Source organism: Quercus robur, chromosome 11, assembly GCF_932294415.1.
Source record: "Quercus robur chromosome 11, dhQueRobu3.1, whole genome shotgun sequence".
Classification (NCBI taxonomy): domain Eukaryota; kingdom Viridiplantae; phylum Streptophyta; class Magnoliopsida; order Fagales; family Fagaceae; genus Quercus; species Quercus robur.
The window spans coordinates 52,635,495-52,707,583 of NC_065544.1; the positions used below are offsets into that span (position 1 = coordinate 52,635,495).

The 72,089-nt window shown below is 37.0% G+C and overlaps 3 protein-coding genes, 1 long non-coding RNA gene and 1 pseudogene across 5 annotated transcripts in view; 4 read left to right on the plus strand and 1 right to left on the minus strand.

Moving 5' to 3' along the window:
- Positions 1-16,380: 16,380 nt before the first annotated feature.
- LOC126705224 (pentatricopeptide repeat-containing protein At4g35130, chloroplastic-like) lies at positions 16,381-17,837 on the plus strand (annotated as a pseudogene).
- Positions 17,838-18,252: 415 nt separating this feature from the next.
- Positions 18,253-21,518, plus strand: LOC126706647 (F-box/kelch-repeat protein At3g23880-like). Of its 2 annotated transcripts, XM_050406183.1 has the most exons (3): positions 18,253-19,525; positions 20,799-20,882; positions 21,030-21,160. In XM_050406183.1, the coding sequence occupies exons 1-2, from the start codon at positions 18,367-18,369 to the stop codon at positions 20,843-20,845; spliced, it is 1,206 nt and encodes a 401-aa protein (XP_050262140.1). In that variant the 5' UTR covers positions 18,253-18,366; the 3' UTR covers positions 20,846-20,882; positions 21,030-21,160. The 2 variants fall into 2 exon arrangements, with proteins under 2 accessions (XP_050262140.1, XP_050262139.1); XM_050406182.1 differs by lacking the exon at positions 20,799-20,882 and having other exon boundaries at positions 18,256-19,525; positions 21,030-21,518.
- A 1,706-nt stretch (positions 21,519-23,224) lies between these two features.
- LOC126707311 (uncharacterized) lies at positions 23,225-26,042 on the plus strand. The gene is made up of 3 exons (XR_007648898.1): positions 23,225-23,684; positions 24,154-24,217; positions 25,973-26,042. It is a non-coding gene; the product is annotated as an uncharacterized LOC126707311 (long non-coding RNA).
- A 14,950-nt stretch (positions 26,043-40,992) lies between these two features.
- Positions 40,993-42,909, minus strand: LOC126706753 (probable (S)-N-methylcoclaurine 3'-hydroxylase isozyme 2). Its single transcript, XM_050406295.1, has 2 exons — positions 41,927-42,909; positions 40,993-41,828 (listed from the first exon to the last, which is right to left on the minus strand). Exons 1-2 carry the CDS (start codon positions 42,818-42,820, stop codon positions 41,223-41,225), a joined length of 1,500 nt encoding a protein of 499 aa, XP_050262252.1. The 5' UTR covers positions 42,821-42,909; the 3' UTR covers positions 40,993-41,222.
- A 26,973-nt stretch (positions 42,910-69,882) lies between these two features.
- Positions 69,883-72,089, plus strand: part of LOC126707499 (cullin-4) — a 14,905-nt gene continuing 12,698 nt past the window's right edge. Inside the window, exon 1 of the mRNA XM_050407183.1 lies at positions 69,883-70,399. Within this exon, the coding sequence (XP_050263140.1) occupies positions 70,015-70,399 (385 nt within the window). The 5' untranslated portion in view covers positions 69,883-70,014. The remainder of the gene's footprint in view (positions 70,400-72,089) is intronic.

Genomic DNA, 72,089 nt, shown 5'->3' on the forward strand with positions numbered 1-72,089 from the left:
ATAGAAGGGCAACGCCCAAGGAGGCCAGTAGACTACTTACTCACCATAAGACAGGGGGAGAAGGAAACCCTGAGATCATATGTCAAACGATTCACCCGGGAAAATCTAGAGGTGGACGAAGCAGATGACAAGGTGCAACTGACGACCTTTAAAGCAGGGCTGAGGTCCAGAGACCTCGTGGCCTCTCTCGCGAAGAACCCCCCAAAGATGATGGCGGAGATGCTCCTGAAGGCACAAAAGTACATGAATGCGGAAGATGCTCTAGCTGCCATAAAAGATAACGAGAAGCTAGGAGATAAGGCCAAGAGGGAAGACGACCGTAGGGGGCAAAAGAGAGATCGACCAGACCGTCAGAACAATGACGGGAACAGAAGGAAGGATGATAAAAGTCCTCGGACGGTAAGATTTACTCCCCTGGTTATGCCTGTTGACAAAATTTTCACGCAGATCAAGGAAGAGCTCTATCTCAAATGGCCCAGGCCATTGCACTCATCCCCCAATGTCCGGGACAAGAACAAGTATTTCCGGTTCCACAGAGACCACGGCCACCATACAGAGGATTGCAGAGATCTAAAGGAGCAAATAGAGGAGTTAATACGGAAAGGGAAGTTGCAGAAGTATGTAAAGAAAGGAGAATATAGTAAGTTCAGGGACGACAACAAAACTCAACATGAAGCCTTCTCCCGGGATGACGACCATACGTCCCAACCTCCAAACAAAGTGATCGGGGAGATAAGCACAATCACAGGAGGGCCATTCTCAGGAGGATCGTTCAGATCACTCAAAAAGGCATACCAGAGACAGGTGAACAGCGTCCATGCTGTACCTCCGTCAAAGCACCGACGAACATACCAGGACATGACTTTCAGCAAAGGAGACGTCGCGGGAGTGAAGCAGCCCCACAATGACCCCCTGGTCATAATGCTGAATATAGAAGGGTTTAATACCAAAAGAATCCTCGTTGATAACAGAAGCTCCGTGGACATCATTTACTTCCCAGCCTTCCAGCAGATGAGATTAGATCCAAAGAGACTTCGCCCTTTTGACTCTCCACTCGTCAGTTTCAGCGAAGACAGGGTCTATCCCAGAGGCATAGTAACGTTGACGGTGACCACAAGAACCTTCCCAGTACAACTGACAAAACAAGTAGATTTCCTGGTGGTAGATTGTCCCTCATCCTACAATGTCATCATTGGGAGACCCACCCTCAACAAGTGGAGGGCGACAACGTCAACCTACTGTCTGAAGGTGAAATTCCCGACCAATAATGGCATTGGTGAAGTGAAGGGTGATCAAGTCCTGGCAAGAGAATGCTACCAAGCTGTCCTAACTGGAAAAGAGAACCACACGTGGATGATTGAAGAAAAAGAGGAAGACGGGATAGAGGCCCTGGAAACAGTGGAATTGGTAGAAGGGAATGCGAACAAGACTACCAAGATAGGGACGACGCTGAGCCCCGAGATGAGGACAAGGCTCATAAGGTTCCTAAAAGAAAATCTAGATGTCTTTGCATGGAGACACGAGGAAATGTCGGGCATATCTCCAGAAGTCATCCAGCACCGGCTGAATGTGGACCCAGAACGGAAGCCCGTCCAACAACGACAAAGAACCTTCACTCCAGAACGAGATCAAGCAGTTGCAGAGGAAGTTAACAAACTCTTGACAGCTGGATTCATCCAGGAAGTGTATTATCCTGAATGGCTCGCCAATGTCGTCCTAGTCAAGAAAGCAAACGGGAAATGGAGAATGTGCGTAGACTTCACCGACCTGAACAAGGCATGCCCAAAAGACAGCTTCCCTCTACCAAGAATAGACCAGCTCGTGGACTCCACAGCCGGGCATAAGTTGCTGACATTCATGGACGCCTTCTCAGGGTATAACCAGATAAAAATGGCTGAAGAAGACCAGGAGAAGACCGCTTTCATTACAAGTCAAAGACTCTACTGTTACAAGGTAATGCCTTTTGGGTTGAAAAATGCTGGAGTTACGTATCAGAGGCTCGTGAACAAAATGTTCAGCCAGCAGATTGGCAAAAACATGGAACTGTACGTAGACGATATGCTCGTCAAGAGTAAGGAAGAGCTCGCACATCTGGACGACTTGAAGGAAACTTTTGCAACCCTCAAAAAACACCAGATGAGGTTGAATCCAAGTAAGTGCGTTTTTGGGGTAGCCTCGGGGAAGTTCCTGGGATTCATGGTGTCCCAGAGAGGAATAGAAGCAAACCCAGAGAAAGTACGAGCTATCATCGACATGGCCTCACCCAAAACCACCAAGGACGTTCAAAAACTCACAAGAAGGATAGCGGCTTTAAACAGGTTCGTCTCCATGGCTACAGACAAATGCCTCCCCTTTTTCAAAACTTTGAAAAAGGCTTTTGCCTGGACCGACGAGTGTGAAGTAGCGTTCCAGGAGCTAAAACACTACCTGAGCAGCCCACCTCTCCTAAGCCCGTCCAAAGAAGGAGAAAACTTATACTTATACCTGGCAGTGTCAGCCTCGGCAGTAAGTGCAGCTTTGATTAGAGAAGAAGGCAAGAAGCAACTCCTGGTTTACTACGTCAGCCAAGCTTTCCAAGGAGCTGAGTCCAGATACCCAAGGATCGAAAAGATAGCGTTTGCACTAATAGTGGCCTCGCGCAAGCTCAGGCAATATTTCCAGTCAAATCCTATTCTCGTAATGATGGACCAACCAATCAAGAAGTCAATAAACAAGCCAGAAGCAGCAGGGAGAATGGTCCAGTGGGCAATTGAACTTAGTCAATTTGACATCGAGTACCATCCAAGAACGGCGATCAAGGCACAAGCTCTGGCGGACTTCATCGCAGAATTCACACTCCCTGACGAAGATAAGATTACTGATGAAGTAGATAAATTAATAATACAGACTGATGGTTCGTCAGCCCAAAAGAAGGGGGGAGTAGGGGTCATCATAACCACCCCTGACGGAGAAGTGTTGAAATATGGGGTCCAACTAAAATTCCCAGCCACCAACAACGAAGCTGAATACGAAGGAATACTGACGGGACTGAGGCTTGGGAAAGCTCTTGGTGCCAAAAATTTGTTGATCCAGAGTGATTCAAAGCTAGTGATCGGACAGATCAAGGGAGAATACGAGGCAAAGGAAGAAAGGATGCAGAAGTACCTCAAGCTGGCAAGACAGCTAACTCAGGAATTTAATGCAGTGGAGTTCACACAAATCCCAAGAAGTCAGAATATGGGGGCTGACGAAGTGTCAAGGCTAGCGTCATCAGAAGAGGGGAGGACTAGCACGGACCTGGCGATGGAGGTTCAGAAACACCCTAGTATCGAGGAAGTTGCAACATTCATTATCCAGAGCACTGATACCTGGATGACGCCCATAATGTCCTTACTCCAGGACGAGCACCTACCTCAAAACACAGAAGAAGCCAGAAAGATCAAGAAGAGAGCAGCCAGGTTCACAATCCTGAATGACGTCCTGTATAAGAGAGGTTTCTCTATGCCTTACTTAAAGTGCGTCGACGAGGAAGAGGCCAAATACATCCTGGAGGAAGTACACTGAGGAATTTGTGGCGACCATGCTGGCTCCAGATCACTGGTAAACAAGGTGGTAAGAGCAGGGTATTTTTGGCTAACCATGCAGGTGGACGCTGCTGAGATTTTCAGGAGGTGCGACAAATGCCAGCGATACGGGAATGTGCAAAGGCTTCCAGCAGAGAAAATGACGACTATAGCTTCCCCATGGCCATTCGCACAATGGGGAATCGATATCGTCGGTCCTCTGCCCAAGGTAAAGGTCAGGTAAAATTCCTTCTTGTTGCTATTGACTATTTTACAAAATGGGTTGAAGTAGAGGCCCTAGCAACAATCACTGAGGCTCGGATCCGGAGCTTTGTGTGGAAAAATATAGTCTGCAGGTTCGGGATTCCCTCGACGATCATATCAGACAATGGAAGGCAGTTCGACAGCCAAGGCTTCAGGGAAATCTGCTCAAACCTTGGGATCAAGAATCAGTTCTCATCCCCAGGGCATCCTCAAGCAAACGGGCAGACGGAAGTGACGAACCGGACGCTGCTCAAGATTATCAAGACCAAACTGGACGATGCGAAAAGTGCCTGGCCGGAAGAACTACCAAATGTCCTGTGGGCTTACAGAACCACCGCCAGAACCCCAACAGGAGAAACCCCCTTCAGGCTTACCTATGGCACAGAAGCAATAATCCCAGTCAAAGTAGGGGTCACGAGCATCAGGCGTGGAACTTTCAACGAAGAGATCAATGACGACGAACTGCAACTCAACCTAGATTGTCTGGACGAAGTAAGAGACAACGCATCCAGCAAGATGACGAAGTATCAAAAAAAGATGGCCGAATACTACGACAAAAGGGTCAAACTGAGACGATTGGACATAGGTGACCTCGTCTTACGTATGACCACCATGGCAACTAAAGACCCTACCCAGGGAAAGCTGGGTCCGACATGGGAAGGCCCCTACCGAGTCATTCACTACTCAAGACAAGGAAGTTATCACCTGGAAACCATGGGCGGACAAAGGCTCCCTCGACCATGGAACATTGAGCATTTAAAAAAGTACCACCAATAGATGTAATAGACAAATACAGTTACTCTTGAATTCAATAAAGATTTTATCCTTTGATGCCTTTACGCAGATGGGTCCAGTCAATCGTGAGTCAAACTAACGTAACAAGAGTCTGCCTTGACGGACGCAAGTTACCAACGACAACGCCAATAAGTGTGAGATAAACTAAAGTAACAAGATTCCGCTTTGACAGATGTAAGTTGCTGGCGACCTTCAAATAAAAATGGCTAAGTGATAAGATTCCGCCGAGACAGATGTAAATAACTGACAAAGCCCTAAGTGACGAGATTCCTTAATCGGATGTAAGTCACCAAAATGAAAATGGCTAAGTGATAAGATTCCGCCGAGACGGATGTAAATCACTGACGAAGCCTTAAGTGACGAGATTCCTTAATCGGATGTAAGTCACCAAAATGAAAATGGGTAAGTGATAAGATTCCGCCGAGACGGATGTAAATCACTGACGGAGCCCTAAGAGACGAGATTCCATAATCGGATGTAAGTCACCAAAATAAAAATAGCTAAGTGATAAGATTCCGCTGGGACGGATGTAAATCACTGACGGAGGCACACAAAACGTGCTGAAAATATAGACGTAATCCTAAAGTCTACGCGAATGGTAGGGTCCCACTCAACGAACTAAGGATACTAACGAACCTGCAAGGAAAAGAGCAAGGAGAAAAAGAAGAAGGATAAAAAATGATGAGCAAATCTCAAGTGGAAAAATTTGCTCCAATTACCAGCTAAGTATAAGGTACGCTAAGAAGTTTTGTGCTAATATGTGCATAAAATCATAAACAGTAGCATAAAAGCAAGTAAGCATTAAATCATAGAAAAGCCCCAAAAACATAGGGCAATTATCCTTGTTCTTCCTACAGACCCATAAAACGAATTGCCAAAAGATATTGTTCTGAAAAAAAAAAAAAAAATGTACATCTCCAAAAAAGGGCCCAAAACACAACGGGCAGATACAAATGATAAAATCTTCTAAGTGTCAGGTTCGGCAGTAACATGATCGTCAGCAGCAGGAACGTTTTCAGCAACAGGAGCGTCGTCAGCAGCAGGGGCATCACCGTCAGGAACAGAAGACTGGGCAGCCTCGTCAGCAGCCATCACTTGATCAACCACCTCTAAATCCAGATTTGGTAGATCAACCCCTATTGGGTACTTGACGAGGTACCGGCGGAGGAGTTCAAATCCCTTAAAATACCAACTGAAAAGTACAGTGGAATACTCCTCCGTCTGTTGAAAGGCATCGACGGACCTGGCAGCGATTGTCTTCAACTTCTCTTTGGCCGCCTGAAACTGGTCATCCTTCTCCAGATTCAGCTGACGCTCAACCCTTAGGTCAGAATTTAGAGCCTTGACTTTCTCCTTCAAGGTGGCAGATTCGTCCATCGACTGTATAAGGTCCTTTTTCAAAGTTGAGTTCTCCTTCTCCAGAGCCTCAATCCTAGAAGTCAAAGAAGCCACCTTAGCCTCTTGAGTAAGACACTCAGAAGCCAGATGAAGGCTCTCCCCCAACACCTGACGAAGCAAGATAAGAACGTCAGTAAAAAAAAAAAAAAAAAAAAAGAAAAAAAAAAAAAGAGACTAAGAAATCCAAAGTACGCGATTAAAGGTCAGTATGGACGAAGTAAACACTTACTCTTCTTCTCCTCGATGCTGATGCTACGCAAAACGTAGGGAGACGGATCCGGGCCCAAGCAGTAGAAAGCAAGTGTCCGCGGGTCAAGGAGATCGTCCCAACTCTCAATCGACTTGGAATATTCGATTGCCTTTTGAAGACGTTCCTGGTATTTGCTCTTCAACTTGGGACGCTTTTTAACTGCAAAAGGAAGTGAATAAGTGGTTAATGACGACCAAACATGCAAGACAAAAAATAAACAGACTAGAAGGAACATAGACGCACCTAAATTTGGGGTTCCCCACCGACGAAGTAACCTTGGGATATCACCCCAAGCCTCGCTGGAAGGGGTCTCAAAGTCATCCCCGGACACGAAAATGAAACGGGACTTCCAGTACCTGAATGACGAGGCTAGACCCTTAATGATTCTAGTCCTCCTCGTCCAAGAGACTAGTTCATAATACCCATACTCTTTTGATTCTTTCAAACGATAGATATGGACAAGCTCACTCACTTTGATCATATCCTCGTTGGCAACCAGCCAAATCTCCATACAATTAATGACTATCCTCCAGGAGTTTGGCATGAGCTGCCCGGGGGCAATGCCAAAATAATCCAACAGCTCCATCACCAAAGGATGGACGGGTAGCCTAAGTTCAGAGGTGAAAGCAGCCTCGTAGAAGCACACTTCACCTGGGAAGAAATGGCAGGCCCGATCCTCAGGACCAGGTCGACGAACCCGGACCCGCGCAGGGAACTGGAACCTGTCCTTGAACCTGGCCACTGTATCAGCGTCCAGCCCACACTCTTCGTTGAGAGCGTAAAAAGCCCTAACCTGACGAGGGGTAGAAACGGCTATATCACCCTCGACCGGGCCGCCGCTAGACGACAACCCAGTGTCTAACTCACTGGATCTCACCTCAGACATCCTCTTCGTCTCTCTCTCAAACCAAGCCAATGACCGACCCAAAATCGGAGATAGCTCCCCTAAAACCACACTCAAACCACTACCTTCAAATAGATAGTCCCCAATCAAAGGAAAAAAGTCCCCAGAAACACCCAAAGCCGCCCCTAAGCGAGCAAAAAAGAAAGAAACTGAGGGGCAAGCTACCCAAACCTCAGAGGAAGTAACCATGAAAAGGGATACCCAAACCTAAATGCCCAACATACCAAACACGAAAATAAAAGACAAAAGGAAAAAAAATCAGAGATTTATAAAGAGACTTTGAAGAAGAAATCTGAGAAATCGAAGAAGTAGCATACCTTGGAGAACGGAACAATCGAGGCCGGAGAAATTCGCCGCCGAAGTAAGGTCAGAGTCGCCAGAGCAGGATTGGGATGGTGGCAGAAACAAGCAAAGAAAAAAAAAGGACAAACACTCGGAGCAGAAAAAGAAAGAAAAACCAGATTGAAGAAAAATGAAAGGACTTTAAAACCAGAAACCCAAGGAAACTGAAAAGTAGCGGGAAACCCAATGGGTCATGCCATCAATACTCCCAATCAACCTATGCCACGTGGCCACTTCCCATACTGCGTCGCCATCACACATTAAATTCGGAACGAAATCCCAAGCATCACAAACAATTCAGGAAAAGAAACTCTTCACCTTCTATGGCCTTCATGACACATCACTGACGACCACAGAACCTGGGGGGCAACTGATGGGAATGACGAGATCACATTACCCTGACGAGATCAGTACTAGTGACGAGGTAAACCTTGACGACAAATGAGTCATCACCGACGAGGAAAAGAAAATCATTCAATGGCGCCAACAGATAACCTGGACAGTTACAAAACCAGCAAAGCAGACCGTTGGAGCCTAATAAAAGCCCCATAATTGGGCTGAAGGTGTTACAAGAAAGAAGCATTAACACCCCAACGGCTAGCAGTCAAGCTCACATATATAAAGTCCTCACATTGGCAGCAGAAGGTACACATATACTAAGACTCTAAAAAGATACCTACTATCTTCTAGTTTTGTGAATTGCTTTATTGTTCTAACTTTGGCATCGGAGGCGTTGTGGCAGGCACCACACCGGTGACCCCCTTTCTTAAAGATAATCGGGCGCTGACAGGGAGTTCCATCTGCCTACTGTGACTGACGAGTTTGCACCTCATCAATTTATGTATTTTTTTTAAATTTCCTTTTTCATGTAATGAGAAAAAATTGGATAGGAGATCCACTGTCAAAAAGTTTCATTTTGGGTGTAAGTTCAATTATTTCAAATTCCTTTAGTTATAAAGTAGAACAAGAATCCACTTTTGTATAAATAGTTGTTTTTAACTTATATTTGTTGGTAGTTTTCCAAATATTAGTGCACTCTGGGAAATAGTTTTATTTTGTTTTATATAAACATTGTAGCCTGATATTTTAATTGATGAGTTGGTTTCACTGCTGATACAAAGATTGTAGATCCATTTATATCTAATGTTAGCATGTGTATCAAGTTGCTAAAATGAGCATTCTCAAAAAAAAGAAAAAAAAAGTTACTAAAATGAGAGAAATATAAGTTCCTTATTACCTATTATATAAGCATATAATTCCAATGCTAACATTTGGTGAATGAATTTCAAAACTCGGAATTCATGATTATTTTAAGCCACGTGTCTATATATTTATATTTTGTCAATATTTTTTTTTGGTGATTGTGTTACTTTATATACCCACCAAAAGCTTCATAAACTTTCTAAATCACCAGCTCACTTCCTTCCTTCCATGGCACAATCTAGTATCTACACAACATTTTTTCAACAAAAATTATTACACGAGAATATGCAACAAATGAGAATAAGATCACTATTAGACCACAAATTTATTCATAAACTAAATTTAATGGCCACGTCATAGTAAACTTATCAAGTTGAATGAGTTAATAGACTTGTAGGTCCTGATGTTTATGGACGACTTGTAAGTTAAAATTATCTGCAAGTGCCCATTAGATATATGTTATACGACCCATGAGACTTGAGGTCATAGTTATTTTTGGTGGGAGTTTGCCATGCGTACCTGACTTAGAGCATCCACGTTGATGGAGCCATAAATTTAGCACCACAAAAAATTACTTTATCTATTTTACCACCTCACTTTACAAAACACGCAATATCAGTAGTTTTAATAACACAATAAAACAATATAAATAGTCTAAAATAAAATCATTTTCAACATAAATGCATAACTTATATATAAATTGAAAATTATAATATAATTTGTTTGAGATTAAAATTATAATATAAATTCAAAAAAATGAAATATGAAATCCTAGAAGGACACACCAAAGGGACTGAGTGTAGTGGTTAGTCTGTAGGTACTAACTTCTTCTCTCTTCTTCTATTATTTTTTACCCAATAGTTAACGTCTTCTTCTTCTCTTTTCTTTTATTATTTTTTACCCAAATAAAGCCTATAGACAAAGAAGTTGAAAAGGCAGATTTTTTCCACCCGAGTCCTTCAATAGTCCATGATGATGCGTTGAGAGAAATAATAAATGGAGGACGTATACTCTAGTGGCTTTAGCAGCTGTATACGTCTTCTTCTCTCTTCTTTTATTATTTTTTACCCAATAGTTAACGTCTTCTTCTCTCTTCTTTTATTATTTTTTACCCAAATAAAGCATATATACAAAGAAGTTGAAAAGGCAGATATTTTCCACCAGAGTCCTTCAATAGTCCATGATGTTGCATTAAGAGAAATAATAAATTGAGGACGTATACCCTAGTGGCTTTAGCAGCTGTATTTTTCCTTTCAGGGGAAACACTCTCCTATCTGCAGTTCTGTTTTATGGCATGAAGAGACTAAAAACATTATATTTTCATCTTTCAAGACTCTCCTCTTTGTATTTTTCGAGATTGGTGCATATTGGATTCTATCCTATCCCAATCGTTGGTACCAAATGGTAAAACTCAACAATGACCAATCAATTTATCAAGTTTGTATCAAAAAATTTATCGAGTCGATGGGTATGCTCTCCATGTGACAACTCACAACTGCTTTTTCATGAAAAAGAGTAATAATTTATGTTTTTTTTTTTTTAATTTCCTTTTCCATGTGATAAGAAAAAAATGGATTGGAGATCCACTGTCAAAAAGTTTTGTTTTGGGTGTAAGTTCAATTATTTCAATTTCATTTAGTTATAAAGTAGAACAAGAATCCAATTTAGTATATATGGTTGTTTTTAACTTATATTTGTTGATAGTTTTCCAAATATCAGTGCACTCTTGGAAATAGTTTTATTTTGTTTTATATAGACATAGTAGCTTGATATTTTAATTGATGAGTTTGTTTCATTGCTGATACAAAGATTGTAGATTCATTTATATCTAATGTTGGCATGTGTATCAAGTTGCTAAAGCCTAAAACGAGCATTCTAAAAATAAAAAAAAATAAAAATTGCTAAAATGAGAGAAATATAAGTTCCTTATTACCTATTATATAAGCATATAATTCCAATGCTAACATTTGGTGAATGCATTTCAAAACTCGGAACAAAGCCTTTCATGATTATTTTAAGCCAATTGTCTATATATTTATATTCTGTCAATATATTATTTTTTGATGATTGTATTACTTTATATACCCACCAAAAGCTTTGTAAACTTTCTTTGTGAGGTAAGTCTAAATCACCAGCTCACTTCCTTCCTTCCATAGCACAATCTAGTATCTACACAATATTTTTTAGCAAAAATTATTACCCGCGAATATGCAACAAATGAGAATAAGATCACTATTAGACCACAAATTTGTTCATAAACTAAATTTCATGGCCACGTCATAGTAAATTTATCAAGCTGAATGAGTTAATAGACTTGTAGGTGCTGATGTTTATGGACGACTTGTAAGTTAAAATTATCTGAAAGTGCCCATTAGATATATGTTATATGACCCATGAGACTTCAGGTCATAGTAACTTTTGGTGGGAGTTTGCCCTGCGTCCTTGGCTTAGAGCATTCGCTTTGATGGGGCCATAAATTTAGCAATTTAACACCACAAAAAGTTATTTACCAATTTTACCACCTCGCTTTACAAAACACTATCAATAGTTTTGTTTTAACTTTCAACACAATAAAATAATATAAATAACACAAAAAAACAATATATCTACTATAACAGACAACAACCACAACCACCACAGCCATAGCCACAACCACCCACGAAAGTTTCTATTTTTACAATTTCATTGATCTCAGTCTCACTCAAAATTAGGTTGATCGAATGTCAGGTGAGACTATGCAAAATTGCGATTTTTTGCAAAATTAATGGTCAAGAGTTGCACCACTTGATGTTTTAACGTTTGTGAACACTAGGTGATTGTTTCAAACAATTTTAGAAACACAATAAATCATGTGGATTTTCCAAAATTGCTATTTGAAGAGACCAAAAATCTTGGTTGCATCTTCTAAGTAATCCTCTATCAACTCGTGTACATGGGAAAAATTTGTCTAAGAGCAACAATTTTGTCACGCCTCCAAAGTCATTCAAATTTCCTTATTTGTTTATTAAATTTCACTCATTTCTTTCATTGTTTACTGTTTTATTCTCAACAAAAAATTCACAATTGCATCCACAGTCAATAACCAAATGAAACTGAGATTTATAAAAATAATAATTAAAAAAAAAACAGCTACCACAATTAAAAAATAATAATAATAGATGGATAAATAGAGAAGCTCCATCGAGTTAGGTATACGAGAGGGCATTCAAAATCTCTATACATAATCAATGGATTGGGTGCTTCAATTGAGATAAAGATGAATATTTAATCACCAATCCTGGTTAAGTAGGAGACGTAGAGTCTTAAATTAAAGAAGATAAATAAATAATTTGAGAGTAATGCTCAAACTTCTCTTATAAAAACTAGCCCACTAATTAAAGTTTGTATAGTCAACTCCATGGATGTCGTGAATTAATATATTTTCAATAAAATCTTTAAATAGTAGGGAAATTATTGTGTACTCTCGGAGTACTATAAATGCATACTCCCTCCTCTCACATAAATGTTGAATCCCACTAATTAAATTTATGGTGGAACCCATCATTCATGTGAGAGGGGGGAGTACGCATTTATGGTACTCTGAGAGTACCTAATAATTTTCCTAAATGGTATAACAATAATAAATGACTAAAAAGAACATTAAAATTTAATGATCATAAATAAGAATTTAAACTATAACATAAATATGATGTTTATTTCTTTTCATATTTAAGCTCCTAAGGATAAATGGTTCCTAAGGTAAGTTTCATGATATCTACGAGATTCTAGATTCGAAGTCTCTTACTAGCATCTTAGGGCCACCCCCAAGAAATTCCTCCTTATAATAACTTGGTATGTGTGGAACGGAAGGACTATATACATCTAAAGGAATAGTCAGATACTTGAAAAGTTTTGGAATGGAATCTAGATAACCTCATTTCTCACCCAAAAAAAAAAAAAGCCCCTTAAAACATAACATGTATAATTTGATGTGTTACAACATAGTAAAGGATGATAGGACACTCCTCTCATATTATGGATTGCAGAGTTAAACACTCAATCAAATAGTATGGAATGTGATTGATGGTAGGTGGCAACATTAAATGCCAAGCTGATTAGGTATGTAATTGGGAAACCCTCCATAAGAAAATTCATTCAAAAGAGAAGACACGTGGCTTGTTCATTGACCTAATTTTGTTGGCTAAAAGGAAGCACTTCGGTTGAGTAGTTGTTGAGGAATTTTGAGTTGCATTGATCTTCTTTACCAAATCTTTAGATAGTTGCTCAAGAATGAATGATTAAAAGAACATTAAACTTTAATGCTCATAAGAATTTAAACTTTAACATAATATAATTCTAAATAAATATGTTTATTTCTCTTTGCATTTAAGCTCTTTAAAACATGACACATATAATTTGACGTGTTAAAATGTAGTAAAACATGAGAGGACACCCCTATCTTATTATGGTTTGCAAAAATAAAACACTTGTCAAATAGAATGTAATGTGATTGACGTTAGGTGTGAATATTAAATGAACGGCTAAAGAACATTAAAGTTTAATGTTCACAAATAAGAACTTAAACTTTAACATAAATATGATGCTAAATAAATACGTTTATTTCTTTTCACATTTAAGCTCCTTAAAACATGACAAGCATAATTTGACATTATACAATAGATTAATAGGGTAAACATAAGAGGACACTCCATTCTTCTCTTATTATGGATTGCAAAGTAAAACACTTGTTAAATAGAATGTAATATGATTGATGGTAGATGACAACATTAAATGCTAAGGTGATTAGGGATGATTTTGGTATGAAAGTCTCCACTAGCAATTTGATTCAAAAGGAAAGATTCATGGCTTGTTCGTTGCCCTAATATTTGGTAAGTGAAACAATTGGGCCTAAGCCTCAGCCTAACCAGAAAGCCCAATAAGGCTTTATTTACCCACTACTGTTAATACTTGGAAAAGCAGGTGCAGGCCCAAGACAACCGAACCAGAAAAATGAAGAAAACCAGAACATGTCCTTGGTGGCGTAGATTTTGTATACGCAAGAAAGGGTAAAGCAGCCATGTCCCTGATGGTTTCCAACAATTTCTCAGAGTCATTTTTGGGTTATTGTGCTTTTTTAGTATACAAGATCTGAAAGGTTCTACGAGAAAGTATCTTTTGCATCAAACTTACGAGACCTTGTGGAGACACTAATGGTTAAACTTACAACCATGAAATTTGATGATAGGTGTGGGATGCAAGAGCATGTCATTGAAATGATAAATTTGGCTACTTTAGTTCGTAATTGTTTTATTTGGATTTAAGATTAAGAAACTAGAGGCATATAGCCCAATGTGGTGGGTTTAATTTGACACTAGGGTTGTTAGGAATGACTCTATTGATGTGAGATTTTGCAAGCCACACTAATCGAAATAATGTAGGTGGGCTATTAAAGAGGGGTTTATTTTAAGTCCATAATAATATAATATCGATAATTTTTCAGTATAATTGATTGTGATTTTTTTTGGGAAGAAATTGGTTGTGATATTTTATAATAAATAATATTTTTGTCCCTATGTGGGCTGAGACTTTGTTGGCTCTATTTCCATCATTCATCAGCCCAACCCAAATTTAATATCCAACCGAAGAAAAATGGGGAAATAAAAATCACTGAGTCTACTTCCCTAACAAATAGCAATATTGGATAGTTATATTGAAATGGATGAAAAACAATGCTATCTTTGGGGACAAGTGATGTTATACATGGGAGTGTTGTTCTAACTAAACTTGGGTTGCTATTAATAATATAATTGTTCCCTATTAAAAAATTTCAATTCTCTTTAAGAATTATAACATCACCTCTTTTTTTAAAATATGAGATGTAAATTAGAGAGTCTAGAGACTGAGTTCAAATTTAGGACTATTTACTTTGATATCATGATAAAACATTACTTAAAACTTCAAATCCAGCTCATCTTGAATTTTTTTTAAACTCAGTTTTTGTTCTTAAAACTTCAGGATGATTCTTATATTTCTCCTTAAAAATCTGGAGATAATAGGCAAGATATATGCACAATATACTGAATGGGAACTTTTTGAGAACAAATTTTTACCTTAAGCTCTTCTTCCCTTGTCTATGCATGCAAATATGGTGTTGCAGTCTCTCTCATGCATGTGTTGTTGCCCCTGTAGATAATCAATGAAGAAGTCATGCATCACTAGAAGAAACTAATGGCTATAGTTGGGTATTGGTATAACTTGAAAGAAACCTACCAAACAGTTAGGCTGCACAATCTCAGAAGTTTGCTTAGCACAATAATCTTCCTATTGCCATGTCTCACCCGATAGTTCCTGCCAAATACTTCTCCACTAGCCTGTTTGGAAAGAAAAAAAGCGGGGTCAACCAACTCATGCACATTATAAGAGTCCAGAATAATATTTGGAAACTCAGCTGTCCCTAAACATACTCTGGGAACTTGATTCTTCAATTTGTCAGCAGACTAAACCATCAACAGGTACTATTTGTAGGTTTGACTGTCACTCTAGCTGCATTCTATTCTTACAACTAGTACACGTACATATAACTGAATCATCTTATAGTATATCACCAGGAAAGGTTTTGCACACCCACATCAACTTTGTCAACTGATAAAACTGGCTTGGAATTTTTCAGGTTTGGATGGAAATCTGAAGTGCTGACTTTATCGACAACTATCAGTAATTTCAAGGTCCTGGCGGATGCCTGTTGCCAAATGTTGAGGCGGTGTAAGAAAGTTCTTACTTTTTTTTTTAAAAGTAAACAGAGCTCTAGATCTTTTTGGGAAACAGTCAGCATTGATGAAGTACTCAACCTTTTCTTTTGCTGATTCTGGGTGAAACACTTGGAGTTGGACTTTAGTGCAGGAGAGACTTTCAGATCAAACCACACTGAGGCTAGGAGGAGACACACAATTCAATGATCCATTTGAGAAATCATTAGGCGCATCTGCACTGGACATGACAGCAGAACAAAAACCCCATTAAGAGGTTTAGAGACTGTGCACACAAAATTATCCCTCACATTTATGCTTCGTGATTATTCAGAAGAATGTGAGGTAATTTTAACTAGTTCCGCACAATCAATAATCACGGTGTCATCCTGTTCCTGTTCAAATGCTCCTTCCATATTAACATCTGTCTAGTGATCCTCAGAAATTTGGTCCTTCATACATCCACTTCCAGATGTGTGGTGCTGAGACTCGTGAAAACTTATATCTTCAAACTCCGTCAGTTGTGAATCTGAATTTACTGTTTCTACTTTGCTCACATCAATTATATTGTTAGCTTCACTGCTGGCTATTTGCTTATCCACTTGCTCAAAGAGCCCCTCAATATTTTCCTGTCTATTTCCATCTCCTTGTCACCATCATCATCGAAACAATAATGTCATTGGACAATGGAAGATAGACTTTAGGAGATTCAAACTTCTACGACTCCATGCCACTGTGTGACCTCCATTTGAGTCATGGGTGTTGTGGCCATTTGCTTTAGTTCATCCTATTTATTCATTCACTGAAAGTCATACCCACATGTTTAATTTTGTGCATTGGAAAACACAAAAGAATTATTTACTACAAGCCACTCAAAGGCTCTTTTGTTTTTCTTGGCCCATATCTCCGAGATATGTGGTGGCTTTGAATGCAATGATTGGTGGTTTCGCTCTAAGTTCTCGTTTTCTTGAGTCATTGGCTTTCTTGTGAAAGATGCAAGATGGTGATAAATTGAACCCAGATATAATCACAATGATAAACATGCTTCCCTCGTGTGCACAATTACAAGCTCTTTTGGAGGGTAAATCTGCCTATGGTTATGCCATTAGAAAATGTTTTCTCCCTCATCCAGTCTTGGAAACTGCTTTAGTTGACATGTATGGAGAATGCGGGAAGTTGAATTTGGCAGAACATGTATATGGTCAGATGACCGGAAAAAAACCTGATTTCATGGAATGCCATGCTTGCTGCTTATGTACAGAATGGGTGGAACAATAAAGCCTAGGTTTTGTTTCAGGATATTTGGCACCAGCCTTTTAAACCAGATGAATTTACATTTGCAAGCATTCTACCTGCCTATTCCAAATCAGCCTGAATGTGAGAGGGGAAGCAAATCCATGGTTTTATTATGAAGTCGGAGCTTGATACAAATACTTTCATCTTGAATTCAATTGTTTACATGTATGCAAAATGTGGGGATATAGGGGCTGCACGAGAAGTTTTTGATTGCATGCTGCATAGGGATGTAATACCATGGAACACAATCATTATGGCATATGCCATCCATGGCTTTGGTAGATTTTCTGTTCAATTGGTTTCTGAAATGAAGGAAAAGGGCTTCAAACCTAATGAGAGCACCTTTGTGTCCCTATTATCATCTTGTAGCATTTCTGGCATGGTTGAAGAAGGGTGAGAATACTATAATTCAATGCAGAGGTACTACGGTATGGATCCCAAAATAGAGCACTATGGTTGTATGCTTGACCTTATTGGGTGTACCAGCAATCTTGAGCAAGCCAAGATATTCATTGATGAAATTTCATTGTTCCCTGCAGCTAGGATATGGGGATCATTACTGACTGCAAGCAGAAACAACTAAAACATAGAATTAGCTGGTCTATTAGCACATTCCTGACTGGTCTATTAGCACCTCCATACATAACATTTGTTGCTTGGCTGCACCTTTTCCTGCTTTTAAGTTTTGCTGGGTTTGGAGAAACTGCAACTCTGCAGCACACACTGTTGCTAGTCTTGCTTTAAGCTCCCACCAGTTTTTCTCTTTCAACAAGAGTAATCTCCCACCATCTATCGAGTCTATTTGTAGGGTGGATTATCTCGCTTGTAGTTCCGTTTTGAAGCTTAGTCCAAAAAAAAAAAAAAAAACCAATACATAGAATTAGCTTAACTTTCAGCTAGACGCATCTTATCCTTGGAGCATGATAGTACCGGGTGTTATGTCTTGCTTTCTAATATGTATGCTGAAGCTAGGTGGTGGGAAGATGTGGAGTGGCTTAAGTGTCTTATGATAAAAAGATGGGTTAGAGAAAACGAAGGGGTGTAGCATGGTCAAAATCAATTCTAGAACTTGCAGGTTCGTCAACACACTAGTTACTTGTAAATTAAGTATTAAATGAATTGAGTTCTACATAGGTATTGAATCAATGAGTTCCACACCAAGTTGGTTAATCCACCACCAAATTGGGAGATGTTTAAGCAATAGAGTGGTGGCTCAGCACTTGAGACCAAATTTTCAATCCCAAAACTCATACAAGCCTTTCATGATTCAAGATTTTGCGTCTGACAAAAGTCTAATAAACATGAAATTTGCTTTACCAAAAAGATTATTAATGCACATCCAAACTAATTTTCGTTATTTTGAGTTTAAAAAATGGGTTAAAGTAATTCATTCAAGGTTGAAAATGGCAAGTCTACTTTATAATTATTTAGATAAATTGACAAATATAGTATAGCCAATTAGCCTATACACGGCTTCAAACCTGTTCTAGCTTGAATGAAGCCTTATAGGGCTTTCTGGTTAGGCCGAGGCTTGGGCCCAATAGATTTACTTGCCTAATCTCCATCTCTCTTTTGATATTCCTCCTTGTCCTTCCTGCATTTCACCTTTTCACACTCAAAAGATTCAAACCTCAAACTACAACAACAATGCGTGAGCGTGTTCCAGACGACGTCGTGGAAGACATCCTGGCTCGGCTACCTGTAAAATCCTTAACCAGATTTAGGTGCGTTTCGAAATCTTGTAACTCCATCATCACTGACACAACTTTCATCAACAAACACTTGAAGCTCAACCTCAACCAATCCGAATCATCAATATCCGCAAACACTCACAGTGGGTATTTGCTATATACTACAGAGGATAAGGATGGTTCATCATCTTCCAAAGAATTGTGTACGGTTGTTCGCAACAACGACCGCACATGGACCCAGGTTTCTAGGTTTGAAATCCCCTCTTTTTTTGACAAGTACATGATTGTTGCTTTCTGTAATGGCTTGTTCTGCCTAGCTAGTTGTGAGAAAGAACTTTGTCACATTATTTATTTGTGGAACCCAAGTATTAGAATGTGTAAGAAACTTGTAGCTACTCGCTTTAATCGCAAGAAAAATGAAAGAGCCGCTATTGGATTTGCTTATGATTCTCTGAACAACGACTTCAAGATTCTGAGAGTTGTGTGTCATGCGATGTTCGATGAATCAGAAGCTGAAGCAGAGATTTACACGTTAAGTTCAGATTCGTGGAGGAAGGTTGTAATATCAATGCAGTCCTTAAGAGGGTGTGAAGTGACTGAACCCAAACTTGGGACTATTTTTGGTGTTTGGGGTCCCTTTACATTTTATAATGGGGCTCTACACGCTTTTGCTCATACTATTGGCTATTCTTTCATTTTGTCCTTTGACATTAGTGATGAGAGCTTCCATGAGATAATGATGCCTCGTAATCACTATGATTCAGACACTACAAATTTCACTAAACTTGCAGAGTACAAGGGATTGCCAGCTGATTTTGTTTTCGCTCTTGATGATGGCAATAAGCCTTTTGGGAGAAACTTATGCAACATATGGGTTATGGAGAAGTACGGTGTGGCCAAGTCTTGGACTAGAAAATTTGTGATACGAATGGAATGGGTTTGGGCAGGTAATTTCTTTGGCTGCACTAACAATGGTGAACTTCTCATTAAGAATGCCACTGGGCTGGTTTCGATTGACCCTGAGAGTCAAAATCAGAACATTCTCGACATTGAAGATGCTAATTGGGTGGCTTTCTCGACTAATTCAATGGAGAGCTTGGTTTTACTTGATGGGGGTAAGTAACTGTGAAAATTAACTTTAGCTGTAATATCACTTTCAGTTTTGCCACCATTGTGAAAATTAACTTTAGCTAGCATAGCGTAATTTGTATATAACTTTAGCTTGTACTTTTGATGCTGAAACTAAGGTTGCAATTGTTTCCATCCTTGAGTGCAAGAAATATCTCAATATGAATGGGTGAAGTTAGCTAAATTGCATTTGAGGAATGATAGTTTGAAGTGTTGAATTGAGGTCAATCTTATTGCTTTTTGTTTTTCTCTCCAGTGTGCATTTCTTATAAGCAAATTTACAGCTTGAGCAGAGAATGCTAGACATAGGTTTGCCTTTTGCTAATCCTTGGCCCTGTTCTAATAATTCTAACTTAAGTCAATTTTGGAGTTTAAATTATCACCTTTGCTTTTTTTTTTTTCTATGTTTCTTTCTTTTCCTAGGCTTTCTCAGCAGCCAAATAGTGACTGTCATTAATTAGGATTTTGGACACAAAGTTTAATAATGATTAAGTTTTTTGTTTGCTTGATTTTGTTCAATATTGGCTTTGTTTGAGTCTCATTTTGTTTAGTTCTTTTTTTTTTTGAGTCAGTGTTTATAGTTGTTTCTGCACTACCAGTTAATTGAATTAACATCAATAGGGACTAGAGAGAATGTGGAGGTTGCAAATATTAATAGTTTTAGCTGTTTGTGCCTGTGTTTGGTGAAAGTAATTGTGGGTAACAATGCGGATTGAGGTTTGGGAAAATTTTCATTGAGTACTGTATACTTTATTTTGTATAGATTTTGTTATTATTGCTGAGAATATCCAGCAATTCTGTGCACATTGTAGGTGCTATCGATGTTACAAGTAGCAACGAGACGTATTTAAGAGTATACCATTGTAGTTAGCAACTCCGAAATGTGCTCAAATGGGGATCTCAGATAGCTAAGCAATTTTGTTCTTTAGTACTTTCGCTGTTGACCATTCAAAAACCCATTAGCCTAATTGGTCTGCATAGTAATGTTTAGTTCCATAGCTATTTCTGATAGAATATTGTTGTCAAATGTTCTCAAGTCCAACAACTAGCAGTAGCTTAAATTATGCTTTCTTTTAGATCCTGATTGATTGTAATTAACAGTGGAAGAAACAAAAAATTGCGTTAATATCATTAGTAGGTGTTAATGTTGCAATGAAGTGGGACCTTTTGAAGTATTTGTCATATGCTTGTGTGATTTTAGGATAGGAAAAGTTTCTGTATTATTATTGTTTTTGATAAATAGTAAAACTTCATTGAAAGGATATATCAAACACAAAGAAATGTCTCGTGTGCTGAGGAAACCATGAAAACCACAAAACTAAGATGCACTTTTATTCTTAACAGGTACAGCTTTATTTTATTATTATTATTTTTTTAATTGATTTATAAGAGATCTAATGGTTGAAAAATACACCACTGGCCATGTCATTACTAAAAATTTGTTAATGGCCACATCAACTGACCTATTTAATGGCACCTTATTTTTCTCAGGCTCATTCATCACTCAAAATGTTTACACAGAGAGAGAGAGAGAGGAGGAGGAGGAGGAGAAAAAGAACTCCAATGTTTGCTCCATGGATGACCTAGGCGGTGCTTCGGGCAGCGGTGGTGGCCTAGACAGTGGCAGCAGTGGCGATTGCCACAGCAGGGCGACTTAATAAAAATTAATTGGAAAAATCCTTGGTCTCATTAGGTTCCTTTACACTGGTGGTTAGCGATTATATTTCTGCTAGCAAGAGCAGTTTTGAGTGGCAAAGCTTTATAAAGAAGCTGCCACTAAAGAGATCAAGGATTATCTTAATCCTTGAATTTTCTTATATAGTTATATAGTTATATATGTGGTTGGAGAACACTCAATTTAAGGATGAACACAATTTACTTTCGTAAAATTAAGACATAAATTGTTGCTCTGTTTTTCATACATAATAGATGTAAAAATAGTATTTCTATCTAAATTATGGGCATAAGTTTTTTTGCATTGGAATTAGATGTTACTGTTACAAAGTTCATAAACCTAAACCAACATTTTGTTCTTGGAACTTGATGTGCTCTAGGTAAAATAATTCTTTTAAGAATATGTTAAGAAATAGAGCTGAGCTAATGATTCTTTGTACAGAACGTAGTAATGGTAAGCATCTAAAATGATGCTTAGTTTTGCTATGATTTTCTTTTGTTCGTTCACAAAATGCTTTTTGGACTCTCCTCTAATAGCAAACAAAACTGAGTCTAGGAAAGATTTGAAAACTAGAAACATACTTGGTCTATGGTAGTACACCCTAGAACACATCAAACTTGGGTCTATGGTGATACTTCTGCCGAGCAACAGCCAATGCATGCTTTACACGCTAAATATCTTAAAACCAAAATTAGTTCCTTTTAGAAAGCAGTTTCTCCTTGATGTTAGTAAGAGAAATACAACAATGTAGGGCAAGAACAAAAAGTTTGGTATGACAAAACTCATCTTATAGATTTCTGTAGTTTGTATTGGTATCTTGGACAGGCAATGTTGACACCAACCTATTCCACTTCTAAGCTAAAAGAGAATCTCCCAAATCACATACATGATGCAATTGTTATTTCATAATCTTGGCAATCTTGTGAAATGCATGTGTCAGAAGGAGAAACACTATAAACAGAACAATTTTCACAATATTTCTCACAAAAATTGAGTTGAGAGGTTTTTATTGATTTTTGTTTGGGCTAATCACCAACATCACTTTACTTTTTACCATTAATAACTTGCCACTTTAATATTTGTATATATTTTGTGAAAAAAGGTTGTCTCTAGATCTCTTGAATGGATAAAGAACCTTTCTGAGCTTAGTGGGAAAAGGCAGTTGGCAACCTCTTGGGAAAGAAGTTGCTTGTACAGGTACAAGGGTTTCCTCAAAGATCTCACATTTATGATTCAACAACTTGTCACAGTAGTTACGAAAATAGTCTGTCACAACATTGTATCTGTAATGGGCCTAAATGTTGTAACATATAATAATTGCGAGATTAGTTATAAGAAATGGCAAGGATGGATAAATCTTAATTTTTCTGAGTTTAGAAGGTGCCCCCAACGTAGCCGATAAGGCAGGTGGCGTACGTGGGGCTAGGCCTTTTTTTAAATTAAAAAAATTATTATAAAGGTTTTTTTTTTTTTTTTTTTTTAAGTGATCTATAGAGATTTTTTTAATTATAAATAATTTGGATAGGAAGTGGACCATTTCTCTATATCTATTAACTATATAAAAAGCGTCTATGCCATCTACAGTGATTTCTGCAGTGATTTTGGTTTCGTGAGTCCTCTTTTTTTGTCTGTTTGTGGAGTGCTAAACGGTGCTTTTTGGCTGAATATATAAAACAATAAAAGGGAGTGAGAGACATATAACAGTGAAAGGGAGAGAGGCCAAAGGGTATCTGGAACTCTCTTTTCTCTTTGGAACTTTCCGGATATTTTCTCTCTCTTTTCTCTCCGGAAGAAATCTCTGTATCTCTTCTCTCTCTCTTTTCTCTCTATCATTTTAGGACGACAGGACTAGATCGGCTCAGGAAGAAAGAAAAAAAAAACATGGGAAGAAAGACCGACTAATTTTTACAGTATCTTTTTTTCCCCTGTTTCTTCAAAATTTCCTCTTTTTTTTTTTTTTTTTTTTTTTTTTGTTCTTAAGATCTATGTTTGTATTTATTTCCTTGTGGGTTTCAATATTTGATTGTTTGCTAATACGGATCTTTTAGGTTTTGATAAAGAAAGGAGATTTGGTTCCATTTTGGGTATTTTCGGTTTACACAAGAAACAGAGATGGAAGTGGGTGAGAGCGACAAACAGAGAGGGGTGAAAGACGAGAGACCTCATTTTGGCACTAAAGAACTCTAAGATTCTTCTTTTCAATGGAACCAAATCTCCTTTCTTTATCGAAACCTAAAAGACCCGTATTAGCTAATATGGGTATTAACCATTCTTGATTTCTTCTTTCTATTTGCTAATATGGGTATTTTGGGTTTCTTTTCTTCTAAACTTTTAGCTGCTGGGTTTGGAGTTGTGTGTGCGTGGGTTTCTCCTTTCTAAGGTGAGAAGATATTGAAAGAGGGAGAGATAAACAGATCATAAAGAAAGGGGATTTGGTTCCATTTTTGGTATTTTCAGCTAACACACTATAGGTAAGCGCTCTCTCTCTCCAATATTTCCACTTTGAAGTTTCACTGATCATAATTTGGTTCCATTTTTGCCTAATCCCATGTTATTCTCTCTATTTTTTAACAATCGGAAAATAGACTAATGATGCAGACCTATACACCATAGACAAAACCAATTTTGCCAAAAAGAAAAGCTGCCTACTCCATTCAATTGTAAAGTTGCTATTTTTCCATCAATTTCATAGCAAAATTTGTGCTTTATGTTTCTCTCTATACACATAAATGAATGATCCTACCTGTAGAAAGGATTAAAAGAACCGTACAAATTATAATGTTCTAGAAGAATATATCAATTGTTGTTGTTTTTGTTTCCGGTAATGGTGGTGGTGATGTGATTGGTCATGGGGTTTGTAATCTTCCTTTTTTTTTCTTTTCTTTTTTTTGGTTTAAACAAATTTTTTAGAAGTGCTAATTTGTTATATTTGATTTGCAGCCACCAAGCTGAGCTATTTGATTCAAAAGTAGTGACTAATCTTTTGGACATCATTCTCACAAAGGTAAGGTATGCTTTGTGTTTTTGGTAAAAATGTTAGGTCTTTGAATATATATATATATATATATATATATATATATATATATATATTTGTAAATATTTGATATATTGATTCTAGGCATAACTTTTTGTTTCTTTTAATTTAAAGTTGATAACCGTTAAAAATTTGGTTGCTTTTGTTTTAAAGGTGTTAAAATTTGTTGAAGAAGTTAATGATGTTCATTGCAGTGGAATACTTGATTTATGTTCATTTCGGATTTTCATTTGTATGAAGCAAATTATTTAGGTTATGGTTTTGTCTTTGTTGGGGGATTTGTTTCAGTTTCTTTATGCCATCTTTTTCATTCAATTCTATTTTTTGTCATAAGATAGTCCGAGCATCCTAAGACTCTTATATCAACATGAATTGCAAGTGCTATAATATATGTGATTCCAATTTTGAATCCAGCTATAATTCTTTCCTAATGTTGGTTGCTAAATTTCAGTTATAGAGATAGGGTTTTTTAGATAGATTCTTGTTTACATCTCTCTTTGTTGATGCCTTTTTTTCTTTTTTCTTTTTTTCCATCTTTCATCTGCCTCTTTGTTAGATTGTCACTCTGTTCAATGTAGCCTTATTTTGGGAATACAAGATTGATTGAAAATTGAGACTGTCATGAGTATTCATTTTGGTAGGTGCTGCATTAAAAAGCTTCTAATTTTAAGCTAATGAATGAGTCCTTTTTAGAAAACTAAATATTAGGAAAGCTATTAATCTGTTGTGGTTGGTCTCCCACTTTTTCCCTTTTTAAAGTCCAGGTTGTTGTCTCCTCCCCCCCCCCCCCCCCACAAAAAAAAAAAAAAAGTCCAAGTTGTTCAATTCTCTCCCGGTCCACCAAGTTTCTTTCTTTTTCTTATCTTGTGCTTCTTAATGAAGTTTAGGTGAATACCCAGTTGCTTATTTTGGATTCTGAATTGTTATTCAACTTCCATTGCATTAGAATCAGTAAGTAGAGGTATTTCTTTGGTATATTTGTAAACTTGTAATGTAAGCCTGTTGTGGGAATTTGATTGGGCTACTGATATTGGTGGATATATGCCAATATTTTGCATCATATTTCTGCTTTTTAGAGGGAAAGATACTATCTTCAAGTTCTTTTAAGCTTTATATTATGTTGGTTGCTATATTAAGTTGGTTTGAATTTTGATAATAAACCATATTAACAGTGGTAGTTAAGGTGTTACATGTGTTTTATGCAATTTAGCATCCTGAAAGTATGTTTTTGGAGTTGCAATATCATTCATATTTTGCATTGGTTCTGCTTTTAGTGGGAAGATGGTATCTTGACATTCTTTGGAGCTTCATATTATATTGGTTGTTGTATTTAGTTAGTTTAATTCTTATTGGCTTTTTAAGGTCAATCTTTGTTTTCCTTTTAAATATATCAGTGAACATGTTAGGAATGAATTGCGGTTTGGGGGTATATGTGATGAGGACTAAATTAATGACTTATCCATGTAGATTTGCAATAAATTTAGATTATTGTCGCTTCTTTGACATCCTAATCTTTCTAATAATGACAACAATGCTGGCAAGTGGCAATGCAACTATTGCTCAACTCAAAATCCAATGGAATGGTAGTTTTTTGCATTGTCAAAGTCTTTTTTGTAGATGGAATGATAGTTTTATTTATACCATTGATAATTATGTTATTTTTACTAAGATGTTTCTATGGTATTCTATTCTATTTTATTTTCATTGGTTATTTCAATCCAATAGATTTGGGAACTCTTTTGACACCATTATTCATATGGGAAGAACACCTTAATAACTTCTTCATTCGTTGCAGATGCTTGCAATTTTTTTTTCCTTATTTGTAGCTGAACTTGATTAAGCAGGGGTTACATATGATTCTTTGTTTATTGTTTATTTTTTCTTTTTTTCATTTTTTTGGTTGTAATAAGCTTAATATAATTATTTCATTCAAGTTTTTTTTTCTTTTTTGTTCTTTCTTATGTTTTTTTTTAACTCCAAAAGAATTTACTACTATATTTTTTTGATAATCAATGAACTGCTATATATGTAGTATGTTAGATGGATAAGGTAAATATTATGTTATGCTTGGTTAAATGAGATTTCTTTTTTGGGGCCTTAATTTTTATAATTTTTAGTTGTAACTTCTTGAGGGCACGAGTTTCTTAGGGATTTTGTGCACGATAAATCTCTCTATTTTTCTTAAATTTGCTTATTTTTATAGAGTTTACCCAAAAAGTTTTTTTAATGTGAATAATTTTGATTTTGTTAATTTTTAAAATTTTAAACAAGTTATCAGGGTTTTAGAACATGCATTTTGCAGTTAGATTAGTGTGCCAAATTTGGTGAATTTTGGGGAATCTAATAGTGTGAAAATTTTAGAAACTTTTATTGTCTAAAAAGCCATGACAACATAAGTCCAACACAAAGGCCGTGAACATCTAGGTAGTCTCTTGGCATGTTTTTGTTTCAATTCTTTTTCTTCCCCTGATATAATTTTGCTGTTTGATTTGCTGTTTAATTTTATGTACAGTTTTCAATGCAACTAACATCAATTCAATACACAAACATGAAGGTGAAAATGAGAGTTCTTGATGCTCTTTTTTAAAGTTCTCTCTGATTTATTAATTTGTGTTGCTTAGTGTTTCAATTTTAAGGACTCAGTGACAAACTGATGCGGTATTTGTACTACTGTTTTACTTGTGGGAAAAATTTGATGAGTTTTCTACGTTTCTATTTTGCAGTTCGTATTGTTCTGCTGGATGAGAATGCTGGTGTGGAGGACTTAGACAAAGATAATGAGCTACTGTCTTCGATCTCAAGGTTTTGTTTATCCTTTATATTAAGCTGTAAATGCATAATAGTTTCTTTGAAATCTTATATAGATTCTATTTATAGTCATAAGGTCAACATAATATATTCAAAGAAACTCCTATTAATTTTATTTTCCCTAAGTTGTTGGATCAAACATGCATCCAAATTCTGTTTTAAATGGAAATAATGCAACTGAAGATTATTTACCTCTTTTTTTTTGCTAGACTAGAAATGAAGTTTACATTGAATTCTACACTTGATGCTGCACTCTCCCACATAGATTGCGTGGAAGAAAACCATAAATTGAAGTTCTATGTTTCTTGAAAACTTGCCTCAGTTTATGATTAGGAGTTCTACGATGATTGTATGTAACTCATTATAGAACATGGTGGAAAAATTGGATCTAAAGGAAAGAGGAAACATTTTGGTCAAGATCAAGTGTCACAAATGTCTAAAAGGCTATTATTAGCACATGTTGACAAGTTTGGGGTAAATTTATATTGTAAACACATAAAAATTGGCAAATGTTGTACGCATTTGCAAAATTTGTACAATTTTTTTTTTTTTGCAAATGTATATAATATTTGCCACTTTTTGTGTGTATACAATGTAAGCTTACATTACAAGTAGAAAGTAAACATATAAAGATCCTTAAAAAGGAAAAAGGCAACTCACTAAACCAAAATTACTGTTCATGAACCTATTGATTCTTTTTATATATAGACTAGCCATTATGTTATTGTAGAGTAAATGTTTAAGCCATTTTCTCAATTTAGGCTCAACAACATTGAAAACACTACAGCCTTAAAATTATGCTTTTTGAAATAGGGAATCATAGGAAATTAGTTTAGACTTTCTTCTGAAGTATTGCAAGTTCTTTAATATAAATTATAGTGAATTGCTATAAACCCCTCTCAACAAAGGCCAAGGACTCAGCTTCGGGCTATTGTGAGATTGCGGCCACCAGGCACTGCATAACCATGGATTGACTCCCAATAATCTCTTCAATTTGGCCCTCCGACGGATATTTCACCTTCTAGTGCAAGGTGGAAGAAATGGCCCCCAGTGCATGAAGCCAGGGCCTCGCCACAATGGCCGTGTAAGGGGAATAAGAATCCACCACGATGAAGTCCACCTCCACCACTTCTGAACTGGCTTGCACGGGTAGTCCAATCTGGCCCCTCGGAATGACAACCTTCCCATCAAAACTCACAAAGGGTGAGTCGTAGGCAATTAAGTCCTCGGGTCCCAAGTTCAGCCCCTTGTATAGGTCGGGGTACATAATCTCAGCACCACTGCCTTGGTCCACTATCACCCTCTTCACATCATATCCCCCAATCCTGAGCGTAACCACCAAAGTGTCATCGTGGGGTTGTATGGTTCCAACCTTATCCTCATCCGAAAAGCTTAACGCTAGCTGGATGTTCACTTTAGCCCTCTTCGACCTCGGACTAGTGTCCTCAGCGGACAACTAAGCCACAAACATCACTCTGAAGGGGTAAAAACTGGTCCTCCCAGGAATGGCAAAGACGACATTTATCGTGCCCAAAGGGGGTCTTGAAGAAGCATCTCTTCCGAGTTTCGAGCCGATCTGGCTCTTCTGGCCACAAGAATGATGCAAGAGCTGCTTCAACTTTCCCTCTCGAACCAATTGGTCTAAATGGTCCCACAAATTTTGCAGTCTTCTGTAGTATGTCCCTGGTCCTAGTGATATTGGCAATAGAGGTTCTAATTACGCTTCATGGGGTTTCCTGCCATCTTGTTTGGCCATTTGAAGAATGGCTCATTCTTAATCTTCTTCAGAACTTGATGCACTAGCTCCCGGAACACCGCGTTAACTGCCTAAGCATTGACAGACCCTAACTACCTAGCACAGTCTCTCCGAGGCGGTTGTTGTTGTATCGGTCCGACTTGAAATCCCTCCTCTCCTGAGGGATAACCTTATCCTTTCCTTTCCCCTACTACTAGTCTTTCTCAACCCTCTTATACTTGTCAATCTGGTCTATGAGTTGGCGCACGCTAGTGACAGGCTTTCCTATTAAAGACTTCCTTAAGCCGTGCTCGGTTAGGAGGCCGACCTTGAAAGTACTGATGGCCACATCAACAAAGTCATCGTCTATCTCATTATACATCTCCTAGTATTGGTCTGAGTACGTCTTCAGGGTCTCCCTTTCTCGCATGGACAAAGATAGTAGGGAATCCAGGGGTCAAGGAACCCTGCTACAAGTGATAAAATGAGAGTCAAATGCCTGGGTGAGCTCCTTGAAGGAACCTATGGAACCCGCCCTTAAGCCATCGAACCATCTCATTACCACGGGTTCCAAACTAGAGGGGAACACCTTGCACATCAAGGCTTCGTCCTTAGAATGGACAGCCATTCTTTGGTTGAAACGGCTCACTGTTCCACAGGGTTTGTTCGATCATTGTAGATGGTGAATGTTGGCTGGTTGAACCGCCGAGGAGGTCTTGCCCCTTCAATCTTGCGCGTGAAGGGTGATCTGGAAACTTGGTTCAATGCCTTGCTCATAGCGTCATTTCCTAGGCCTTTGCAAGGCGGGCTCTTATATCTACATTTGTGATGGTGCTCCTTATCATAGGAGAAAGACTCGCTTGGTGGGGTCCTTGACCTTCTTCTATAACTAGCATCCTCTCCATCATCAGAGGAAACGTCAGGGTTTGAGGTGGCTCACTCTCACCATGCATGGTGCAGCTCCCTCTTTAGATGGTCGATTTCCCTTTGCATGGCTCTGTTATGTTGCTCTTGAGAGACACAACTTCCAACTTGAGAGTGGCTTTTGCTTGTATGCGTAGTATGCACGCTGCCTTCTTGATCTCTCCTATGCTCAAGGTTAGCGAAAGGATTTTCATGTTGGGATGCCATGGATTTTGCCTGGTGTGGACCTGAACCTACCATAGTTGACCGTTGCCTTCACTATCACATAAGTTCTTCCCATAGACAGCACCAATTGTAGGGGGAATACGTTTTGCAACCCAAGCCCAGGATGTATGGGATCTTGACCCAGTGAGCCCAGTACAATAAATTTGTAGAGAGTGGGTCAAAGAACTAGGCCTTAATGAATTGGATAACAACTAATATGGATTTAAATGATGATCAAACAAGAACAAGAAGCACTGATTTGAATCAATTCACTGTCCGAGGAGGTAAGCCTTTATATAAACCAACTAGACTGAATACAAGTATAATTTTGATGGCTACAGTGTTCTCTTTCTCTTTTTCCGGTCCCTTCCTCATGGAAGGTCTCTTACATTATATAGTTCCCTTTGGACCATCTTGATCCTACACTTATTGCTCATTTGAGCCCTTATTTGAGTATCTATCCCATCAGACACCCTCTTTGGCTTTCTGTGAGTTATGGTAGTCAAAGCAGCATTGTTCAGAGGTCTTCTCCACATAAATGCGGCCAGAAAGTAGCTGCAGTGCATTCAATGCGATGGTAACAGCTTTCTCTTAGATATTTTTGGATTCCCCTCCTTCTCGTATGGTCATGATGCACGTCCCTATCATTGGAGTTTCATGGAAGGTCACTCTGATCATTGGAATACATATTTGAGTTGTACTTATCGTATCCGAGGAGATATTCCTCCTCGGACAATCTTTTCATTTGTATCTTGCTCATTAAATCCTGAGCTTGAACCGTTTATTACCATTTGTTCCTCCTCGGACCACTCACGCTCTCGACTAAGGCCCAAGGCCCAATATATAATTTTGGGCCCTTAATCCTGCAAGTAAAAAGAAATTGACTTTTTAAGTCAATGTCAAACACAACCTTAATATCACAAATTTTACTGACTTAAAGCAAATAAACACTAAAACAAATTATGAATATGAATTCTGAAACTTGTATTCTTTAAATAAATTCTAATTAAACCATATTTTATTTTTCTATAAAAATCTGTTTCTAGCCTTTTTATTGATTCATCTCTTTTTTCTTCTTGATAAGAAACTGAAATTTCATTAAAATGAACTAAAAAGAATTACATCAACGGAGAGAGCATATTCTATATAATAAATCCAAGTAATATACTGTCTCTTTAGGTATTATATATGCTTATTAATTAATTTAACGAGTTAGATATATCATTATGCTTATCTCATTTATCCAAAAATAAAAACATGTCTCATTGAAGAAAACAATGAAGCCAAGTGTCGTCATTTCAGTAGGGCTCCATGGCATGGTGCAATTATCATTTATCACTACATTGCTGAACTTGTGTTTTTTCTTTTTTCGTTTTTTATAGAAGAAGCGTGCTTTTATTCCACTGATCAACTCACTCTTTCTTTCTTTTTTAAGCTAAGAATATTGTTTTGAGTGCCTTTATTATGCGCTTTATTTTATATTTATTTTTTTTTTATCGATTTATATTTATTTTAAGTGTTGTTGATAACCATATTTGAGATTTCTTTTTGGAAAAAAAATAGTGTGACATTTTTTTATGCATGTAGCAGAGCTGTAATGACACAAGCGGTGCCTTATCTACTCCTTTTGTTGAGTCTATTTACTCAACCGACAAAATCATTGCTGAAAAGAATCAGAACTATGGTCTTCTTTATTGCATTCACCTTTTTCCCCCTTTGAAGTAATTCCAGGAAGGAAATGAGAAATTGTAGTTCATAGGCACAAAAAAAAAAATTTAATAATAATAAATATTGACAACAAAATTTGACATTTTGTGTATGGCAGATTGTTAGTGATAAATAAAAAAAGTAATGTAAAAAATGGGTCCGAATTAATAAAAAGTTGTCAATTAAACTGTTATGAAATTTTTTGTATATATAATATTGCTAAATAAAGAAACAATAAAACAAGTGTCACCATTTCCATAGGGCTCTATGGCATTGTACCCTTTATTATGTTAAATGGACAACGGATAGATGCTGAGAAGTGAAGCAAATTATTGTCTCATACTTCAAGGGCATCTCCAGCAGCTTCTTTAAATTTTTGTACTGTTTGGAGAATGAACGGTGACATTTAATTTTTACCTACTCACTTTTTCAAATACATTTTTCAACAGATTCTCTATCTCATTCTCTATCTCATTTAAATATTATTTCTTCATTCATTCTTTATTCTTTTTTTATCATCATTTATTCTTTCTATATTGATTCCCAACAATTATATTTTTCAATGAAAAGTATTATATTCACAACATTTTTTGCAATACTTTCACAAGAATCACATCAAAATCTTATGTAGAATATTGTTATTAGTTCTAATTTGAACCCACTGCTGAAATTATATTTTTACTCACCAATATTAGCTAATAACAATATATTATTTAAAATTTATTGTGAAAATATTGTAGTAGAATTTCTAAATTATCTTTTTTTTTATATATATATTATTTTTCCTTTCTTTCTTTCTATCATCCATATGATTCTTTTTTCTTTTTCTTTTTCTCTTGATTTTTCTCCACCACACACGTTCACCCATATATCCCTATCCTCTCCCTTTATTTTTTCTCTACTTTCCACTTTCCAGCACCTCCCTCTCTCAACATTTCTCTAGCTCTCTTTCTCAACTTTTTTTTTTTTTTCATTTTCTACTTGATTCCAACACATTATCTAGCTTTCTCTGTAATAAGAAACGGAGAAAGAGGTAGAGAGAGAAAGAATAGATGGGTTAGATTGCTCCGCTCCGCTCTTTGTGCCGCCACACCTTCCGCTCCGCCGCTGTCCTCCCCACCACCAGGCTGGGTCAGATTGGCTTGTTCTTTCTTTTTTCATATTTGCTTGTTCTGATTCAACTTTATTTTAAGAATTGGATTTTGTTTTGTGTTTTGTGTTTTGTGTTTGGATTATGTGAGAAATGGGGAGAATGAGAAAAAAAAAAATTAGAAATCCGGAGGAGAGAGAAAGAATTGATATAATAGTAGCTAGGATAATTTTTTAAGCAGAAAAATTGATTTGGAGTTGCTACAGTGTTCTGTAAATTAAGAGAATCACTATAGCAACTTCAAAAAAAAAATTGGAGAATTTGGGCATTTAGAGAATCGGCTGGAGCATGAACAGTAGTATTTGGTGTTCCAAAAATAGCTATACAATGACTGTTGGAGATGCTCTAATGTCCATACTTCATATACACCTCAATTTGAAAAATGTAAATACCTAATGCCCTTACTTTGTAAATGGTTGTCGAGTTTATATGGAATGTGCACATTGAGACTACAAGACAATAATCAGTTATCTTGAATCTTGCATTCCACTCCCTATTTTTTAATTTACAAAGCTAAGAATATTTTTTGAGCCTTTACCATGTACATTTTTGTTATTTGTTTATTTTTAGTGTTGTTGATGACCATCCTTTGAGATTTATCATGGCAAAAAAACAAAAACAAAAAAACCAAAAAAATCCAAGCACTGGATTTGTAACCAGAAAACAACAAGCAGCATGATAGATTTTTTCAACAAACCTTGTTGTCTAGCTAAATTTGTCAAACATCGATGATTTGAGACGTAAAGGACGGCAATAAGTGTGGGTTTCTTGATCCCACCGACAATTTTAAAATTTCTAGCTAAATTTAGATACGGGATGGATTTGGACTCAAAATTTTAAATTTGCTAAGGTATGAAAAGCGTTCAATTAAGTATTTCAAGATAGACTCGAATCGAAAAATCATTTTTACTCTTCTGGTTTGACTATATACGTGATCGTCCTAACTAATACTCCAATACATAGGCTCTAGGCTAGCAAAATTTTTGTAAATCGTTAACAACTTTTTATTTTATTTGAGAAGGAAAATCGTCAACACTTGTAAATGTTCCTTACATATAGTGAGTGTTTGGATCCACGTTCACGTTTTCAACTTTTTTTTTTTCTTTTTCCTAGCGTGTATGAATAGTAACATCACATGGATTCACAGTGCAGGAGACAAAGTGCACTGTTCACAGGTCTCATGACACTATTCACACATTTAAAAATTATTTTGCTACAGTGTTTTCAGTTTCAACAAAAATAAGTTGTATCCAAACGGACCCATATAGTGAATTTCCTATGAACTGTTTTTGTTTGTTCCCATAGTGATTTTCGTTTGGAAAGATTTCCCATCTTTAGTTTTTTACTTTGTGATCAATCTTTGTGTTTTTATGTTTATAACCTTTGATTTGATATATATATATATGTATATATGTGGTGTTGGGAAAAAATCCTAATCTCTTCAATATAATGTCTATGTGTGAATTAAAATATATAACTAACAAGCAATAGCAATATTATGAAGACAAAAAAAATTCTAGCAAACCCACATAAACACATCCACAAAAGAACACCAAATCTTACATGGAAAACCCTCCAATGTAGAGGGAAAAATCATGGGGCAGTTCCGAAAAATATCCACTATAAAATAGAAATTACAACTATCAAGTTTAAACTTGAGTCCACAATAAATTGGATACACAACAAATTAAATCTCAAAGAGTAAGATACAATCTCACCACAAAGCCAGTAGCAAAATCTTCCTCTGAATACTCCAACTCTCCATGGTTGTAGCACTCAAGAACTCCAAGTGTTGGGTTCCAAGTAATATTATCAGAAAAACTATCAATTCAAAATAGTAATCACACACAAGAACACAAATATTTACATGGAAAACCCTTTGTCTTTGAAGGGAAAAACTACGGGACAAACTCCGAATAATTTTACTATTATCAAATCAATTACACTAATTCTTGTGTATGCCTCACGGCTAAAGAAAAAATCTCTCTTATTTTTCTTTATTCTCACACACAAAATTATCTTTCTCAAAGGCGGCAACACTTTGCTCTCTCCTTTTTATTTTCTTCTCCATGCATAGCTCTCTTTCTTGGCTGTCTTCTTTCTCTAAGCGACTTCCTCTTGGCTGCTCTCTTTTTCCTTGTGCGGCAGTCCTTGTTGCTACTCTAACCTTTGCTCTTTGTGCGACTAGGCCTATCCACGAGTCGGTCCGAGTCGGGTTTGTGCCCAACTCGGAACCGATCTGATCACTTCTGGTCTCCTAAACCTGGACCCGATGCCAACCCGCCAAAGGCAGCGGTTCGGGTGGTCGGATTTCATCGGTTTCTGGTTAGGTCTTGGTCGGTTAGAACTGTGCGAATCGTCGCCCGATTTTGCCGAAATCTGCTGATTTTTGTTGGATCTGACCAGATCTCAACAAACCTTGTTGTCTAGCTAAATTTTTTATTCTAAACCCACATGTTAATTACATATGTTGTAAATAAAGATTCGTTTATGTCTTTTGGACCTGAAGAAAAGTTTCCAAGACTAATTTATATCATCTAATTTACTATTTATTCAAAAAAAGAAAATATGGATGTTTATTTTACATTGGTTGTGTGTGTCTAGTGTCCGCTGTTTATAATCTCAGTCTACAATTGCAAAAGTTAGGCCCTTTTGTAGTTGTACTCTGGTTATATAATGTATTATAAACCCAGTTTAAAACACTATTATTATTTTTGTGTGTATTCTAATAAGTATTACTGTTTACTCAAAAAAAGAAAATAGGGATGTTAAACCCACATTGGTTATGTGTGTCTAGTGTCTGCTGTTTATAACTCCAGTCTACAACTACAAAAGTTAGGTCCTGTTGTAGTTGTACTCTGATTATGTAATGTATTATAAACTTGATTTAAAATATTATTATTATTTTCATGTATGTTCTAATAAGTAGTACTGTTTACTAAAAATAAATGTTAGTGGTTTAGTTGGGATTTTTTTAATTAAAAAAAATGTCCGAGTGGATCTTGAGTGCCTGACCCTTATTATCTAACTAGTTTTTTTGCCCATGCCTGACTTCAATAATAATGTTGATTAGTTTAAAATTAAACAAACAAACAAAAATTCATAATGGTGATTGAGGCTGCATTTGGTTCGATGTAAATCGAATTCCGAATGTAAAATGAATGCAGGGGAAAATGAATTCCCGTAAGGAAATTAAAATCCAAGCGTTTGGGTGTGCAATGGAAAATAGTCCGGAAAACGATTTTCGGTGTTTGGTAACATTTTGAAAATACTATTTTCCTACAAATTTTTCACATTTTCTCAGCTTCCAAACAAATTTTATATCAGAAAATCCACCAGCACCCACACATCAGCACCCATAGAAAATCCACCACTATCCACACAAAACCCACCACCACACAACACAAAAACCACCAAAACACCATCACCCACACCACAACAACAACAACAACAAAATCAGAGATCAAGAGAAAGATTGAGAGATTGAGGGAAAGAGAGATCGATCTTCAGCGATGACAAGATCGGTCTTGGGTGGGTCAAGAACGAGATCGGTCTTCGGTGGTGACGACGAGAACAAGATGCAAGGCTTCGATCTAGATGGCAGCGACGTTGGAGCACAGCCTGCGGTTGGTTGTCAAGATCGGAGCTTAACCTGTACTCATTGGTGCATGGCTGGCAATCGGAGAGGTAGGTCTCGAGTGTTTGTGGATTGGTGATGAGGGAGGGGTGGGCTAAGATCTTCAAGTGTCTGATGTTTATGAGGAGTGGGCTGGTGATCGGCGACGGCTAGATCAGCAACGTTGAGCAAGAAGGAGAAGAAGAGTTGAGGAAAAAAAAAAAAAAAAAAAGCTTGGCCAGCGCGTGATCTGGGTGGTGGGGGCGACACGATCTGGGCTGGCCGGAGCTTGGTTGGGCAGCCACCTGTGCTATCTCTTCTTGCTCTCTCCCTCTCTCTCTCTCTCTCTCTTTTTGTCTGTGAGTCCTGGAATTCATTTGAAGGTAAAATAGAAACTAAAATTCATTTTCGGCTTGGGAGGGTTATTTTACGGTCAACGCGGAAATTGATTTCCGTTTGACCCAATTTTCTGTCCTTACCAAACACATAGGCTGGTGTGAAATGATTTCCTGAAATCCTTTTCAACCAAAACAAACGCAACCTGAATAACAACCAATGGACCCAGCCCATAGCACTGATAGCAGAATTATATTACGGGTTTTTTATGTCAAAATATAGTCTTATACATGATTATCAGTTCATTTGCTTTAACATGTTGATGTCGAAAAGTGATTGATTTTGTTGTTTATATTTTTCACATTTGTATTCTATTTAAGTAATACCTAGAATATGTGATTGATATAATATTAATTTTTAATCCCAAACCTACCAGCCCTCTGGTTTAAGTAGGTGCTCGGCTAGATTTGATAAACAGGTCGGCTCAAGCTAGGTTGAGTTGGGGGGCGTTTGGATTTGGGTAAGATAATGTTTGGGTTAAAAATGAGTTGTCTTAAACAGGCTGCGAGTAAGTAGAGTCAATTAGATTACAAGTTGGGTTAATTGGGTTATGTATTATCTAAACTCTGAACTCCACAATGCAAATGATTTCTATTTTCATCAATGCAATATGAACGAACCAAACTTTGGCAAATTAGTAAGTCGACATACGTTCCTAAATATATATATATATATATATATATATATATATATATATATATATATATTTATTTATTTATTTATAAAAAAAAAAAAAAAAAAGACATATTTTCTTGCTCTAAACTCTAAAGACACTGCAAGTAGTGCTCTTTTAAGGGAGAAAATGGACTTTTGTCATTTTTAAAAAAAATATCCAGCAAAATACTCAATGTCTGAAACTAATTATAACAAATATGGACTTAGAAAGGAGAAAAAAAAAATTGGAACTTGAGTTCCATATATAGTACTCGAGTTGCACTTGAATTTTTTCAAGGAACTCGAGTACTTCACATGGAACTCGAGTTTCAAAAAAAAAAAAATTTAGTTCGCTATAGTTCAATTGTCCAAAAATCAAGTTTCAAATTGAAACTTGATTTTTTAAAAATTGAGTTTCAAAATATAAGCATTTCCTTAAATAGTTTCAAATATAAAATATTTTGTTGAATATTAAAAAAAAAAATGGCAAAAGCCTATTTTCTCCGTCTTTTCAGAGTTCAAAAATACAGATTATTATTAGGGATAATTACAGTAAACCCACCTGAGGTTAGGCCCGAAAACACTATGCCTACCCGTGGTTCAAAACTTATCACTTTGCCCACCTGAGGTGCCTTCCGTTAGGACTCTGTTACCCACCTCTCCGTTTGCCGTTAGAAAAACACATTTTTAAAGAAAAACAAACATAACAAAGATCAAAAAGTTAGGACTTCTTATTCCTTAAGAACTTCTTTGAGAACAAAACACAGGAATAGCACAGATCAAATGTTATTCCTGATTAAAAGTGATATCATTGAGCATTTGTTTTTTTATTTTTGTTTTTTTTATAGATCTCTCCAACTTTTATTCAAACCAAACCAAACCCAAAAAAAAAAAAAAAAAATTCCAAATCCCAGAAAATTCAAACCAAACCAAACACAAGCCACAAATCCAGAATATCTCGCCGGCGCGATCTCGCGAAGGCGAGATCGCGATCGACGTCGCGATCAACGGCGCGATCTCGCCTGCGCGCGATCTTGCCGGCGCGATCTGATTTTTTTTTCTGGGTTTGTGGCTTGTGTTTTCTGGGATTTGGAATTTTTTTTTTTTTTTTTTTGGGTTTGGTTTGGTTTGAATTTTCTGGGATTTGGAATTTTTTTTTTTTTTTTGGGTTTGGTTTGGTTTGAATAAAAGTTGGAGAGATCTATAAAAAAACCAAAAATAAAAAAACAAATGCTCAATGATATCACTTTTAATCAGGAATAGCATTTGATCTGTGCTATTCCTGTGTTTTGTTCTCAAAGAAGTTCTTAAGGAATAAGAAGTCCTAACTTTTTGATCTTTGTTATGTTTGTTTTTCTTTAAAAATGTGTTTTTCTAACGGCAAACGGAGAGGTGGGTAACAGAGCCCTAACGGAAGGCACCTCAGGTGGGCAAAGTGATAAGTTTTGAACCACGGGTAGGCATAGTGTTTTCGGGCCTAACCTCAGGTGGGTTTACTGTAATTATCCCTTATTATTATTTTAGTATAAAGGGAAAGCAAATGTACGTGGAAAACGGTGAAGCTGGCTGCCATAATATATTCTTATTTTAGTATATGGCAATGATGGCATGGTGCAATTATCACTACATGGCTTTATTACACACTGATCCACTCCCTATTTTTTATGGGTAATTCTGATGCCACACCCTCTCTTACAACTTTTTACACAACTTTCACATGTGGCAAGCCAAATCATCTTGGGCCCACCATCAGACCACAGCACTTAACTTTAGTTATTTCAAATTTTCAATTAAAAAATACCACGTGACTTTACTCCTTTCTTCTTCTTCCTCCCAAAGCGAAAAAGCTTCAGCCCCAAAACAAATTGTAGCGGCTGGAGTATAGGGGTGTAAAAATGGAAAACTCATTCCGAAAGACACCATCCCATGCCAAAAAATAAAAATCCAACCTTGAGAAACATTACTTCTCCGTCGAAAAACCAAAACCCACTGCTCCTTGAATCCGCGAAAAGCATCGTCCATCTCAGATTTGCTTTGTTGGAGTACTGGCACAGTGGCTCGTAAACGGAAATCCGACGCCAGAAAACACCATCTCAAATCGGAAAATGAAAACCCATTCTTGTAAAACATTAATCCATTGCCGAAAACAAAAACCCATTGCTTAATGAGCTTACAAATTTTGTTTGTGTTTTAAATTCCATCCAATGGGTTTTTGTAAGCTCGTTAAAACACAGTGGATCTTTGTAAGCTCATTAAAATTAATTATGTCAAACCTGAGACGGACGATGCTTTTCGCGGATTCAAGTAGCAGTGGGTTTTGGTTTTTCAGCGGAGAGGTAATGTTTCTCAAGGTTGGGTTTTTATTTTCTTGCATGGGATGGTGTCTTCCGGAGTGAGTTTTTCATTTTCGCACCACCGTACTCCAGCCGCTGCAATTTGTTTTGGAGCTGAAGAGGAAGAAGAAGAAAGGAGTAAGTAAAGTAACGGTGGTATTTTTTAATTGAAAATTTGAAATAACTAAAGTTAAGTGCTGTGGTATGTTGGTGGGCCCAAGGTGATGATGTAGCTTGCCACATGTGAAAGTTGTGTAGAAAGTTGTGGGAGAGGGTGTGGCACCAGAATTACCCATTTTTTATTGACAAAACTAAGAATATTTATTGAGCGTCTTTACCATGTGCTTTATTTTTATTTATGATGACCAACCTTGAGATTTTTCATGTTGCAAAAAAAAGTCCTTTACATGGCTCAAGCCACCAAACTACCTCCCCTTTACGGAAATTAATTATTTAACATATATGCTATATTAAACTCTCAATTATTAGGGAATTTTTAAGGTGTTGTTTTAGCATTACTCATCGACCAGATTTCAAGACTATTTCTCCTATTGCATTCCTTCTCCAGTTCTTCTTTTATTTATTTATTTAAGTGGAATTGGGAAGGAAATGAAGAAACACTACTGAAGCCAAAGAGTCACCATTTCTGTAGGGCTCTCTGGGCATCAACGGCACTATTATCTCAAAACTGGACAAAGGATTGCTGTGTTTTTTTTTAAAAAAAAAATAGCAATGATCACTACATGGCTCAACTTTGCGTCTTGCATTTCACTCCCAGTATTTCTTTATCTACAAATTAACCTAAGAATATTTTTTTCAGTGCCTTCATCATGGTGCTTTTTTTATTAATTATTAGTGCTGTTGTAATAGAAATAGATATAGGATGGATTGGAATTCACAATTTAAACTTTTCAAGAGATTCTAATCAAGAAACTATTCACTCCTTTTGTTGATCTATATATGTGATCCTCTTAACTAATACAAATAAATTATTCTGGGTCCGGTGCGAAGTAAGAAGAAATCAAGGTTTGCACGACTTGTCAAAAGTCCAAGGAAGTATCTATGTCTCAATTTTAAGTTAAGGGGAAAAGGAATCAATGAAATTTTTTTGTGGGCGGATATCTCAGTTTAAAACACTAAAAAATATCAATCAATTGAATTACATGACTCTTGTAAATCAATGACTTTCAAGACAAAGTAGAATATACAATAGTAGAGTTGGGCAAATTCTTACTTGAAGAATAACTATGAAAATTATTGTTGCAAGAACAATTAGTAAAAACTAATTTTACACAATACATGATACACAACTACTTAGTTTAAGGAGAATAATTGTCTTACACTCCCAATATTCACCATTCTAGCAATAATAGCACACCAAAAAAAAAAAGTACATAAACACACTTATCTTAACATCTAATAGAACACAAGAGACGGTATATATACAACTATTTTCTTCCTTTAGGAATAAGTTGTAGGGGTTGCTTCTTCCGCAATGTTAGGGAGAAATGATCATTCATGTCTAGCTCAGTTGAATTCATATTGCCTGGAAGAAACCAATCAAATGAGTGAAGCAGTAATGCCAAAATAAATGGAACTTGCTTAATAGCCATAGGTTGTCCAGGGCAAATTTTCCTTCCTGCTCCAAAAGGCATATAGTCAAAATTATTTCCCTTAATATCCAAGCATGAGTCAAGAAACCGCTCAGGTTTGAAGCTCAATGGATCATTCCAAATCATAGGATCTCGACCAATTGCCCATACGTTAACCAAAACTTGAGAGTTTTTAGGCACTGTATAGCCCATCACTTGGCATGTTTGCAAGGCACGGTGAGGAAGGAGTAGAGGTCCTGGAGGGTGCAATCTAAGCGTCTCTTTGACACAAGCTTCTAGGTAAGGAAGATGGGCTAAATGAGATTCTTTCACGATGTCTGTACCAATTCCACGTTCAAGTTCATCATGGAGTTTATCCATGACATTTTGATTTTTCATCAGTTCTGCCATTGCCCATTCAATTACAATGCTAGTTGAGACCGTACCAGCCATAAGTAGCTCCTATACATGGGGACAAACATTTTTTTTATCACGTGAGAGTTTTAGAAATACATAGGTACAAAACCAAGCTTTGAGAGAGAGAGAGAGAGAGAGCATACCATAATCAATTGATTGATCTGATCATTTGTGTGCCCATCTTTAATCAAAGTATCCAAAACATCTCCATGAACTAAAATAGCACTCTCTTGCTTTTGTCTTTTTTTTATAATATCCTCCCAAATGGCAATAAAATTTTCAATTAATTGATCACGTTTCTTTTGTATACCTTGAAAATCCAATGCACCCAATATAGGATACAAATTTGATAAATCAGGAGTAATCATCAACTCTGCCATTTCATCTATAAATTTCCTTAACTCTTTGCCCATTCCTTTACCTTCAAAGTCCAAAAAGTCCATTGAAAATATCACATTACTCAAGATATTAGTAACAGTAATATAGACTGTCCCTACAAGATTCACTATATCACCTTCCTTAGAACCCAGAAAACTCACCAACTCCCTCACCTTCTTCTCTCTTATGTGTTTTTGAGATTCCAATACTTTGGCTGAAAAAAGGTCAGCTTTACAGATAGTCCTTAAGGACCTCCAATGATCGTTGCACTCAGGGGCACCTCCAATTGAGAAGTTGAGTTTTGGGTTTATGATTGGAGAGGCATGTGTAACATAGCGGCCTGACAATATTCGGTCATGGGTCTTAAGAATTTCGCTAGCTGCGGCTGGTGATGATGCAATGATGTTAAGTTGGGTGCCAAGCCGTAGAGACATGAGTGGACCATGGGTTCTAGCTAAGTTGGCAAGTATGGAATGGAGATCCCTTCCCATTTGGAAAATGTTTCCAACAATAGGCCATGCAAATGGACCTGGTGGGAGTGGTGGATTTTTAGACAGTTTGTGCTTGTAATAATAAAGATAAGAGAGAGTTGCTAGAAGGAGAAGGAGACTGAAGAAAAACAGGTAGTCAATCTCCCTCACTATTGCCTTTTGATCCATAGTTTTGGTGAGAAACTAAAGCTGTATATGGTAATTGTGAACTTTGTTATCGCTCAAAATTATAGGTGAGAAAGATCATTTTTATTAGGGTTTATTTATAAGTGAGAGAATCTGTTTGAGTTTGTTCTTTGTTGCTCCACATCCACTCATTTTAGAAAGAAATGGCAATCGGGTGGGGCAGGGTAGGTTGGAAGGATGGAGTCTTCGCTCCCACCCTGCATAATTTTGTCTTACCCCATTCCTGTCCCGTCTCACCCCGCATGACGAAGAAAATTTTTTTGCCTTATCCCCGTCCCACCATGTAAAACTCTACTTCTTGTTAATTTGCCCACAACTATTGCAATTGTTTTCAATAAAACCTGTTTCGTTAATAAAAATATACTTGAAATTAAAAATAAATTTATCTCATCAAATCAAACTAATTTTTAGCAAAAATTGAATAATATTATTAAGTGTTTAACAAGACAATATCACAACAAAAACAAAAATCTCATAATACAAAATCAATGATTCAATAGTATATAAATTTGTTTATAATAAAGACAAAAGAAAATGTTAAAATTTGTACCTTATTTCCAACTTTGCTAGAGAAAAAAAAAAAAAAAGAGGCAAAAATCCTTGTTGGATAAAATAAAATAAGTTGATAATATGTTTGTTTAAATAGTAGGGTTTTAGGGTATGAAAAAATTTACAATTTAACCTTTATCAATGCGGGGCAAGGCGGGGCGGGGCGGGTCTAAAAAGTCTAAACCTATCCCTGTCCCACCCCATGGTGTGGGCTAAAATCTTACCCCATCCTCGTCCCATGACCTTTGTGGGACGGGGGAAATTCACGTAAGGCGAAGGGGGGAGGGGCGGGACAAAATTATCATCCCTAGTTTTAGATGAAAATATTGAATTATTGATTGCATAGTGTCAATTAAATACTTGATTGAAGGACCCCTCTCATTTATCAATTGATTATTGTAAAAAATGAATAGCTATCATGTTTTCTTTTGTGGATCATGAACCTGATCTTGGGGCCCAGAAAAAAGTTTCAAAGACTAATTTATATTAGTTAATATCTAATGACTAATGTCGATTAGTTTTAAGTGTAAACAACAACAAAATTAAGAAAATGATCATAAAGTTGATTGAGCAACAACCTATGGAGTATGGACCCCAATAATGCAGTATTGTGGTATTTCCATGTCGAAATATAAAGAAACTTATATGTGATTATCAATTCAATTTCTTTAACATGTTGAAGTCGACGTTGGTTAAATAAAGATACACTACAAAAAACTGGACCTATTGTGGCGTTTGTGAAATGCCACTATATGAATATTGAATTATTGATTGCATAGTGTCAATTGAATAATTGACTGAAGGACCCCTCTCATTTATCAATTGATTATTATAAAAAATGAATAGCTATCATGTTTTCTTTTGTGGATCATGAACCTGATCTTGGGGCCCAGAAAAAAGTTTCAAAGACTAATTTATATTAGTTAGTATCTAATGACTAATGTCGATTAGTTTTAAGTGTAAACAACAACAAAATTAAAAAAAAATGATCATAAAGTTGATTGAGCAACAACCTATGGAGTATGGACCCCAATAATGCAGTATTGTGGTATTTCCATGTCGAAATATAAAGAAACTTATATGTGATTATCAATTCAATTTCTTTAACATGTTGAAGTCGACGTTGGTTAAATAAAGATACACTACAAAAAACTAGACCTATTGTGACGTTTGTGAAATGCCACTATAAGTACTAAAAACGCCACTATAGACCCATTTGGGCTATAGCAACGTTTGCTATAGTAGCGTTTACAAACTCCACTATTGTACTGTCACTATAAGTCTACCCTATAGTGGCATCTCTAAAAGCCACTATAGACCAATTTTTTTTTTTTTTTTTTTAAAAGGCAAACGCCACTATGGACTTGCCAAGTCATTTTTTTGGCATCACCATTTTTTGGACTTTGTGTGTGGTTTAGATGGTCATAACTTTTTTTTTTCTTCACCTATAGTGGCGTTTATGAAACACCACTATAGCACAATTAAAAAAGTTAAAAATAAAGGGCCTATAGTGGCATTGACAAACGCCACTATAGGTCTTTTTCCTCCTCTAGCCCTTAATAAATAAAAAAACCCAAAAAAAAAAAAAAAAAAAAACTGAAATAAAAATTTCCTATAGTGGCGTAACTATCACTATAGGTCCTTTTTTACCTTTTTTTATTATTTTTTTTTTTAAACAGTGTTTGTAAGACCAGGACAAACGCCACTATAGGACTCCCTAAACACCATTATATATATCTCTATAGCAGCGTTTATAGAAAACACCACTATAGGCCCAGTTTTTTGTAATGATAATATGATTAGTTTATGATCATGGGACCAGAGAAACTTAAAGTTTCTTTAATTTATATCATAATATTGTGGAGTAGTTGGTGTGTGTATATACATAAAGGGTTTTTTTTTTTTTTTTTCTTAAGACCCTGACAAATCTCGGTCATGGGTCTTTAGAACTTCTCTTGCTGCATCTGGCGATGATGCAATGATAGTAACTTGGTTGCCAAACCGTAGAGACATGAGGGGGCCATGGATTCTAGCTAAGTTGGATAGCATGGAATGGAGCTGCCTTCCCATTTGGAAAAAGTTCCCTACCATAGGCCATGCAAATGCAGGGGCAGAGCTGGGGAAGGTCAAGAGGGGCAGTCCAAAAAATACCCTTAGTTATTATAGCTAATACTTATTAAATACTCCTAGTTGCTTACTTTTTGTTCTTGGCTTTATTAAATGTCACTCTATTTCTTTTCTTCTTCTTTTTTTGATGGGAAGTAAATTAACTTTATTCATGAAGAAGATAAATACAAAGCATCTTGAATCGCAATGGATTCAATAATGGGTGGACTTTCCTCTATCCAAGTTACAAAATTATCAATTCCTTTGGCGTGCTTTGCCAAAATATGTGCAGGTTTGTTTCCTTGTCTCTTCACATGTTAGAGATGACTTTGTCTAAAATCCTGTAGTCTATGCTGAACATCCACAATAAGGTTGACAATAGCAACAGGGGGTGTGGTGGAGCCATTGAGAGCTTCAGAGATAGTGCTACACTCTATTTCATTGATCTTGAAACAAAGCACAATTCCTAAATGAACCATTGAGGAACCTTGAGTCCTTCAGTAGCCTGCCTTGTACTGAATTTTTTAGTTTGTCCCTACCATATTATAATTTGAACCTTTTATGGGCCTACATTAATCAAAATAATAGAAATTCACATATATTACACTCAATCTTTATCTAACTACTAATAGTTTCATTCACTTGAGTTTTGGCTCTAAAAAAAATTAAAAATAGATCATTCATGTGAGAAATATCTCAATAGATAAATACAATATTATGAATAAGTGTTTTTTTTTTGGTATAATTACATTAAATATCACTTAGTATTTAAATAAATTTCTTTTAATTTTTCAAATTGGTCTTAAATATTATATATTCACATAATGTGTGGAAGTACGTGTATCATATATAAATTTTGCCCCCTCTCTACTTAAATCCAGCTCCACCACTGTGAAAATGGACTGGTGGGAGTGGTGGAGTTTTAGAGAATATGTGTTTGAAGTAAAGATAGAAGAACGGTATTAGAAGGAGGAGAATGAAGAAGACCTTTAGATCCATAGTTTTGATGAGATAAGCTAAAGCTTTATTGCATTTGTGAACTTGTAATTAAGTTGTAACCCTAATTTATAGAGTGAGAAAATCATGTTTTACGGTTTGATTTATTCTAAATATAATCCACATGTTACTAATGTTGTAAATAAAGATTCGATTATGATCTTTGGGCCCAAAGAAAAGTTTCAAAGGCTATTTTATATCATATAATTGTGATTTTTTTATATAAAAAAAGTCCCTTTCGTACGTGGATCCTTACCCCGCATATCTACCTAGATTTTTTATTTAATTTTTATTCCTATTTATGGTTTCAATCAAAAGAATCATAGTGTTTTTTTTTTTTTTTTTGGGGGGGGGGGGAGGGGGGGGGGGGAGTGGGGAAGAATCATAGTGTTGATTGAGAAACAACCAATGGACCCCATGTCGAAATATACAGAAGCTTCTTGAGACAATGTTCAATTTGAACAAAAATTTTGTGTGTCTCACGTTATGTCAAGTGCATTATAAAGTCTAAAAGCATTATCTTTTTGCCTTTATGTGGTGAACACTTTCGGTTCTATCACAATATTTTTCACGAAATCTAATTTTACCTTATTGCTTTTGGCCTTTAGCAACATTTTTCATGAGCTAGGATAGTAATTAATTTATCCCTAAGAAAATTAAGTTTCTTCTTAACAACATTTTTGGAAGAATCATGATGTCCACCCCAATGTTAGATTAGGCACCTTTCAATTGAAATTAAATCAGACATTATATGCTCTAAATAAAGAATCATCGGTGGCAATTGAGCTACATAATTTTTTAATTCTTGCCTGAGGCTAATCAAAAAATTAGTTATAACTAATTTTCTTATTGTAATAAATTTTGTTTTATAAATTATAGAGAACCATTTTTTTTCTCCATTATTATACAATATTCATTTTATATTATTTTTCTATTGTCGGTATAGCTTCAAGGAAACTCATGTGCAAGCACAACTCAAAAAATCTTATTCCGATTGAAATTATGCATTAACTCATTATTTTATATTTATTCTTCATAAAAATAATATTTTATGTCTCCCTTTTTTTATTAGTTATGGGTAATTAGTATCAAATATAATTATATATGGAATTGTCCATATCATTTTTATAATTTTATGAAGTTGCAGTAATTTTGTTCTATATCATGTTTGTGTTATTGGAGTTTGATAGTGGTGGTCGGTGGGTTTAAACGCTCAGTGAAAAAAAAAAAAGTCTTATCATACTAATAGAATTTTATCAAGCTTTTTAGCTATTATACCTGCAAAATGAAGGGATTTTACATAGTTTGCCAACAAGATATTTTTAAGATATTTAAAATGAATAGAAAAAAAAAAAAAAAAAAAAAAAAACAACGTTACAGGCATTATTTCACGTGATTATCCGTTTAGTTTTAGTGGGTTTTAGTTAGCTCAACTAGTAAAATCTCTAATAATTGAAAAAGAGATCTGGGATTCAATCTTCGTTTATACCAAAAATCGATTGGTGTCTTAATCTGATGATAAAGAACTATCATTAAGAGCAGACATCATAAGTTAAAACTCTCTAAAAAAAGGCTTTAACGTGTTGAAGTAGACATTGATTGTATCGTTTAGATTTTTCAAATTTGTGTTGTGTTTATATATATATATATATATATATATATATTTATAGTACAATGTGCTTGGTTGAGTGGTTGAATTTATTATTATTTTATTTTTTTTTTTTTTTTTATTTGGTGAAAGAAATGGGTAAGTGGAGCAACCATTGTGACGGACCCGTGAAGTAGTTGAATTTGTATTCCATATTAGGTAGCAACAATTACAATAAGTGCTTCATATATAATTGTGTATCAATTATTGGACCCAAGCATATATAGGCCTTCTGAGTTTAGAAGGTGCCCCCAATATAGCCGATAAGGCAGGTGGCGTGGGGCTAAGGCCTTTTCTTTAATTAAAAAAAAAATATTATAAAGGTTTTTTTTAAGTGATCTATAGAGATTTTTTTAATTATATTATAAATAATTTGGATAGGAAGTGGACCATTATATATAAAGAGTTAATATTTGGAACTCAAGATCCCAAATTTATCTGTTTGAATTCTTTTCTAATGGTCCACTTCCTACAATTTTTTTTTCTTTCTAATTACTAATTTTTCAGACAATTAACAAAATAAAATAAAGTAAAGGTGATTGAGTTCTCAAGACCCAATCAAAAAGTAAGAAAAAAAAGGCTATGGGGAGACTTTCCAAGGGTTAACTTTAAAACTCTGCATCCAGTTTACCACCCAAAAAAAAAAAAAAAAAAAACCTTTAAAACTCTCTTAAATCTAAGATTCCAAGACTGTGCAGAGGAGACCACGCAATCTAAATGGGGAAAAAAATACTCAAACTTATGAAAAGGTGAAGAAAAAATGATTCGGTTAATGTGTGCCCTTAAAACACACATTAACTATCAATTTTGGAAAAAATTTATAAAAAAATTAAAAAAAAAAACTGTCAAAATAGGGAATTATTTTTTTTCGTATTTTCATAAAAAGTTTCTAAAATAGTTTACTAATATAAGCCTTAAGAGCACACGTTAGTAAATCCCAAGAAAAAATAGGCAGAAAGGTTAATCTTTTGCTAAAAATATTGTAAATAAAATAAAAAAGTAGCTAAAATAGTACAATAGAACTCATAAATAGTATAAAAAAATGCAATAAAACTTATGAATAATAGCAAAAATAAGTTAAATAGTTTTAAAAAAAAAAATTGGCTTTTTAAACCAATGTCAAACACAACCTTAGTATCACAAATTTTATTAACTTAAAGCAAATAAATACTAAACAAATTATGAATATGAATTCTGAAACTTGTATTCTTTAAATAAATTCTAATTAAACTATATTTTATTTTTCTATAAAAATCTGTTTCTGGCCTTTTTATTGGTTCATCTCTTTTTTCTTCTTGATAAGAAACTGAAATTTCATTAAAATGAACTAAAAAGAATTACATCAATGGAGAGAGCATATTCTATATAATAAATCCAAGCAATATACTGTCTCTTTAGGTATTATATATTCTTATTAATTAATTTAATGAGTTAGATATATCATTATGCTTATCTCATTTATCCAAAAATAAAAACATATCTCATTGAAGAAAACAGTGAAGCCGAGTGTCGTCATTTCTGTAGGGCTCCATCTCCATGGCATGGGGCAATTATCATTTATCACTACATTGCTCAACTTGTGTTTTTTGCCTTTTTCTTTTTTTATAGAAGAAGCGTGCTTTTATTCCACTGATCAACTCACTCCTTTATTTTTTTTAATTTTTTTTAAAGCTAAGAATATTGTTTTGAGTGCCTTTATTATGTGCTTTATTTTATATATTTTTTTATCGATTTATATTTATTTTTAGTGTTGTTGATAACCATATTTGAGATTTCCTTTTGAAAAAAAAAAAAAAACAGTGTGACATTTTTTATGCATGTAGCAGAGCTGTAATGGCACAAGTGGTGCCCTTATCTACTCCTTTTGTTGAGTCTGTTTACGCAACCGACAAAATCATTGTTGAAAAGAATCAAAACTATTGTCTTCTTTATTGCATTCACCTTTTTCCCCCTTTGAAGTAATTCCAGGAAGGAAATGAGAAATTATAGTTCATAGGCACCGAATATATATATATATATATATATATTGACAACAAAATTTGACAATTTGTATATGACAGATTATTAGTGATAGATAAAAAAAATAATGTAAAAAATGGGTCCGAACTAATAAAAAGTTGTCAACTAAATTGTTGTAAAATTTTTTGTGTATATAATATTGCTAAATAAAGAAACAATAAAGCAAGTGTCACCATTTCCATAGGGCTCTATGGCATTGTGCCCTTTATTATGTTAAATGGACAACGGATAGGTGCTGAGAAGTTAAGCAAATTATTGTCTCATGCTTCTAATGTCCATACTTCATATACACCTCAATTTGAAAAATGTAAATACCTAATGCCCTTACTTTGTAAATGGTTGTCAAGTTTATATGGAATGTGCACATTGAGACTACGAGACAATAATCAGTTATCTTGAATCTTGCATTCCACTCCCTATTTTTTTAATTTACAAAGCTAAGAATATTTTTTGAGCCTTTACCATGTACATTTTTGTTATTTGTTTATTTTTAGTGTTGTTGATGACCATCGTTTGAGATTTATTATGGCAAAAAAACAAAAAAAACAAAAAAACCAAAAAAATCCAAGCACTGGATTTGTAAGTTGTAACCAGAAAACAACAAGCAGCATGATAGATTTTTTCAACAAACCTTGTTGTCTAGCTAAATTTGTCAAACATCGATGATTTGAGACATAAAGGACGGCAACAAGTGTGGGTTTCTTGATCCCACCAACAATTTTAAAATTTCTAGCTAAATTTAGATACGGGGTGGATTTGGACTCAAAATTTTAAATTTGCTAAGGTATGAAAAGCGTTCAATTAAGTATTTCAAGATAGACTCGAATCGAAAAATCATTTTTACTCTTCTGGTTTGACTATATACGTGATCGTCCTAACTGATACTCCAATACATAGGCTCTAGGCTAGCAAAATTTTTGTAAATCATTGACAACTTTTTATTTTATTTGAGAAGGAAAATCGTCGACACTTGTAAATGTTCCTTACATAAATAGTGAATTTCCTATGGACTGTTTTTGTTTGTTCCCATAGTGATTTTCGTTAATTTGGAGAGATCTCCCATCTTTAGTTTTTCACTTTGTGATCAATCTTTGTGTTTTTATGTTTATAACTTTTGATTTGATATATATATATATATATATATATATGTGTGTGTGTAGGGTGTTGGGAAAAAAATCCTAATCTCTTCAATATAATGTCTATGTGTGAATTAAAATATATAACTATCAAGCAATAGCAATATTATGAAGACAAAAAAAATTCTGGCAAACACCACATAAACACATCCACAAAAGAACATCAAATCTTACATGGAAAACCCTCCAGTGTATAGAGGGAAAAACCATGGGGCAGTTCCAAAAAATATCCACTATAAAATAGAAATTACAACTATCAAGTTTAAACTTGAGTCCACAATAAATTGGATACACAACAAATTAAATCTCAAAGAGTAAGATACAATCTCACCACAAAGCCAGTAGCAAAATCTTCCTCTGAATACTCCAACTCTTCATGGTTGTAGCACTCAAGAACTCCAAGTGTTGGGTCCCAAATAATATTATCAAAAAAACTATCAATTTAAAATAGCAATCACACACAAGAACACAAATATTTACATGAAAAACTCTTTCTCTTTGAAGGGAAAAACTATGGGAAAAACTCCGAATAATTTTACTATTATCAAATCAATTACAATAATTCTTGTGTATGTCTCATGGCTAAAGAAAAAATCTCTCTTATTTTTCTTTACTCTCACACAAAAATTATCTTTCTCAAAGGCGGCAACACTTTACTCTCATCTTTTTATTTTCTTATCTAGGCATAGCTCTCTTTCTTGGCTATCTTCTTTCTCTAAGCGGCTTCCTCTTGGCTGCTCTCTTTTTCCTTGTGCAGCAGTCCTTGTTGCTACTCTCACCATTGGTTTTTGTGCGACTAGGCCTGTCCTCGAGTTAGTCTGGGTTGGGTTTGTGCCCAACTCAGAACCAATCCAATCACTTCCAGTCTCTTAAACCTGGACTTGCCGCCGACCTACCGAAGGCAGCAGTTCAGGTGGTCGGATGTCATCGGTTTCCAATCAAGTCTTGGTCGGTTTCGAACTGTTCGAATTGTCACTGGATTTTGCAAAAATCATCGCCGAATTTTGCCGAAATCTGCTGATTTTTGTTGGATCTGATCAGATCTCGAAGAGACCTTGGCGGATCTTAATGAGATTAGGCTGGATCTTGAAGAGATCTTGGTAGATCTCAACGAGATCAGGCCGGATCTCGAAGAGATCAAGTTGCTGGATCTCTTCAAGATCCGGCGAGATCTTAATGGATCTCAAAGAGATCAGGCGAGATCTCGACGAGATCTCGGCGAATCTCGAAGAGATTAGGCCAGATCTTGACGAGATCTCGTCGGATCTTGATAGATTGGACAAAATCAAACTGGCTAACACTCCAATCTGCAGAGAACAGCAATTTCGGTGTGTTTTCCGGTCGGGTCGGTTGAAAATTGATTTTCCATGCTCAAACCCATCAACCGACCAGCCGATCTCGGGTTTTAGGGGTGCAAACCCACTGCCGACCATCGCTAGCGTCAAGTTGGCTGGTTCTCGGGCCGGGTTGGGCGAGTTGGTCAGGTACTAGGTCTGGTTGGACACCCTTATATGCAACAATCCTTTTTCTCTATTCTTCAATCTACGGCACACCCAAAAACTTAATATATATTGTCTTTATATATTACCCAACCGACTTACACTCCTAGTAGCACACAGATCCTAATTCACTTGAATTTGGAGACTATACTACAACTTGCTAGCCACAGAATAATAATACAAGCCCATATGTGGGCTTTTACTTCGTGGGATGGACCACGTGATTTATGCACCCAACAATCTCGCCCTCCAACCCACTGATGGGAGGAGATCTTCATTCTATCTCTTCAATTCAATTCTTTGTCAGTCAAGCCAACACAAGGCTTGACCTTCTTCATTATCTTCACCAATACTGAGAACACCTCATCAACGTCAATCTCTTTCATTCTCAACTAATTAATCTCATTTTGGATTTCTTTAATTCAATCCCTTGGCTCCCCCTCATCAGAAGCCCAATTATTCTTGAAGCTAACAATTCGATGTTCTCCAACAATCCTCTTCTCATGAGGTTCAACAATCTCTAGTGGAGGATATTGCTCCCCCTGCCCAAGACCTCTAGGATCTTTCACTTCATCATCATCCCTTATAGCCTTAGTATCTTCATATTCTTTATCACCTACCACTTCCTCTTCTGAAGCACTATTAGACAATGAGAATTTCACCATCTTGGTTTCAACACCATTAATCCCAACACTCATCTTTGGAGTCTTCTTAAAATTTTTAATCTCATTGAACTTCTTCTTACAGCTCTTCACATGAGTCATGTACAAACCACAACATAATGTCCTCTTGCAACAACCAATGGCCCCTTAGTAAGTTTCCATCTTCCATTACCAAGGTAGTTACAATAACCTGCTTGATCCATAGCCAATGTAGAAAACACATTCATCCTTAAATCTGGAACATGTCGCACATCCTTCAACTTCATAGTGCTACCAACATTGGTTTCAATGCATACATCACCAATTCCACAATTTTTGAGTAATTAGAATCACCCATCTTCACTATACCAAAGTCTCCTACTTTGTACGTGGTAAACAACCCCTTCGTAGAGATAATATGGTAAGGGGTTGCAAAGTCAACAACCCACTCAACATCATTATTAGCAATATGCTCACACTTTTGCTCTTCAATAGAGAGCACCACAGCACCCTCAGCAATCATAGTAGTTGTAGTATTTTTCTCACTATCATTCTTTTCATATTTTCCTTTATTTTGCTTCCTATTCCAATGCCAACAATCTCTTCTTGAGTGACAATTTTTCCCACAATGGAAGCATTTTCTAGTTTCCTTGAACTGAGATCTATCTCTTAATTGTGACCTACCATTAAATTTTCGATCATTAGGTCATCTGCTTCTACCTCTGCTCTTATTTTCCGTGACAAAAACTTGATATTGTGCATTGTCTATATTCGCATCCCTCCTGCAAACCTCTTCATTTAAAATCAAATCTTGAATATCATTATATTTGAGTTTTCTTTTTCCTACAAAATTACTCACTACCATTCTCATGGCTTCCTAACTATTTGGTAAAGAAGCCAAAAGAATCAATGCACGAACTTGATCATCAAATTCAATTTCCACTGTGGATAATTGATTTGTGATTTTATTGAACTCATTCAAATGCTGTGCTACAAGAGTGCCTTCTGCCTTCTTCAAATTAAATAACTTCTTCATCAAATACACCTAGTTGTTAGCTGACGGCTTTTCATACAGGCTAGAAAAAAACCTTCATCAAATCCACTGTGGTCTTTTCTTTCACAACATTGTGCGCAACTGATCTTGACAGAGTTAATCAAATAACTCTCAATACCTATCTATCAAGAAGGTTCCAGTCTTCATCCTTCATAGTTTCCGGTTTCGTCCCCAAAAGAGACAGATGCAATTTCTTTCCATAGATATAATCTTCAATTTGCATCCTCCAATACCCGAAGTCTGTTCCATCAAACTTCTCAATTCCTAAAGCCTTACCTTCTTCTCTGGCCATCGCTTCCACTTAAACCTTGGCTCTAATACCACTTGTTGGGTCCCAAATAATATTATTAGAAAAACTATCAATTCAAAATAGTAATCACACACAAGAACACAAATATTTACGTAGAAAACCCTTTCTCTTTAAAAGGAAAAACCATGGGACAAATTTCGAATAATTTCACTATTATCAAATCAATTACAATAATTCTTGTATATACTTCACGGCTAAAGAAAAAATCTCTCTTATTTTTCTTTACTCTCACACACAAATTATCTTCTTTTTTTTTCTTCTCCACACACAGCTCTCTTTTCTGGCTATCTTTTTTCTCTAAGCGGCTTCCTCTTGGTTGCTCTCTTTTTCCTTGTATGACAATCCTTGTTACTACTCTCACCTTTGCTCTTTGTGTGACAATCATTTTTCTCTATTCTTCAATCTACTGCACACCCAAAAACTTAATATATATATATATATATATATATATTGTCTTTATATATTACCTGTACAGGGAATGGCCCCAGGGTCATTAGGCCTTGGACTCTGGCCTTGTAGCATTATGCGGGGCAAGGCCCCAAGCCCGTTCGGCATTGGGCCCTGACCTCTAGATACAACACTTGGTTCTCTCCCTGTCGGACATATCACCTGGATGCAGACATCCCTTGAGACCCAATGTGAGCCCAGTAGACATAACAGGACCATTTTGCCTTGAACATCAAAAGCGAACCACTCCCAATCAATCTCAACTTGGTCAGGTGAGTGGTTGCTCGGCAGAACGATGCCTCGGCTTCCCGGTATTGCCTTTGGCGATGTCGTTGCCAAGCAGGCTTTTGGAGGTAGGAATCAATTCCAATGCCACTACCGCCTCACCCACCTAAACGCCCACCTAAAGACGATGAAATTGGACCCCCATTTGCACTATCAATGGGGAGTAATCATAGCACCTCCACTAATCCTAGCCTATAAATAGGAGAAGAGAATGAGGGAAAGGGGGTTGGCAATTCTGGGAAAAACGCTGAGAGAAAAGAACAAGTACACAAAGACAGTAAAGGAGTGACTCAGTGAGGAGAAAAACTTGAGGAAACAGGAGTGTAATTAGGTTGCTGAGCATATGATCACCCATAGTAGAAAACCCAAAGCCCACTATATAAATAAATTGTGAGCCCAAATAGTGATTGAGCCCAACAACCACATTTTGGGTACGTACAAAGCTCAAGTAAAGGTTGAGCCCAATATCCACCCAACTGACTTGCACTCCTAGGGTCTGTTTAGATAGAACTTATTTTGCTGAAACTGAAAACACTGTAGCAAAATAATTTTTAAATATGTGAATAGTGCCGTGAGACCCATTTTTAATGAAAAAGTTGTTAAAAAATGAAATTTGTGGGTCTATGAATAGTACACGGATACACTGTTCACGGAAGACTTGGTCAAAAGTTGCGGCTACTGTTCATGAATAGTGCATGAACAATAGTTGCTTATTGGGGAAAATGCGTGCAAAAAAAAAAAAAAAAAAAGGGAAAACGCAGGAAACTAAACGCAGAAAACTCAACGTGTATCCAAACCCCACCCTAGTAGCACATGAATCCTAATTCACTTGAATTTGGAGACTATACTACTACCTGCTAGCCACGGAATAATAATAATACAAGCCCATATGTGGGCTTTTACTTCGTGAGTTGGACGACATGCTTTATGCACCCAACACCAAGAAAATTCTACCAATTTATCTTTTTTGTGTGTGTAGCTTGAGCAAAGAAAAATGGTGCCTTTTTTTTTTTTTTCACTCCCTCACATTCTTAATGTGTATTTTTCTATCTCTTCATTCGGACTGCACCTCTCAAAACTCTTTGTCTCTTGCTCTCAATATTTTGGTTTCCACTCACTGAAGGCCTTGGTCTCTCTCTGTGTCTCTATTTCTCACACGCTAACCAAAATGGCTGAATGGCCTTTGTTTGCCTCAGCCAAAAACCAGCGTGTCCCACACGCCTCAAGTCATGTCTCATTTAATGAAGGCTAACGTTTCTACCAGCTTGGATGACAAGCTCATTTAGAGCTTTGATAAGGTGTGAGCTGGACCCATGGTGCTATGATGCACCCAACATATTTTTTTTTTTTGGTATAATGGGAAATATTATAAAAAACTAAGAGCAACTAAACTCAGGACAAAGCCTGAAGGAATACAAGCCTTGGCTATCAGCCTCAAAGGTTTTCTTAATGTCCATAGGCAGACAAGGATAAAAAAACAAACTCAGAATCTTTTAATAAGCCTAATCTAGCAAGCTGATCAACGCACATATTAGCTTCTCGGAAAGCATGTTGAATGCGACATTGGGGAAAAACACTCAACAACTGTTTGCAGTCATCAAAAAGGCCAGAGATAACAGTGTTAGAATAGCTCGGGTTGGTTAGAGCTTCAACTAGAGCCTTAGCATCTAACTCCACAATAAGGGCAGTCATATTCATCTATTGGCAGAGGAGAAGACCATCCCTAAGAGCCCATAATTCTGCACAAAAGCTGTTCACTTTCCCAAGCTTCCTTGTAAAACTTGCCACCCAAACACCAGCTTCATCCCTTATCAAACCCCCTCCACCTGCCAAGCCTAACAAAGCATTTGAGGCCCCATCTGTATTCAATTTCATCCAGCCTACCTCTGGCTTGTCCCACCTGATTTTCCGGACTCTCTTACTGCTGATGCTCCTGGCACGATCTGCACACAAGGAAAATTCTGTGGCTTGAGCAACTATTCCTTTTGCCAGACTCGAGTTGCTGCTTCTATGCTTGAAAACAAAAATATTACGTTGTCTCTAAATCTCCCAAACAGCGAAAAAAAAAAATAGAACATTCCAAGGTGGGCTGGTCGGACTATGCTTCTGAACACTTTTGCCGTTGGCAGTGAGCCAATCCTTCAAATTTTGAGTGAAGAATCTAGTGTTTGAGACACAAATGCCCAGCTGATACCAAATAGCTCTGGCCATATTGCAATCCCGAAGGGCATGGGTTATAGTTTCCACCTCTGTTTGGCACAAAGGGCAGGAGGGGTCCACTAGCATTCCTCTCCTAGCTAAGCAACTATTAACTCCAATACTCTCATGCATGCTTTTCCAAACAAAAACTTGGATTTTTGGGAGGGTGTGAGCTTTCCATATCCAGCTTCCAGTGAAAGGGGGGTCCTCCATTGAATTGATGGCCAACAAATATGCACTTCTCATTTCGAAATTGCCCTTTTGAGATAGTTTCCAAACCAACTTGTCACCTCCCCTCGCAACGATGGGCGTAGGGGTGCCTTGAATCTCTACCTTAACATTCTCAGGAAGCTCAAAAGGAATCATGGACCAATCCCAGCTACCATAAGGTGTAATGACATCTCTTACCTTCAAATCCAATTCGGCCTGAGGAATAGGGCCATGAATGACATTCCTAATCGGACCGAGATTAGACCAAACATCAGTCCAGAAGTTCAAGGTACTGTCCCAACCCGGATTCCATTTGATTCCCTTTTTAAAAGTATCCTTACCTCTTCTCATACCTCTCCAAGTGGGGGAAGAAGGCAGCCTAGCTTCCCGGCTGGAATTGATTCGCCTATTAGTACAATACTTCTTCTTGAGAACTCGAACCCAAAGAGCATCAGTTTCCGTGTGGAATCTCCAATTGAGTTTAGCTAATAAGGTTGTGTTTCTACCTTTAGCTGCTTGAAGCCCCAATCCTCCTAGGTCCTTAGGTTTTGTTACCTTCCCCCAGTTAACCCAATGCATTTTCTTCTCAGTATCAGTTGAACCCCATAAGAAATTCCTGTTTACTTTATCAATCCCCTCAAGGATCTTATTCGGAAGGTAGACATTTTGCATGACATATGCTAGGATTGTAGAGGAAGAGGCTTGGATAAGAACCCTTCGACCAGCCATTGAGAGAAGATTTGCTTTCCATCCCGCAAGCTTCTGCTTCACTCTATCAAGGACAAAATCAAAATCAAAGCTTCTACTCCTTGAGTGCTTCAAAGGGAAGCCTAGGTATTTTCCTAGGTTTGGAGTTGTTTGAAACCCGAGAATGTCCGCTAGAGCCTCCCTTTGATCAAGATCTACATTAGGCGAGAAATAAATCCAGGATTTTGCTTCACTTACCACTTGCTCGGATTTGGAACAAAACTCTTGGAGGACTCTTTTGATTGTACTGCAATTTTCTGGGGAAGCTTTAGCAAAGAGTACCAAGTCATCGACAAAAAAGAGGTGAGAGAAGGTTGGTCTGCTTCTCGAGGTTTTCACCTTTGTCCAAAGATGCTCACTGCATTTCTCATCGATTAGCTGCCCAAGGAATTCCATGCACAAAATAAAAAGATACGGAGAGAGCGGATCGCCTTGTTTGATGCCTCTAGAGGGCCAAAAGGGGTCCATACATCCGCCATTGAAAAGCAGCAAGGTAGATACTATGGAGATGCAGCTCATAATGAGCTCAATAAGGTTTTCCAGAAAATTAAATTGAGTAAGCATCTCTCTAATAAAGCTCCATTCAAGTTTATCATAGGCCTTCTCAAGGTCTAGTTTAATCGCCATATAACCATTCCTCCCTTTGGCTCTCCTTATAATGTGGATAAGCTCCTGGACTATAATGGTATTGTCTACATCTCTTCTACCCGGAACAAAAGCCGCTTGGTATGGGGACACCAACCTTTCCAAGTGCGGTCTTATTCTCACCACGATGATCTTGGTGACGATCTTATAGATAGAATTGCATAAACTGATCGGCCTATAGTTACCAATAGTCTCAGGACCTTGGATTTTTAGGATGAGGACTATAGGGGTACGGTTAAGGTATTCCGGAACCTTCCTCTCTCTAAAGACTTTCATCACTTCCTCCCTCATTGAATCCCCAACTACAAGCCAAAATCTTTGGAAGAACCCAGCATGCAGACCATCTGAGCCTGGGGCTTTAAAGGCTTTCATGGACCAGAGGGCATCTTTTATTTCAGTAGGAGACACCACCTCAGCAAGCTTGGATTTGTCCTCCTCAAAAAGTTGGACTTGCCAATTAGAAATATGATCCGTGTACCAATCAGCTTTGGATTGAGATGTAGTGTATAAAGAGATAAACCCAGACCTAAAGTGCTCCATCACATCCCTCCCATCTGTGATCCACTCTCCTTCACTGTTTTTAACTGAAGCAATGTGGTTTCTCTTCCTTCGAGCAAGGGCAGATATATGATAGAAGGAGGTGTTGCAGTCACCTTGAATCATCCAGTTAATCCTGGATTTCAGAGCCCATAAGTTACGTTCTTGATCCAGAATTTTCCCCAGCTTTAGATGAAGATTGTTTTCTAGCTCAATAAGAGAAGCACTTGGCCTAACTGATAAATTTCTCTGAACCCCATAAAGTCTTGCAATGACTTTTTTTTTTCTTGGCATGAATGTTTCCAAAGCTGTTTCTATTCCACAAGGCAACATCTCTGGTAAAGGTATCGATAGAATCCCCCAATCTTCTATTCTGGCTCCATGCATTAGACACGACCTTCGGAAAAGATATATCAGTTAACTAGAAACTCTGAAAGCGGAAATGTCGGGTTAGTTTGACCGTTTGGAGTGGAAAGGCTTCCATGAGTACTGGACAGTGATCAGAGTGGCACCTGGGCAAATGAGTAACCTTAGCATCCGGATATAGTGTGCACTAGCTTGGGTTCATAAAGAACCTGTCAATCCTTTCAAGAATGAGGTCGTTAATATCCCTTTTATTTGTCCAAGTATACCTTGGATTGGAAAAACCTATATCTATCATGTTGCACCTATCCAGACACTCTTTAAATAACAAGGAACGATTAGGGCTCACACCCCTCCCCCCAAATTTATCTCCTCCAACCAGAGGCTCATTAAAATCCCCTGCCATGATCCAGGGCTTGTTGTGAAGCTCAGCCACCTTAGACAAATTACTCCATAAAACACGTCTCTCCTCACTCCTAGGACTAGCATAAATTGCTGAAAATAACCAAGCAGAGTTTGAGGAGCGTACCTTGACCTCCACATGAATTTCCTGTTCTGTGTTGGCAAGAGCTTCTATCTCCACTTTATCAGAATTCCATAAAAGCCAGAGCCCACCCGAGAAGCCAATGGTGTCAGTATGAATGGCTCCGTCAAAGGGGAGTCTATCAGTAATCTCTCTAGCTCTTTCACCACCTAATTTGGTTTCCATGATCACAAAAATGGCCGGATCGTGAATTTGAGTAAGATCTCGGACATGGTTCTGAAAATTGGGTTTCAAAGCGCCCCTACTGTTCCAGACGATTATATTCTTTATTACCTAATAATACAGAGAGAGACAATCCTCAACAGGAGGGAATAACTTCACTTCCATCCTCAGAGTCCATCCGAGCCACCCCATCCTTCCCTTCGACTGGCCGAACCCAAGACTAAGCGTCCATTGCTGAACAAGGACTCCCATCGTTGCTACTTGAGCTACAAAGTGCAGGTTGCACCTCAAAGTTGGTTTGGCACTCTGGATTGACTTGAAGTAGCAGTGCTTCCACCTTGGAATCAACATGGGTCCCTAAGCCAAGACTCTGGGAAGTAAAATAGCTCACCACGGCACCTTGATCATCTTCCCTTGCATGTTGATGACCCACCATGGCTTCCTCATTGGCCACGAACTTGAAAGGTGCGTTAGGAAGAGAATCGGCTCCATGGTTGGAAAGACTATCAAGCTTGAGAGGTGCTGTAACTACTGGAGTGTCAATGCCACTTATGAGGCTAGGGGAAGATATTCTGCTAAGGGCAATGACTTTCTTGCCCTTAACAGAGTTTCTTAACTTACCTTTTTGGGTCTGAGAATTACCAAGTGAAGTCCCTGTCATATCCACATTGGGCTGAAGCCTATTTAGATTAAATTGGCCCATCATGGACGGAAACCCAGCCTTATAAAGACCAGCCGAGTTCTTTGAGCCAGCTGTATCATGCTTAGCCACGTGACTGGGCCCCTCAAAGGAGTGAGCGTGTGTCGTCCTTGAGCCAAGTTTCTATGTCTGTATGAGATTGGTACCTTTTTTTTGTCCCCTTGTGGCCGTTCCTCTTCCTAGACACTACCATCTAAGGACCATACAGCCCCTCCTCCTCTTCTGTGCCACTAACTTTTGTTGTGGTGTTACAGGTGTCAGTACAACCTGCTTCATGCACAATACTTGAGCTATTTTCCGGCACTTCCACCGTTGTGCCTGCTAGAATTGACTTCTCTTTTTCATTCCGAATAACAGCCGGTCAAGTCTCTTTCTGGTGGCCGACGCGTCCACAGGCAAAACAAAGGCTTTGGACACCCTCATACATGACCGGTTGTTCAAATCGTCCAATGGCAACGGTGTTAACCAAAGGCTTATTCATGTCAATTTGGACACACAACCTTGCGTACTCACCCCGATCCTCCATGGCAATATGTGTATCTATCCTCAGTACCTTCCCAATCGCCTCACCAATCTACCAAAGCACGTCTCTGTCATACAACTCAAAGGGCAGCTCATGAAGCCTTACCCAAACAGCTATCGTTGAAACACTTGCCGTGGAGGGTTTAAAGAAAGGTTCCCATGGTCTCAGGGAGAGGAAGTGATCTCCAATGAACCAGGGACCTTTCTGTAAGACGAAATCCAAATCCTCCTTAGCGTAGAAACGGATTAAAAAGAATCCATACTCGAGATTCACACAGTCCATTCGACCTGAAGGTTTCTACAACTGGGTGAGTTTTGTTTGGATGTAGTTGAACCCCATCATCCTGCCCACAAGCTTGACAAAAATGGCTTTTGTCCATGGTCCCCGAATCCGGATTTTTGTCTCCCTAGTTAACTTGATCGGAACTCTGCCTTCTCGGCTTTACCCTTCTGCCTCATCATCATCTGATTCGCTGTCTGCTTCCATTGAGTCTGAGAAATCAAAGGCTTGAGCAAAAGCCCCCAGTATCTCACCCACAAGCTTGTCCTTAAAGGAAGCTTTTTGTTCATTCCATGGGCTTCAGTTACCCTGAGATGGGGAGTCCTCACCTGAACGGTCATTGAAATTAGCATGATGACTATCTTTTACTTTCTTGTTGCTGCGCCTAAGTTCTGCTTCCTCTGCTCTAGAGAGAACCCGTGCCTTCATGACTCTATCCACTGCACACACCCAACATATGGGACTGTCTTTGTTTGTTCTTATGGTAATTTTTTTTTTTTTTGAGAGATTAATCTTATAACTATTTAGTTTTAGGGACTATTTGGTAGGACATTTCAAACAATCATTTTCAGTTTTTAAACAATATTACATACATTTCTACACATTTTTTATCCATACGTATTTCAAAAAACTACAAACAACGCTACTCAAATTCCTCTATCAAACGGGTGCTTAATCTTTTAGATATAATACACCGAACAATTCAAAACTTCAAACTATGATCACCAAACTAAAATATGTTCCTTTGCAAATGTCTAATTGTCATCTCCTTTTCAATAAAGTGCACGCATAAGAACATGGAAAAAAAATATGAATACTTTGGTTTCTTCTCCTTTAATGTGTAAAAATCCACCATCCCAAAACTGCTTCATGCTGAAAATGATGTGCTTTTGTTCATCTCATGCTTCAATTCCTGTTTTTGTATTTTCAATTGTTTCCCCAAGAGTGAACCGAACAAACCTTTTTACTTCTATATTCTCCCCAATTGTAGCTATAGTTTGTTTCAACAAGTCCTTAACCAGAATATTGTCATTCTTAATGAAAGGTTTCTCCAGAAGAGCAAGCTCTCTAAGCATCTTTGAGACCCTCCCCTCAACAATTTTCTCTCTAATGTTCTTAGGTTTTGATAGGAGGTCATCATCTCTTTGCATTTCAAGCTCTCTTTCCTTGTTCACAAAGCTCTCCGGAATGTTCTCAATGGATACAAACTGCACTTTCGGGCAGACCGCGACCTGCATTGCCAGATCATCAACCAAGTCCTTAAAATTTTCACTTCTACAAACAAAGTCAGTCTCGCAGTTCACTTCAATTAAAACCCCTATATGAGAATCATGAATGTAGGACCCAATTCTACCGTTAGCTGCAATTTGGCTAGATTTTTGTCAGCATTGTCAGCAATTGAAAGACCAAGAGACTTCTTGCAATCCATCATCTCTGCTATACAGGTTCTTCTTGTGGTTGTTTAAGTAATGCGGCAGAGATTGATACTGTTGGTTGGCTGCAATAGGGAGTTTGAATAAACATAACATTTGTAAGATATCGAAAGAAAATGTTTGCTTTGTTTCAACTATTTGTGTGAAAAGAAATAATATATACTTGTTGGTATGTTAAGCTACTTCAACAATAAGATAAAGATCCATTTAAGAAAATCATGTATGAATATAGCTAGGTTTACTAATTTTGTTCGTAAAGTTCAATTTAGTCATTCGACTATTTATTGTGATTTGTGTTAATTTAGTCTGTCAACTTTCAGAATCAAGTTAATTTAATGCTTAGGCATAATTGACTAATGGTAATGCTATTCTTAGGTGCACATAAAAAAGGCTCCTATTTCATGCTCAGAGTAATATTAAAGGGAAGAATTTGATAATGGGTCCCATTAAAGGTGCCACATGAACTTCTTCATAAGATGTAGCCTCTTAGTATCTCCTAAGTTCTTAGGATCTTGTGGAGAACTAAAAATATACGTACACATACATTTATGCTAAACTTACAAATCAAGTCGTTTTGGGTCCAAGTAAGTTGGAATATTTGGACGCAAGATCATCAAATTTTATCACCATAATGAGGCAACTAGGAGAAGTATAACAGGGGTTTTGCAGAAGCTGCCACATTTAAGAAGGAAACCACACTCTCTACAACATTATAAAAGCTGCTAGAAATCATTAACATGTCTACTTATGCTTTGTAAGATTAAATATATATGTTTTTGTTTTTGGTTTTATGGTTTTTGGTTTTTGGTTTTTTTTTTATTATATAATTTTTGTTGTTAATGCTAGCCAAATATAGAAACATTTGTCACCACTATCTATTTGTTCACTAAAAAAACAATAGTAATAGACAAAAATTATTTGGCAAGAGAAAAGGGATACGGAGAATGAAGGAAACTTACAGCAACAACGCATCCAAGATTTCTATGTCATGATCCATGGGATATTTCTGGATGGATACAACGGAAATATCTAACTCCCTGAATATTGGAGAAACGTCAAGTACTAGAAAATTTAGGTAAATAATATCCGGTCCAAGTGGCCGGCTTTCGATTCTTACTCCTATTAGGGATGATCGACTGCAAGAGTGAATAATACTTGGGATAAATCTATCATCATTGAGATATTCCCGCTTCCCAAAAATTTCTTCATGAACGATTAGACGACCCTCAAGCCACTCGCGCTTATCTAGATCATAATAGTAGATAATCAAATCATGCATCCTTAACCAGACTATCGAACAAAACAAAACCCAGTAGAGAGTATTACCAACCATGGCAGCTCTATAAGAACACCTTTTAGTATCCCAACGACGTAGCAAGTACATGGGAGGCTCAAGAGCTGTCCAACAACGAATGGTTGTATCGAATGTGTAGAATGTACTAGATTGATAAAAACCTATACGATTGTTGCCAAGATTCAATGGAAGGAATGGAACAACAAGAATATGTTTTTTGGACTCAAGAAGAGCCGCAAATATCTGATCATAAGTACTTGTGGTAATCTCAGATGGAGGATTGGGTAACGATTCCCGCGTCCCTAAACTCGGGTCGAAAACCTCCATCCAATGTTGTTCTTGTGGAAGAGTAGATTTTAAACTACCTAAAACATACAACCATCACTAGGATGGTTAAGGTCTAAGGTACAGACTTGGTTTGTACACTTGCTAAAACAATAGAGTCGTGAGCCTAAATCTGCAATATTTTGATTGCGTTTGTGAAGCTCCACTGTTGAAAACGGATTGAGCTTTTGCTTTTTTCTGAAGAAGAAAAGGTTTCTGCGTTTGGGTCTGGGGCCTTAATTGCATACCACTCCATCTCCATTGTTTTGCTTCTATGTGAAGCTGGTTTGCGACAGTCATACCCACCAAAAACGATCACTGGTCTATCATCGTTTTCCATAGTAATAAGAGCTAACGGTGGAGGTTAGGGTTAGGGTTGAGAATTGAGAGTTGAGAGGAGACAGAGACCAAAAGAGCCAAAAGGGATACGTGTAGTTACTAGTTACATGCTTGATCTCAAAATCTATAGGCTTTTTTGTGGGCTGACATTGCTAAGGCCCTCAAGGTGCTACTATATTGGACAATGGGCTACTTTCTTATTTATGCTCTAGCTAGCCTATATACAGTCATTATTTTGGGCTCATATCCACTTGAAATTATTTACAGTCACTCATATCTATAAAATAAAATAAAATAAACCAAATTATTTAAGATTATAATAATATTAGAATATAAATAATCTAGAATACATACATACATGTATATAACATATATAATATTAATGTGCTTATATTAATTTTTTATATTGAATTTATTAAAATTTTCCTACATCTGGTATCAGGACAAAATTTCAATCTATTTGAAGCATAGTCATGGGTCAAGCGAGGATCATAATTTTAAAAAAAAAACTGTAATCGCCGAACCACTATAACCCTCCAATAGCTATCGTTTGAATCCATCCACCTCATGTTCAATCATTCAAATCTAGCCACCAAATGTTACATCTATCACAATAGCCCAACACTAAAAGAAGAGGGAGAGAAGATAAATACTCATTGTTACTTTTTATTTTTTTGGGTAGGAAAAAAAAAATACTTAAGAGGCCTAAAATAATAAGAAAAAAATAAGTATATGAGAAAGGTGTCATTAAATCCATTTGTAGTACATTTGGGAAAATTATTCGGTACTCCCGGAGTACCATAAATACGTACTCCCTCCTCTCACATAAATGGTGAGTCCCACCATGAATTTAATTAGTGGGACTCACCATTCATATGAGAAGAACGCATTTATGATATTCCGGGAGTACCCAATAATTTTCCGTACATTTGTAATCCTTGGGATATTTTTTTTTAAGAGAACTTCAACTTATGGTGTTTGCTCATGATAATAACTCTTTATTATTAGACTAAAACACTACTCAGTTTTTGGTGTAAACAGGGTTTAAACCCCAAAACTCTTATTCAACCATTAGAGACTTTAACAGTTAAGCTAACTAAAACCCACTTGTAATCCTTGAATTGAAAGAATTAAAATTCAATTCTTGCGGCAAAGTTTTTCCTTTATTTATTTATTTATTTGACAACCTATGGTATGCCCATGCTATTAAGACTTTTTATTTGATATTTGTCGGGGTTGATTGTGGAAAGGGTAAATAAAATGGGAAATGGCCCAATCACCCCTTAGATTTGAGAAAAAATGAATGTAAAGGGAAAAGTCAAGTTCAAAATCTACACTACTTATCAAGTAGGCTAGTGATGCGCGCACGCGCACACACACAGAGACAGAGAGAGAGAGAATTACTGTGTTGCCACATATACAAAAATCATTAATAAGCCACAATTATAGGGTAATTTGATTACTAAACTAAGAAACTTGCTAAATGTTCAAAACCTCGTCAGAGAACTTCCAATGAAATCAAATGTATTTTCTTAGCTAAAAATGGTGATATTGAAATTTCAGATACAAAGAGCAGAGCAACTATTGTTTTTTTTTTGGTTAAGAGGAATATCATTAACAACAAAACTAAAGCTCCAACAGAGCCGGTTCAAATACAAGCCATTGGAATCAAATTCTAACAAAAAGGAAATGTCCACAGGAGGACTTTCAAAAAAAATAAACTCATCTTCTTGAAGGCCTCCCATCCTAGCTAAAGCATCCGCACAACGGTTTGCTTCCCGGAAAATATGCTTGAACCGAATTTGAGGAATTTGCTTAATCAGGTGTCTACAATCATCCAAAAGAGCAGAAGCAAAGATATTAGAGCAATTCATTCGGATACGCTTGGCCGTATGGGGGGATTAGAGCAACTATTGTTACTAATGCATGATAGTGCCCAAACACATGAGCTTTTTCATAGGCTCTCATATTTTGAAAATGATGCTAACTAGCAAAATCTATGTTTTGGGAAAATGAAAACCCCCAAAATAAAGCCTAATCATGACGGCCCAAAATCACACTCCCTTAATTCCTTGCTATATTGTATGGGTTTGGGCCCTGCATTGAAAAATAAAAATATTTGTGTTGGGCTTGTTGAATTTTAGCAAAAACAGCAATCAACAACTGTCTATTGCATGCCAACAAAACACTATTGAATAAATAAATTATACTTAATTTTTTATTTTTTTTTTGTCATTTTGGTCCTATATAAGTTTCATTTTTATCAATTTGATTGTATAAGTTCACAGTTATTTTCAATGTTAGTACTTTCTTCCGTAACTCTTGTTAAGTATTAAAAAAAAAAATACTAAAAAGCAATTAAAATTTATTTTTAAGAAAAGAAAAAAATACAGAATATACTTATTAAGTTTGGTCATAAGTTTATTTTTGTCAAACACAAAACTTATTAAAGAATGGATCAATTAAATTTTTTTTGGGATAATAAAATATATATATGTATAATATTTTAAAAAAATTAAAAAATCAATATATATATATATATATATATATATATAGTAAAATAAAAAACAATCTTAAAGATGTAATTTGTATTTTTTGAAAAAACAAAATAAATATGTTGAAAGCCCTGTTGTCCCTACCATAGTCACCACCATAAACCCAACCACCACCGACCACTACAAACCCAACCACCATCAACCATCACATAACCAATTAACCCAAAAAAATCATAATCAAAATCAAAACCTATTAATCTCAAAATTAATATCAAAACTCATCTACCAAAATCCACAACCCACCACCATTGAATCCCATAAACCACCCCAGTTACCGATCCACCACCCCCAATTGGCCACCATCAAAACCCACAAACTCATTAATCAACCCACCACTGATCCTCCAAAACCCAAGAACAAATGTTATTTTAACAAAAAAAAAGAAGAAAAAAAGAAAAGAAAAAAAGCAAAGAGGGTAGTGATGACTTGGGTGGGGGATGGGTTGAGGCGATGAGATTGATGTGTGGAGGATTTGGGCTTGGGTTTGATAGAGATGGAGGAGCAAAGGTTGAAAATGGAATAGAAGAAGAGATGGGGAAGAAGAGAGAAAAGAGAGGAAGCTTGGCTAGTTTGGTGAGGCGACGTGATTTCGACTGGTCCAAAGCTTGACTGGGTTCCTAACTCTCTCTCTCTCTCTCTCTCTCTCTCTCTCTCTCTCTCTCTCTCTCTCTCTCTCTCTCTCTCTCTCTCTCTCTCTCTCTCTCTCAGTTTTCAGTCCGTAAAAATGGGGTTGAAGGTAAATTGAGGGTGTAAATAATTTTACAGGTGAAGGGGCAAAATTTTACAGTCAAAGTAAATGGTTTTCAGTTTATCCGAGTTTTACATGTGCAACCAAACACACATCAAGGTGTAAAATATTTTCTCAATTTCATATATACCCGAAACAAACATAGCCTAAATGAAAATTACAATAAGAATAGTAATTTTGGACTTTTAGAAAATGGTTTACACGTTTACTTATAATTATTTGCCACATGTTCGTTTTTTTTTTAAATAAAATAATTTTAGTCCAATTTAGATTTCGCATTAGCACTCTGTGAGGCCATATAAGGCATAAGCTAATGAAAATAGACTGATGGACGAAAATTAGTCTATTTGGAAAAGTTTAGAGACAAAAATAGAATTTTTGCGACATTAAGAAGACAAACTTTTGTAATAGTTTAAAGATGAAAATACCAACATGGGTTGGCTCAAGTGGTAAGCAGCTTGTGTCGCTTAAGCAAAGTCTCGGGTTCGAGACCTTGTGTATGCAGAATGCCCTGTTGGGAGACTCACCCACCACAGCCAGGTGTGCGACCCGGGTCGACCAACGGATTAGTCGGGGCGAAGCCCCGGATACCGTGGCAGGCAACCAAAAAAAAAAAAAAAAAAAAAAAAAAAGATGAAAATGATATTTTATCCAAAAAAATGTCTATTGATATATTTATTTATAATAGGGACATAATCGACATTTCCACTTAAATATATCACACGCAAACAGAATAGCATCCGCTATCCTGTAGTTTCTCGGCTCGGACAATGCTACTACGCTTGTAGAGAAGAGAATAGAGAGCGCAATAAACAGAGGTAAATAAATATCATACAATGCCCTCCTCTTCTTCTTGATCACACCTCCTTTATTTCTTCTATTTCATGTCTCTCCCCACCAAACGCTCAGCCACATCCACCACCTCCAACAACAACAACTCTTCTTCTTCTTCTTCTTCTTCTTCCAATACCAACCCCAACCCCACATCTCCTCCTCCCTTCTCCGCCATGAAAAAGGCCAAATCCCAAGCCGCAGCTCTCGACCCCAAAAACGGTCTCCACCACCAAGACTTCAACAACAGCAACAACAACAACAGCGATGTCGTTTTCGACCCCTCTTCCATGTCCGTCGACGACGATTTCAAGCCCCACGACTCCTCCGCCCCTTCCCCTTCGCCAGCTCCGCCTCGCGCCGTCGCCGCCAATTTGTCCAGAAAGAAAGCCCAGCCGCCTCAGCCCCCTAAGAAGCTTGTCATCAAGCTCCTCAAAGGTTTCTATCAATTCCATCAATTTTTTTTTTTAGGGTTTCAAGGTTTTTCATTTTTTTTTTTTTGGCTGAAAATTCTTTGATTTTGATTTGGATTTTTATGCAATTTTACTTACTTTTTTGGATCTGGATGCTGATTCAACAACCTTATTTCTAATGCAATTTGGTTAACATTGGTGCATTCAATTTTAGCTGAATTTAGGGCACTCTATTTTCTTAATAGTTCAAACATGAAATCACTAGCTTCTCGGTCATCTCAACTGTGGTTGCCTATTGTCTTACTGAATCTTCTTGTAGTTCACCACATAAGTTCACTATACATGGACTTTGGCCTAGTGAAACAAATAATGATAATCGGAAAAACCAAACTGCACTGAGCCCTACCTCAACGATTGGCCCGATTTGGAGTTGGCGCCTGACAGGTTTTGGAAACATCGATGGAACAAAAACACCGCCGGTGTACTTATTCCAATGTCTCCACGTATTTGAACACTACGTTGGCACTGAAGAGAGTGGGTCTGTTCATTGCTGACATTAGAAAAATTATCTGGGGGGAAGATTGGGTTTCTTAGGCAGTGGATATTTCCTAAATTGGGTTGTAGATAGACGATTCGTCCTCATAGGAGTGGGAATGTGGCCATTGCTAATAAATGCACAGGATCTTTGCCCTCACACTAGACATCAAGGAAATGGAATTTACCTCATAAATACTAAGGCTCTAAGCTATCGCTACAAATTAAACAATATCGTTGCAGTGAGATCGTAAAGCCATTGAACCACAAACTGGATTTAGACCACACTTGTGGTGCATAAAGGTACAGTTGGAGTGCTGCAAGCGTTGGACCATGCTTCTCGAGATTAGCTTCTGCTTTAACTTTCAGGTGGAGCTAAGACACTATCCAGATGTGCTACAGAATGTTACAAAGCATCGTCAATGTCACGATGATGTGATTTTTCCAAGTTAGATCTGGTCTTGGCATATTATTATTATTTTTAACTTAGTGGAAGGAACTATTTAATTCTCTTGAACCCTCAGGTTTTTTAAACTCCAAGTGGAGGTACTGCTGAGTGTAATTCTCCTAATTGAATATATATATTAAGCGCTCTTAAGCTCAAAGCGTGAAGCCCCAAGGCTCCAGCACTTTTTGACTTGGACCATGCTTTTGGAGATTAGCTTCTGCTTTGACTTTCAGGAGCAGCTCAGACACTGTCCAAATGTGCCACAGAATGTTACAAAGAATCGTCAATGTTACAATTCTGTGATTTTTCCAAGTTAGATCTGGTCTTGGCATATTCATTTTTGTCCCTATTCTGCAATTTTGTGTAGTGGTGTGTAACTTGTCGACGTTTTCAACCCCTCTTCCATGTCCGTCGACGATGATTTCAAACCCCACGACTCCTCTGCCCCTTCCCCTTCTCCAGCTCCGCCTTGCTCTGTTGCTGCCAATTTGTCTAGAAAGAAAGCCTTGCTGCCTCAGCCGGCCAAGAAGCTCGTTAGAGGTTTCTATCTATTCCATCAATTTTTAGGGTTTCTGATTTTTCATTTTTGGCTGAAAGAAACTCTTGGTTATAGGTTTAGTTCAGCTTCGATTCTTTGATTTTGCTTCGGATTTTTATGCAATTTAGTTACTGGATGGAATTTGTTGGGTCTGGATGCTGATTCAACAACCTTATTTCTAATGCAATTTGGTTA

Coding starts and splice junctions, on each gene's coding strand:
- LOC126706753 (XM_050406295.1), bottom strand. CDS start 42,820: ATGGATCAAAAGGCAATAGTGAGGGAGATTGACTACCTGTTTTTCTTC. Junction 41,829..41,926: donor AGATCAATCAATTGATTATG/GTATGCTCTCTC, acceptor CCCCATGTATAG/GAGCTACTTATGGCTGGTAC.
- LOC126706647 (XM_050406182.1), top strand. CDS start 18,367: ATGCGTGAGCGTGTTCCAGACGACGTCGTGGAAGACATCCTGGCTCGG. Junction 19,526..21,029: donor CTTGGTTTTACTTGATGGGG/GTAAGTAACTGT, acceptor TATTTTTCTCAG/GCTCATTCATCACTCAAAAT.